General features: G+C 33.2%; 6 protein-coding genes across 6 annotated transcripts; 1 reads left to right on the top strand and 5 right to left on the bottom strand.

The window, feature by feature from the left end:
• Window positions 1–8,708: 8,708 nt before the first annotated feature.
• On the bottom strand, window positions 8,709–12,934 carry LOC133190360 (actin, cytoplasmic 3-like). Its single transcript, XM_061325939.1, has 2 exons — window positions 12,800–12,934; window positions 8,709–9,695 (listed from the first exon to the last, which is right to left on the bottom strand). Exons 1-2 carry the CDS (start codon window positions 12,920–12,922, stop codon window positions 8,709–8,711), a joined length of 1,110 nt encoding a protein of 369 aa, XP_061181923.1. The 5' UTR covers window positions 12,923–12,934.
• Window positions 12,935–18,832: 5,898 nt separating this feature from the next.
• Window positions 18,833–20,493, top strand: LOC133190880 (galactoside alpha-(1,2)-fucosyltransferase 2-like). The gene has a single exon (XM_061326560.1). The coding sequence runs from the start codon at window positions 18,980–18,982 to the stop codon at window positions 19,778–19,780; it is 801 nt and encodes a 266-aa protein (XP_061182544.1). The 5' UTR covers window positions 18,833–18,979; the 3' UTR covers window positions 19,781–20,493.
• Window positions 20,494–28,931: 8,438 nt separating this feature from the next.
• Window positions 28,932–33,690, bottom strand: LOC133190881 (prostate stem cell antigen-like). The gene is made up of 3 exons (XM_061326562.1): window positions 33,421–33,690; window positions 31,465–31,595; window positions 28,932–29,295 (listed from the first exon to the last, which is right to left on the bottom strand). Exons 1-3 carry the CDS (start codon window positions 33,473–33,475, stop codon window positions 29,074–29,076), a joined length of 408 nt encoding a protein of 135 aa, XP_061182546.1. The 5' UTR covers window positions 33,476–33,690; the 3' UTR covers window positions 28,932–29,073.
• A 4,088-nt stretch (window positions 33,691–37,778) lies between these two features.
• On the bottom strand, window positions 37,779–51,749 carry LOC133190882 (formin-like protein 1). The gene is made up of 23 exons (XM_061326563.1): window positions 51,563–51,749; window positions 48,629–48,721; window positions 47,927–48,099; window positions 47,328–47,466; window positions 47,157–47,207; window positions 46,901–46,999; window positions 46,360–46,509; window positions 44,270–44,386; window positions 43,903–44,022; window positions 43,777–43,803; window positions 43,333–43,603; window positions 42,992–43,098; window positions 42,808–42,904; window positions 42,642–42,701; window positions 41,010–41,137; window positions 40,844–40,912; window positions 40,539–40,625; window positions 40,150–40,218; window positions 39,986–40,063; window positions 39,532–39,658; window positions 38,956–39,053; window positions 38,626–38,790; window positions 37,779–38,504 (listed from the first exon to the last, which is right to left on the bottom strand). Exons 2-23 carry the CDS (start codon window positions 48,716–48,718, stop codon window positions 37,782–37,784), a joined length of 3,045 nt encoding a protein of 1,014 aa, XP_061182547.1. The 5' UTR covers window positions 48,719–48,721; window positions 51,563–51,749; the 3' UTR covers window positions 37,779–37,781.
• Window positions 51,750–65,100: 13,351 nt separating this feature from the next.
• Window positions 65,101–67,269, bottom strand: LOC133190884 (uncharacterized). The gene is made up of 4 exons (XM_061326565.1): window positions 67,013–67,269; window positions 66,267–66,400; window positions 65,925–66,050; window positions 65,101–65,343 (listed from the first exon to the last, which is right to left on the bottom strand). Exons 1-4 carry the CDS (start codon window positions 67,059–67,061, stop codon window positions 65,221–65,223), a joined length of 432 nt encoding a protein of 143 aa, XP_061182549.1. The 5' UTR covers window positions 67,062–67,269; the 3' UTR covers window positions 65,101–65,220.
• Window positions 67,270–68,591: 1,322 nt separating this feature from the next.
• LOC133190883 (neuronal acetylcholine receptor subunit alpha-6-like) lies at window positions 68,592–70,119 on the bottom strand. The gene has a single exon (XM_061326564.1). It carries the CDS (start codon window positions 70,030–70,032, stop codon window positions 68,797–68,799), a length of 1,236 nt encoding a protein of 411 aa, XP_061182548.1. The 5' UTR covers window positions 70,033–70,119; the 3' UTR covers window positions 68,592–68,796.
• Between the last annotated feature and the right edge of the window lie 1,970 nt (window positions 70,120–72,089).

Here is a 72,089-nt window from a genome sequence, read left to right on the forward strand (position 1 = left end):
TTTGATAACCCCTCGTATGTGTTCAAAATTTATATTTAAATATAATTTAAAATTCAGTATGTTATATTGATTATTAAATGTGGTATTATACATTAATGCTTAAGCGATATGAATTTAAGAAAACACGCATTACCTTTCTGATAGATTATCCTATCCTATACTAAAGTTGTAAAATCCACGTCCCCTGTGTGAAGAGTTCAAGCCCCAGGGAGGAGCTAAATTTATCTTTACTTATAGGCATCTAGCACACAAACTGTTTACATAATTATCATGAGTAGTTAACTAATGATTCCAAGAAATTTTGATTTATTTTGTAAATCATTATTGTCCAAAATTTGCTTACATAATAATTGTTTTAAATCTTTTCTAAAGCAAGTCTGCCTTCAAAGTACCGACTGGCCAAAATAACATCTGAGAAAATGAACCCGTATTTGACGAAACTTGATTTCGCTCTTTCTGTATTTGTTTTTAAGATACAAGAAAATTTGCAACCGATATAAGTTGGTAATGCGAACTAAAAAAAACTGTATTCTGAATATTAACATAAAAAATTGAGCATTATTTACAATAATTTTTGTCCCTCACTTTCGCAAAAGCGGGGAGACTTTAAAACTCATTCGTCCGTCAGTCAGTCTGTCTGTCACAAAAACTTCATTCAATCATTACTTTTGAATGAGAAAAGGTATGGCTATTATATTTTACATGTACATTACCCGTGACAAGACCTTTCTAAATATACTAAGATGTTTGGCCCCATGACCTTGAACTTTGACCTACTTTTCAAAAAAATTACATTACTTTTACCTTGCTCGTTACTTTTAAATGAGAAGAGATAGGGCTTTCATAATTCACCTGTACATTGACCTACTTTTCAAAAACTTTTGAGTAAGAAAAGATAGGGTGTTCATATTTGACATGTGCATGACCTGTGACAAAACGTTGCCGAACATGCAAATCGGGAGCAGAGCGAAAACGGACCTCCAAAAACATCAGAGGTGGGATCAGGTGCCATGGAGGAGTGGGCATCTCCTGCCGACCGGTCATAACCGCCGTGTGCTCCTTGTCATGATCGGGAAAAAACGGAAAAATCCGTAGACATTTCAGTGTGTATATAATAGCCTAACAATTAGTCTGAAAAAAGTCAGTCAGCATTTGACTTAATGATTGGTTGGGTTTGCTGACAAGGTCATTGTATCGACCATAAAACTTGCGAAATGATGACTTCAAACGATACTGTTGATATCCCTGTTTCATCAACTTGTTTGTCAATAGTTTGTTTATACGTAGATGTAGAACATGCTCTTGTGTATCGAATCAACTGGGGGAGAAAACTCCATGTGCACGTGATAAGGGTATATTGCTACATAAGTAAGGGAAGTTGACTTTTGAAAAATTGAAGTCATCACGTTTATCATAAAGTTACCATTAATGTCTCTTTAAGTAAAATATCCTAATATAAAACAGATGTATCTGATTCTGTGGTATCTTTTATTTCAAGCTCACTTGGATATATTGAGTCGACATTTGAATGGTAGTAACTATTGTTAATTGATAATACGTCGTCAATATATCTAAATGTCGAGTTGAAGGTCACAGCAAGTGTTTTCTTCTTCTCATGTAGAAGTTTTTGAATAAATTCTGATTCATATGAATACAAAAATAAGTCTGCTTATAACGGGGCACAATTGGTACCATTGGAATTTTAACATTTTGTTGGAAAACCTGATCTACAAAAACTACATAGATATTGTCAATCAGAAACCTAAGCATCTTTTTAATATCAACTTCAGAGTACTTGTGTGTACAATCAGAATGTTTTTTTGAAAAAAATTACAATTGCAATTAACCAATGACAAGGTAAGTATATGTATATTTACGAGTTCCATATTTATTGTTCATGTATTTTATCGAAAAAGACTGTACAAGGGCTAGATATGTATTAGATCAGTAAGTCTCAGTAGTTAATATGGAATTTAATACTTACTTGCTATTGCCAGTGTTTTATTTTCCAGTAACACTGAGAGCAGGTAATAGGTGTACACTCCTTCATTATTTTTTGTTATGTTACCAATGCAAACCGAAATATAGGACTCATTTGCCACACAGCTAAATGGTTCCCTTAAACCTGAATCGAATACAAAGCCTATGTCTTTTGATCCGCTGAACTGTATACACAGTACATAATTTCCTCTTTTGATTTTTCTATCTGTGTCAATTCTATCGGCCTGTGAGAATGATAAGCAGGCATCTGAACCTTCCTCAATATAAATTGTAGAAAACAACCCTGAAAAATGATTAAAATTTTATCTAGACTTAATTATGTAAGGAATTAATAAACTGGTACCGGTTAAGTATGAACTCTTCTTACTTTATGAGCAAGGTATAAGCTAATACAAGGCAAAAAAGGACAAAACGACATAGAAATAGACAAAGGACAATATGACCCTGATATAAGATTTTGGATAAAATCCATTGTTAATGACGAAATTGCATTTAATAATTCTCCTTTTTTAGATGTTAAAATTCAAAACTTAATTGATGAATAAGATTTAAGATTTAAATAATCTGTAAAATCTCTTAATTTTAAGATTGCATTATAGTGGATTTTTAGTGGATTCAAATATATTTTGAAAACTAAATACTCCAGTACATGGTAAGTAATTAGGATTTGTCAGACTTGTGAAGGGGTTTATTTCCTGTCTCACTGAAGATACTTTTCAAGGGGGGGGGGTGCATATATCACAGGAAGGGATAGATACCGAGTTTATTCATGTTTTTACTTTAATTCATATGTGTTACAAAATTTTTAAGCTTTTCATATTTTATGTAAAACAATGGATGCGTTTTGCCTTGCTCTTTCCTTTTTCAGTATTGTAAGCTATCTAAGAAAGTTAGTATTTGACATATTGTGGGTCAATCTACTGTAACAGGAGGGAAAAAATGTCGGCCAGACTGGGACTCGAACCCGGGACCTCCCGCTAACCGTGCGGGTGCTCACCTAAGGGCACTAATTAGCACCTGTTAATCAATTCTTACACAAGCTGTAAACAAATATGGCAAACAAAGGATTAGAAGCCATTGGACTAGGTATTTTAACTGTCAATTCATAAACATCTTAATCAAAATATTTAATTTTTTTATAAATCATACACACTCAGAGAGATTATTTTGATTCAGAGTTTTAAAGAAATTGTGTTAGACTTCTTAGAGGAAACAGCAATTCACTAAAAAGGGGAAATATGTAAATTCCTCTTAAAAAATAACCATCTACTCATTATAAACAATAGTAAAAAACCTTGTTCTATTTCGCACTATTTTATTTATCATTTATCAGCGGGTTTTAAGATAAACTTGATTTTTGAAAGGAAAACAAATTGGCCAAAGAATGGGAGCAGGGAAGTCAGAACTGCTACACGGTCAGGCGCGTAGCCAGAATGGAAATGAAGTGTACGCAGAGAATGGCAGGGCGTCTGGGGTCTTGACCCCCCCCCCCCCCCCGTAGGTCCAGGACGAAACCTTGGTGAGGGGCCAGGGGGCGAAGCCCCCGAAAGCTCCTAAGTTTTACCAATATTTCATTCATTTTCTTGCAAAATAAAAAATTATGCCATTTCGCCTTTTAGAAAATAAAAGACATAGTACATGTAATATTGTTTTTAACGCAAAGTTTATACTTCCATAGAAATTTATTGTACGTGCAATCGAGGCTAAATATTTTACCGATATTTTGGTATCATATACTCTATATTAATGTTCAACAACGAGTATAATAAATGTTAGTTATTAACAAAGAATATTGCATTTTAATCATATACGAGTAGATCATAGCATTCAACGAAATGTTTGAATTATGATTTCTCAAAGATCTTTTTAAAAAAAAAAATATACGTGTATAATAGAACAATTACAAAATAATCAATGATTTATTTGGAATTGTCAATGATTTAATTAAAAATTTCAAATTTGATTATACAGACATGATAATATTAAATTTGATTCGAAACAGTATGACAAAAAACAATTTGAAACACAAAAAATTGTTGGTTGGTACTGAGGGTTTTTTTTTTCAGAATAACCTTCCGTCTCTCTCTCTCTTCTAATTATTTATCTATTTATTTTATTTTTGAAAATGATGTGTACGCACTTGCGTATTTGCGTATCGGCAGCTACGCCCCTGACAGTACATGTATGTGCGTAGCACTCATTGAGTTAGCAGCAGAACTGCGGCGTTATGGTTTTATATTTTAGTCATCAAAAGCGAGATATCGTCAGTAATTCAACATGGCTGTCGGAAGACAGAAGAATTTATTGGTCTGCAGATACGACTATAAAGGGTAAGGAGGTGGATAAAATATACAGGTATAAAATATATCTAGAATTAAGGAATGAGAGGATGTTGATCGACCAATGCTGGAAAGTGAAGAAATACATCCTAAACCTTGCGCAGTAAATTGCAATTTATTTGCATTACGGGATCTGTGCGTTATGGTCAAAGATTATTCTAAATATGGCCCTTTTCAGATTTTTATAATTGAGGAAAATTTACATATCAAAGTATAAGAAGGTAAAAGTGTAACCGGCTAGGTATTTTAAAATTTATTTGTATCTTTCTTAAGGAAATATTAAGCGATTGGTTCGTACTGCTCCATGTTTGACTATGTTATTTACATGTAGGTTGAAAATATGTTTTTTACAGCTTAGTAGTAAAAGATATCATTCTAAAAATAAAAGCATCATTCAGTTTGTCATGTGCCTCTTATTATTCCATTAAACGTGCTCGGCTATTTTCGAGAAGACTACAAACTAATCTTCGAAAGACCATCCGTTGACCACACTCTGCGGTGAAACTTGCTGTGCGGCCTTTTCTTTTTGTCAGTGCTATGAAACCAGTTTTAAAACATATTTATGCTCAAATCAATTTTGTAAGCATTAGTCTGCTTATGATCTGGCATTTTTTTTATTTATTCATAAAACTTTTGATAATAAAAAGATGAAGAAACACGAGTTGGAGGGAAAAAGTAGCAATCACAAGTTATGGAATCTGTAATTATACCCCCTACAAAATAGGTCGATTTGACAAGTGTTTTTATTAAGGATGTTAATTCTTGTTTCCATACATCTCTGTGCCTCGTCGTGAATCTGTTTCACGAAAGATGATATAAAATCAATAAACTGTTCAAAAATTTAATATAAAAGAAAAACATAAAAGATAAACTGTGCTTACGTTTATTCCAAAGTGATAATTCCACAAAAATGAGTAAAAACAATTGTTTACACTCCATGTCGACATCTGAAATACCCCCTTGCTTGGCGTATATGCATTAAAGCATACAGCTCGTGAAGTGCACGGTTGCCATGTCAGTATCTCATAAACTTCCTGGTTTTACGTATGTACTCCACCATACGGTTTGATAAGACACTTCAATGTACGACTGCCTTAATTGTTTCTAAGTTGTTAAGTTAATTCTTCCTTTTTAATATCTGTAACTAACGAAAACTGAGGATAAATGGAGATTACTCCTGAAATGACCCCCCCCCCCCCAAAAAAAAGAAACGATTTTATCTGTGTATCTCATTTGACATCAACAAGTGAACGTAGCTATGTTCCGTACTATTTTATTAAAGGGTGACAGTCAAAGTGTCCCCTAACATATCAGCCACGGTAAAAGCGCACCACACTTTTAGGCAATATTCCTCCTAATTTTGGTGAAAACGCCCCGTAATATAATTTAATAGAAAATTGTCATGCAAGCGTCCCCAAGTAAAATTCAAAGCGCCACGAAGCATTGATTACAGCGCCTCCAAGTTTTGGTCAAACCGTCCCCTGTCATAATTTAAATAAAATTGTCGGACGGGTACGAATCTCTCTCAAGCTTTTGGTCAAAGCACCCCCTAATTTTGGCGATGCGTATTTTTTTCTTCAGAATATCATTTATTTTATAGAAATTGTCGATAGAAACCTTTTCCTTATCTAAAAATAATAGACATGTATTTTTGGGGTGCTTTGACCAAAAGTTTAATGTTTTAATGTTTGAAAAATGTTTCTGTCTCTGTGTGTAGGTGTGGATGTGTGAGAGAGAGAGGATGTGTGGGGGGGGGGGCTTCGATTTTGTTAAGCTGGTATTCACATATCTATATAAATGCTTTTTATGCCCCCGTAATCGAGGATTCGGGGATATATACTTCTTGCCCTGTCCGTCCGTCTGTCTGTTTGTCCACAAAAGCTTTAACATTGCCCATAACTTTTGACTGGTTGGAACTATGGCTTTCATATTTCACATGTGTGTTTCTTGTGACAAGACCTTTCTTTGGGTATCAACATATTTGACCTCTTGATCTTGACCTTAGAGTTTGACCCACTTTTGCAAAAATTTACCCAACTTTAACCTTGCCATAACTTTGGAACAGTTAGTGCTAGGGCTTTCACATTTCACATGTGTATTCAAGACATTTCAATGGGTGTTAATATTTTTTGACCTTGACCTTAGAGTTTGACCCACTTTTTAAAAAACTCTAATCTTGATAATAACTTTTGAACAATTAGCACTATGGCTTTCAAATTTCACAGGTATATTCCTTGTGACAAGACCTTCCTTTGGATACAAACAATTTTGACCTTGAAATTTGACCTACTTTTGAAAAACTTTAACCTTTGCATATAACTTTTGAACAGTGTGTGCTAGGGGTTATATATTTTGCATGTGTATTTCTTATGATAAGATCTCCCCCTACATACCATTAATTTTGACCCATTGACCTTGACCTTGGAGTTTGACCTACTTTTAGAAAACATTAACCTTGACGGTAACTTTTGAATGGTTGGTGTTTGGGCCTTCATATTTGCCAGGTATATCCATTGACACAAGCCCTTCCTTTGGGTAACAACATTTTTTATCTCTTGACCTTGGACTTTAACTTGCATTTAAGAAACTTTAACCTTCGCCTTAAGCTGCTATGCTGGGGACATCAGTGTTTTATGTTAAAATAAGTAATGCCAAAAATTAATGAAAAAAACCTGAATAGTGTAGGTATTCTTTCAAAATTTTATACATATCTTCAATGAACAAAGGGGAGTATAAACCCAGGTCTTTGATATATTCCTGTTTATAAATAGAATAGATTTTATAGAAATTTTAAAAAATGAAAATGAATGTCTCATGGAATAATTTAATTAGAAATTAATATAATTTCTTTTACTTACTTTTGCCCCTTTTGCTTACACGCCCTACAATCTTATCCTTATGGTCATTTCTTTTGAGTGACGCTGTATGTCTTGTATTTCACAGAAGGGTGATAGTCAACAGCTCAGCCACTGTAAAACTTGCATGATTGATACTGTAGTATTTTAGAATTTTTCAATATAATAATGAAAAAAAGGTTGTATACATCGAAGTTTAAACTCTTCAACAGTTATTAAAAATTCATTACATCATCATATTTCAGTGAAGATAGAAATACGTTACTTCTAGAGTTAAAAATGTTGATAGCCAAAGAAGGGCCTTGTCTTGAGGAATTCACATGTGAAATACAAAAGCACTAACATCAAGCATTCAAAAGTTATGACCAAGCTTAAACAATTTCAAAAGTAGGTCAAACTCCAAGGTCAGGGTCAAAGGGTTAAAATTGATGGTACCCAAGAGAAGGTCTTGTCACATGGAATACCCCTTGTAAAATATGAAAGCCCTAGCACCAACTGTTCAAAAGTTATAGCCAAGTATAAGATTTTCAAAAATAAATGTAGGTTAAACTTCAAGATCAAAAGGTAAAAATTGTTGGTATCCAAATAAAGGTCTTGTCAAAAAATTACGTTTCATATTTGGAAAAGACGTTGATGGTAATCTAACAACAAAGCTTTATGATAAACGTGATGACTTTAACTTTTCAATCGTCAACTTCCCTTACTTATGGAGCAATATACTTTTTCCACCTCCATAAGGGGGACATATCTCTCAGTTTATTCGATACGCAAGAGCATGCTCTACGTATGACCAATTTCTAAAACGAGGAAGGTTATTGACAAACAAGTTGATGAAACAAGAATATTAGCAATAAAGTAATCATTTCGTAAGTTCTATGGTTGATACAATGACCTTGTCAGCAAATACAATCTATCATTAAGTCAAATGCTGACTGACTGTTTCATACTAATTGTTAGGCCATTATTTACACACTGAATTATCGACGGATTTTTCCGTTGTTTCCTGATCATGACAAGGGGCACACGGCGGGTGTGACCGGTCGGCAGGGGATGCTCACTCCTCCATGGCACCTGATCCCACCTCTGATGTTTTAGAGGTCTGTGTTTGCTCTGATCCTGATTTGTATTGTTTAACGGACTTTGAAGCTTGAATACTGTTCGTTATTTCCATATATTTCATGTGAAGTATGAGAGCCCTAGAACCAACCGTTCAAAAGTTTTGGCCAAGGTAAAGGTATGGTAAAATTTTGCAAATGTTGGTCAAACTCCACGTTCAATGTTTAAGGGTCAAGTATGTTGATACCCAAAGGAAGTTCTTGTCACAAGCAAGACACATGTGAAATATGAAAGTCATAGCTCCAACCAATCAAAAGTTATAGGCAAGGTTTAAGTTTTTGCCGACAAACAGACAGAAAGACGGACGGACAGAACAGAGACTATATGCCCGCGAATTTTCGATTACAGGGGCATAAAAACGGGACAAAATGACCTGTGATTAAAAAAAAACAGACGCTTAGAACTTTTTATGGACAACAGTTGGTCTGCCCTCATCATACTCTTGCTTATTAATACACAATGTATGGAAGGTGGAGAGTGAAGAAAGAAGGGATCCACCAATCCATGCAGAATACTTCCTCTCCGGGGAAGAGATAATTCTGATTTCTGCATTGCTAGGAGCAATCGCGGATATTTCCTTCTGCATGCGTTCAGTTATTCCTGGAAACATGGTGGATCCTCCAGAGAGAACGATGTTAGCGTACAGGTCTCGTCTTATCTCAGGTTCACACTTCATAATGGAATTGTGCACCATTTTGTGGACACCATCTTCTTCTTTTCCCAAGGCCGAAGGTTTAAACAAAGCCTCAGGACAACGGAATCTTTCATTGCTTAAAGTGACGGCTTGTCCATCAGGAAGTTCATAGGTTTTCTCTGATTTGGACATCATTTCTTGTTCAAAGTCTAGAGCAACATAACAAAGGTTTTCCTTGATTTTACGCATGGTTTCAAACTCAGTTGACGATGTAAAGGAATATCCACGTTCGGTAGACATTTTAGAAAGGTATCGTGTTAAATCTCTGCCTGCCATATTCAAACGTAGGGTTGCATGGGGCAAGGCGCGTCCGTCATTGATAGGAACGGCATGGGATACACCATCCCCAGAGTCCATTACAACACCATTGGTTCTACCACAATGGAGCAGTGACAGCGCAGCTTGATTGCCTATATGTATAGCAGGAGAGTTGAAGGTCTCAAACATAATTTGAGCCATTTTTTCACGATTGACTTTGGGATTAATCGGTGCCTCTGTTAGTAATACTGGATGCTCTTTCGGTGTAACTCTCAGCTCATTAAGGAAGATGTGATTCCAGATTAGTTCCATGTCGTCCCAGTTCGTAATGATGCCATTCTGAATGGGATTCCTCACAGCGAGGATACCTCTCTTAAGCTGTGCTTCTTGTCCTACAAAACTGTTCTTTTTTCCTCTAGCAAACAATTTTGCCTGAAATCAAACGATATATTATAAGCAATGTTTGCATCGTACACACTTTCGGTGCATTAAAAACAGTGTATGTAAATACGATCGAGTATTAATTATTGTTACTTGTAAGTTTGTAAATGACTTACATTCCGGATTTGAAAAGATACTTTGAGCAATCAGACAATTTTTATGCGATAAATTTCCAAGCTTAACGCAGTAGAATAATCTTGACATGTAAATATTTAATCATTAATTAAAGAGAGAATACAGCTCAGCCATTTGATAAACAATTATACATGTATATGCAACAAACGTACAATTATCTCACAGACAGACAGACAACATAAAATTTTCTCACAGACAGATATATGACACACAAGGAAAACCATTTATAAAATAAAGAATCATCTTTACTTGGACAAATTTATATGTATCTTAACAAAGTAAGAGACGGATTGAACTTTTCATTACACAAGAAGGCTTTGATTGTATTGGACTTTTTTTTACTGTCCTCCTTCCAAAAAAAAAGAGAGAGAGAATGAAATGAACTAGTGAGTTTGTACTTTCCACTAACTTAAGCCCAAGATCAAAGGATATTAGTAATGGGTTAAATTCGGGGAAAAATTGAAAGGTGATATGCCTAGAAAGTTTCCACACTTTGTCTGGTGATGATGAACATAAGTCTTAATATGTTTTAATTCTCTGAATCCATTTAAACCATACAAACTTGAATCGGCTATGAATTATACCCGTAACAATCCATAGATAATTTTCAATGTATTGAAGAAGGCTGTCGTTTCAAATGTTTCGATTTTGAATTTTAACGTCTACGCCATTTACTGTGATTGCTTGAATGCTTGCTGAATGCTTGCTGATCAATACATAGGGCTCACGGCGGATGTGACAGGTCAACAGGGGATGCTTACTCCTTCTAGGCACCGGATCCCACCTCTGGAATTTCCAGGGGTCCGTATTTTATGCCCTCTTCACAGATTTGTATTATTTGTAGATTTGTTTTGATATCGATCGCTGTTCGTTATCTTCACCTTTTACACTAGTTCTATGTTTAATTTTGCTTCTAATTTTTGTGATTGAATGCATTTTGAACTTGTAAGCTGTTTTTTAATTATTATTTTTGATTTTTTTTTAAATTTTATTATAAATATAGAATAATAGATTTTAACCTAACAGGGACTGAACATTGCTATTTAAAAAAAAAAATAGAGAATTAGAGTAAAGATTATTTAAAACATCAATTTTGATTGTGTCTTTTTGTTTGTTTTATTAAGTATCTAAGTGAATTTTATTCTGCACAGAACCTGTGAATCAAAACTTTTTTATCAAAGAATATTTCAATTATATGAGTGTTTTAATTCAGTTTAAGGCGTTTTTAAATTTTCTTTATGAAAATCAAAAAAAATCAAAGCAAAACAGAAATAAATCTATAGCGTTTGAACCAAATTCGAGAAAAATGGAGGTCGCAGACATTTTCAATTTACGCTAGTAAATTATCATGCTTGTTTATTGACAACCGTTACAGTCTACAGATGAGTAAAAAAGCTCTAAATAATCCATAAATACATAAATATCAGGACAAATTCAGGTAAATTTGAATTAATACAGCAGTAAACTCATATCCTCAGCTATTTTTAATATTCACTATATCCAAAGTTCACAAACATCCGTATTTTAATCATGTATTTATCAATGAAGGAACATACACTGAGGTTGCACATACAGTATCCTGTTGTCTTTTTCATTCATTTACAAGTAAAATTAACTTTTTAAATGCATGCTTCTTTGTCATTTTTAGATTAAACTAATTTTAATATCTATTACAAATATTCAATCAGTTATTGTTCGTAATAAAATGTAATATGATGCTCTTTTGCTTGTTAATACGACCTATCATTTCATTTACTCTACCCCTCCCCCTCCTTTTCTACGTCAACAACGCTAAAAATCACAAAAATACCGAAGATAACCCAACTTTTAGAAGAAAAAACTATAAAGACAAAAGGTCCATCGACTACAGCGCTCATCTGAGTCACTAAATTGGCCCAGCAGATTTTTTTTTAAAACTTCAATATCAATACTATCAACGTGATGTTTTGCTGCTGCTCTGGTGAATATATTTCCCTGTACACATGCATTATGAAAAGTTCGAATTTCTGCTTTCGGCTCCACTCTAACCCCTGGACTCAGAATTTTAAAAAAAATCTACTTTACACGTCTTAGGTATGTTTTGCTTATTGATAAAATTTAGTGTTATCTTTCAACTCTTTTTTAAGATTTCATCCTATGTACTCCCTTGTAAACCTCTGATCCCTTTTTGTAGTGCCAACCCTAATCTCTAGCGCCCTGATCTAAATAAATTTAAATCTAAATTACTTGAGGATGCTAGCTTATCAATATGCCTAATCCTGGCTTTGCTGTTCATTTGAGGAAAAACTTTTAATATTTTTACAGATAGATCTCCTACGATAACCCGACCCTGTCCCTGGAGGTATCGATTTATCCAAACTTGAATTTACACTACCTGAGGATACTTCCACAATGATATGACTAAATGGCTTTGTTATTCTCTAAAAGATTTTTGAAGATTGTTTGTATTCCTATGTAATACTTAGCCTATTGCGGCCCCACCCTACCCTGGGTGTCATAATGTGAACAAACTTAAATCTACACTACCCGAGGATGCTTCCATATAAATATACATAATGATTCCTCTGTTGTTCTGCGGAAAAAGATTTTTGTTTCCTATATATTTCCTATAAACATGTATATTCCTTTCTAAAACTTTGATCACCTTTTATGGCCCCGACCTAGCCTCTGGTGTTAGGATTTGAACAAACTTGAATCTACACATGAATCTACACTTATGAAGCTCTTACATGTTTCATCTTTTCTGGTCCAATGGTTCTTGAGAAGAACATTTTAACAAAAATTCCTAAATATTCTTCTATAAAACCTTCTCACCTACTATGGCTCCGGCCTAGCCCGGGGGCTTCCAGAAATAAATATGACTAATCATGGCTTTGCTGTTCTAGGTTAGACAATTTTGGATAAACTATCTATTATATCTAGAAACCGTCATTTTACACGAATGTACATATGTACATTACCCTGTGCCTTGGTTTTCCCACAAAGGATGGAAATATGTACCTCGGGGTATCATCTCCGGCAAATCCAGCTTTGATCGTATCCGATCCATTATCAATAACAACAGTTATCCTTTGGTCAGCCATATTGAGGAAGTGGCGCTTGTCCTTTCGAGTATCCGGATGTTGAAGGAAACATGTACACTGAAGTTTTAACCCACCATCTCAGAGAAGCAGATATATTAATGATGTAATTAATTTTACGAATAAAGTCCTGATGATTAGGCAAATTAAAATAAAGGTAAAAAAAAAATAATCAGTCAAAATGAATCCCAAACAAAGGCATTTATGATAAAATGACATTTAAGTTATATAAACATCATATACTTACCTACAGAAATACATATTTCCACGTTATCAACAGAAAATGTCATTCAAACTTTGAAATTATAACTGTTCAGTATCACTACAGAGACAAGCTAAGCTAAAAATTTCTAAGATAACTTTACATTTTATATGTTCTCTAAATATCAATTTACGCAGTATATAGAACAATTTTCCTTCACTCAACCACTTCAGCCAAATGTACTTTATACCTCATGTTGAAATTGGTAGCCAATTCGTAAAAAGTATATGTTGAAATGATAGTCTGAACAGTGAAAAAGAAATCGACTTTTAGTTGTTATTGACGACACATTCAACAAATTCTGTAGTACATCATGAAAGAGACGTTTTCCATCTGTTCAATTTCATTTAATTTCTATAAAATACTGAGTTGATTCTGACTGGATAAAAATTTTTATTGATAACTGCATCAATAGAATCTGGAGTTCACTTTTACTTAGCAGCCGGAACTACTTTGGCTTACTTTACATATTTCCACTTTTAGAGTACTTTGTGAAAGAAAAATGAAATATTTTTGCTCTATTTTCCTGAATTTAAAAACTTGTCCGTTACATTCCTGAGTTCTTTTCTGCTTTCGTTTCTTTTCGAATTATCCCCCTTTGCTATAAGCTCCATACGATAATTTGTCGGCACGGACATGCACAGGTACTATTATACGACCGACGACATCCAAAAATAAAAAAAATATCAATGCTTATACAATCATGTAATTACATTCTCTAATTTTCTCCCTCATTAATTTTAAATGAATTTCATTCTTCTTTATTAAAGATATATCGCCTTTCGGAACTGGTGTGGTTAATAGACGTAAGTATGAGGCGCCGTTTTTGGTATTTATTGCCATTTAGTGATATCACCTATTCGAATAGGTGATATCACCTATTCGAATAAGTGATATCACTCAATCAAGTTGAATAGGTGATATCACCTATTCGAAAAGGTGATACATGTATCACTTATTCGAATAGGTGATATCACCTATTGGAAATAAATAGGTGATATCACCTATTCGTGCTGAATAGGTGATATCACCTATTCACATGGCCGTAGGAACCGGGGGGGCACGGGGGGGCCGTGCCCCCCCAATAATTTTGCCGATATATAGATTACTATAGTAAACATAGATACTATAAGCATGTGCCCCCTCAATAAAGCCGCCTGATGACCTTTTTTTTTTTTTTTTTTTTTGCTTGTCAAGGAATATTTGGTAGTTGACGACCTTTTTTTTTTTTTTTTTTTTTTTTTTTTTGCTTGTCAGAAAATTTTTGGTAGTGCCCCCTCAACTGTCAACTGAAAAATGTTTGGCTGTGCCCCCCCCCCCCCCAAACTGAAATTGCTTCCTACGGGCCTGATTCAAATAAATGATATCACCTATTTGCATTTCTTACAACAATAAATAATGAACGCTCACTTCCTCAAAACTATCTAGATTTCCATTAGAACCAAGCGAATTCGGGCTGCCCTGTTTTCTTCTGTAATTGAGTAGGAGACATTTTAAATACCTTATATTATCGACCCCTGTAGAGTTATATGAATTTTATAAATTATACCAAGCTGGGGTACAACAGAGTGGATACCTTTCTCTCTTTATTATAAATGTAACGTGGGGCATTTTCCGTATGGAACAGTGATTATCTTTATTTTCACGATTTTTCCTATAGTATGCATTATAGATACATGTAAGTGTAAAAAATATAATCTGTCAGCAAAACAAACTACAAATTCTACTGGGGTGCTTAAAACTAAATGCGAAGCTGTAATCCATTGTCTCCAAGAACGATAAGTTACAAAACGAAAGTGAAAGTAAATGAGAATTAAAGGCTATAGTCTTGGGATCAGTTGTTATTTCATAAATAATTTGAATAGGTGATATCAAACCGTTTGATTAAAATGATAAAGTGATATCACCTATTCGAATAAGTGATATCACCTATTCAAAAGGGATAAGTGATATCAAATATTTGAATGGGTGATATCACCTTTTCGAATAAGTGATATCACCTATTCGAATAGGTGATATCACCTATTCAAATAAAAAAAACCTCTCAAAATTCAAAGACATAAGTTAAAATTAGCCGTTCGTAGTTTTTTGTTTGTTTGTTTGTTTGTTTGTTTGTTTTTGCAAGGTCCAAAGGTCAAGGTTAAGTGGACTGTTACTCTGTAATTTTTTTGATATTATTTTATGTCAAACAGTGCACATGCTAAATAGCGTGAACTTAAAAATAATAATTAATAATAATAATAAACTTAACTCTTAAATGTCAAAATATGCTGTATATCGGCACTATGAACTATTTTGAAATGTAGAACTGGTCAAATGTCAAGTTCAAGAATCACGAGGTCGGTAACCTTTGTATTTTACAAAAGCCATAATGTCAAGCAATTCAGTAATATTCAAAATATCAAACTCAAACCTCTACAGGTCCAGAGATATAAAATGTGACAGGAGGACAGGCGAACGGACGGAAAGCTAGACAGATGTCGGGTAAAGCGGTAATCGACCGATGTATATTTCATCGCTCATACATTGATGAACATCGTTTGTTCATCGGTCGACTATGGGCCAATGTTTGGTCGAACATCGACCGATGATCGATCGATATCTGTTGCCCACCACTCACCCCCGATGACCTCAGATTCAACGGACACTGGACGATGCTCGGCCATACATCGGCCGATCCTTGAAAGATGTGTTAATTATGGGTTGCCAATGAGGAGCGATGTGGGGCATCGGTGGAGACATCGCTGATTTTTAACTACAACTTATTTTCTCCCGATGACCCCCACTGATTTGCCCTATGGCCTCAGTCACCGTCCGATTACTATGGGTGTCCGGCCGGCAACCACGCCATTTTTATCAAAAAACGCATCGGTTGCCCATTTTATACCCCTCGCTGGATAATGTGACTGATACTTATGGGTGTCCGGCCGACAACCACGTCATTTTTATTTAAAAAAAAAACCGCATCGGTTGCCCATCGTCTACCCCATCGCTGGATAATGTGACTGATACTTAAGTGTCGCTCTGCAGGTGACACAGAAATGGTGATAAGAGTGGATATATTTAGCAGAAGAAATAAAATTAATACTAGATAGTTACATTGAGTAAGTTTATAGATATTCACATTTTGATCAGAAGGGCAATTACTTGTTATCTGCTTATCGGTACATATTTTGCAAAATGTTGTTTATACATGTACCCTATTATCTAGGTGTGCATGGCACTTAGAAAATATAATTTTGTAGCCGTTTCCTCTTGTACACTTGTTTTCGCTTGTGTCATTCTTATTTTTGGCATGGAATTGAATGTATAGAGTACGATTGACGAACTGAACTTGTAGATTGATTTTTTTTTTTTCAACATTCAGTTGTAAGTATCAATTTTGAGATTTTTGGTGTACGAAGTCTGATTAATAATAATTGAATCAGGAATTTGTATGTAAAAACTTATTTTGTCTTTATTCTTAGAAACTTGATTTTTCTTTACTTAAAAGGTGTATATGCTGCATTAATTATATTATTTATCGTTTAACTTTAGCTTCTGCAAATTATCAAATGAGTGTATCGTTACATGATGATGTGTTATGCAAGTGCACTATTATACGGAAGCCGGTTGGTGCCAGGTAGAAAAAATATTTTATCTGGCGGCCGCCAGATAACTTTCTGGCGGCCGCCAAATAATTATCTGGCGGCCGCCAGAAAATTATTTGGCGGCCGCCAGAAAGTTATCTGGCGGCCGCCATATAAAATATTTTTCTACCTGGCACCTACCGGCTTCCGTACTATTACATAATGAAATTTATTTATAATGTTCATAGAGCTTTGGACTCTGTATCATGACAAGTAAGCCTTGATAAATCAGAACTTTATTAACAGTGCATAAGAAGTGAGACGGGTTTATTTCTTTGATAAAACACGTATTTAAGTTGTTGCCGAGCAAATTGTTTAGCACTTTTATAAGTGATTAAATGCATTGATATATAGTTAGTTGTAGAGAAAAATTCGGTTATGAAAATTTATAATGAATGATTTTGTGCGTGTGTGTGCAGTGTGCAAATTTTCTTTGTGATGCAAAAAATTGAAATATTTCCCTTAATGTTAATTATGAAGCACAAAAAACTTTCCGTGTGGTGTGAACAAGGAACATATAATATATAACTGAAGAATAGCTATTATAATTAACCTTTAGTTATTTATTTTGTATAACGATGAGACTTTCCGGCAATCCGATTTTGATGAAAAAACGGGAAGTTCATCACACATTACATGCACGTATCTTATTTTTGTGGATTCATGGTGTGCTCTTAAAATGAGGTACAAGTATTTACTTATCACTTTTATTTTAATTTTTCAAATAGAAGTTGTGAAGAATGATTGTATTTTTTAAATGAAACAAACGATAATGAAAAGTGATTGAAGATACATGTAATATATCATTGAAAATCAAGAGTTATCGTTAGTTCACTTCATTTTCGTGTTATGAAATATTTAACATTAAAATCTTACATAAATATGTGTAGAGTAATTTCATGATATCTGGGTGGCTAGTATTATGTACTATAGCGTTCACTATCTTAGGTCTGATGGAATTCGAGCAGGCAACAGGGGCTTTTTCTATAGCTAACTATTTCACGATTTATTTTTTTTTTGGGAGGGGAGTTATTTCCTGCTTAAAAAGAGACGTGCTCTTTCATAAATTATTTGAAAGAAATTGCGATCAATTCTGCCCAAAAGAAAGATCCAGTCAAACTGATATGGACATACTTTGTCATTACATAATATTTGTAAATTACGTGCTGTATCTTTCATTAATTGAATTAAATCTAACGCAAAAATAATAAGAATAATTTTATCATTACACAGTATGATATGGATTCTTTTACTTCTTTCGCCTACGATATTGGATGGATTTTATGTTTTATGTCTGTCTATCTTTCTGTCTGTCTAGCTGTGTGTCTAGCGGTACAAAAAATTGAAAATGTTATGAACGAATTTCAATGAAATTTACTTAAAAGTAAACCTTTGGATAAACCCCACAATGTATACTATAATTTACTCCAAATAAAGTGAAATTCTGATGAAATTAATTCCCTCAACTAACTCATTAGTTTTCTTCAAAGCAAACATCAGACTTTTTATCCATTTCTTTTTTCTTTTCCTAGCTCTTACTCAAGATATTATCTGAAAAACTTTGTTTAATTTCAGTAAGAAATGCAATAGCATCATATAAATATATTTGGGAGGCTTATTTAGGATGGAGTCTATGGTTATAGGCTCTGGAAAGGGTTGATTCTGATGTTTCAATTTTTCTACTGTTTAGAATATATATATATATATATATATATATATATATATATATATATATATATATATATATATATATATATATATATATATATATATATATATATATATATATATATATACTTTTGTAGAATAAACGTGTAAAAGTGGCGTTGATATGAAGAGATTTCGCCTAAAACGTAATTAAGTTTCATTACATTTATAAGTATCGTAATTTTTTTTGCTGATTTTTTAAAAATGAATTTGCAATGAATTCTGGTTTTAAAAAACAAAAAAAAAATGCCTAAAACGATTTCTATATAATTTATTCACCTTTTTGCTTCAGATTCTGTGTTTCTTGTGACGTTCGGGTTTTTGTTTTTCTATACGATTGGGAACGTATATGACGTACAAACATGGCTACCAAGTATCAGCACTAGGACTGAAGATATACATAACGACCACGACAACACGAGTATTGTGTGTGTCAATTTTAAAGGACGACTCGGAAATCTTATGATGGAATATGTCTTCTTATACATAATAGCGAAGATTAAAAAACTATATCCTATCCTCCCTGAAAATTCAGAATTAGTTCAATTGTTTAACATTCAAGAAACGACACTTCGGGCGATAAAGAAACCCCAAAATGCGTGCTCAAAATTACCATTACACAAAGAAAGATGGGGACTTACATATGACGAGAATTTGCTCAGTGTACCGCCTTCCAAAGGAGTGAGATTTGATGGTTACTTTCAGTCATGGAAATACTGGATAAAAAATGAAAAGGAAATTCGGGATATTCTAACTTTCAAAGAACCGATACGGAAAAAAGCATACACACAGCTGAGGGATATCCTGAATCAGATGAAGTTTATTGCGACTAAGGATAGCGTTATAGTTAGCATACATATCCGAAGAGGGGATTATGCAACAGAACAACATTATAAGTATGGCAAATTAACACCAAATGAAACTTACTACAAGCATGCCATGGACTATTTTAAAAAGCGGTATCGAAAAGTTTTATTTATTGTAGGTTCTAATGACATGGAATGGTCTAAAAATGCACTAGCTACTGAAACAAATGTTTACTACTCAACAGGGAATTCAGCAGCAGAAGACATGGCCCTGCTTTCTCTCGCCAATCATACCATCATGTCTGTGGGAACTTTTGGCTGGTGGATTGGATGGATGGCGCGAGGAACCAGTTTATATTATAAAAACATCTTTAGACCCGGATCTGAATTTGCCAAAGAGTTTCGAAATAATTCAGTTGAGGATTTTATTTACCCCGGATGGATTCCAATGGAATAAATGCAGAATTATATTTTTCAAGAACAAAGTTGAAATTTTAAAGGTTTCCAAACTCAATTTGGCAGATGATTCTTTTGATAATTATGCTAAGCTTTGACGCCTTTCTTGTTTCGATTTTATTTTTATTTTTAGGTCATATGGGTAACTCAGATGATCTATTTCTATCTGTTTTCGTCCGCCGTCGTACGTCGTTCGTGATCTTTGAACATTTTCAGCTTTTTCTTTAGAATGGCTGCATGGACCAATTTCAACCAATTTTCTAATAAAGCATCTATGGTTAAAGGGGGAAAAGTTGTCAATAATATGGCTCTGCCTGCTTGGGCCTGAGGGTAAGACCAAAGCCATTTTAAAAAATTAATCCTCGAAAACCTCTTCCTTTGTACATCTAGCAGGAAAACTATCGACATGATTTTTATAAGCAATTAGCTTTTTAGAAAATTTTGAAATTCATGGCCCCTGGGTTCAGCCTACAGGATGAAGCTAAGATATCATATATTGAGAATTCTTTACTTGTACACTGATATTTCCTTTAAAGAAACATGTTGTTCAATTGTCTATTTGATGAAATGGTTTAATCTTATTTGTGTAACTTTATCCTCTGTTAGCATTTTCAGAGAGTCTAAAATGTTACATGTACAAGGCATACTCTTTTCTGGGACCAAGGTTCAAAATGAACCTTACTACATTATTCTGAGTAAATTGTAATCTATGTTTGAGTTGCTTGTTTTTTTCCATATTACCAAAAAGAACAGGCATATTCAAAATAACATTGTATCAAAGCAGAACATGGGTCCTTCTAGACTGTGTACTAAGACAAGATGCATTTCTTTATAAAAATTCAAGTATGGCGTAAACTTTTTTGTATAGATTAATGCTTAATACAATGTTTTGACATGATAGAGACTTGATAGAGACTTATCAATACAGATTCCAAAGTATTTTTCTCTTTCAGAATCTCTTATAACATGACCTTTACATAATATTTTAAAATCTGTAATATGTTTAAGTTTTCTTGTTGGACTAAATAAAAAAGTTTCTGTCGTGCCTAAATGAAGTGCTAATCTGTTGTCAACTAACCATGAGGAACAGTTTACAAGAACACTGCCCAGTTGTACAATAATAAAAGGATCTCTGTGTGCATAAAAAGTAGCACTGTCATCAGCATCTATAACATTAGCTTACAGTCATCATCAACACTGACAGATATTACATAATTTTAAATATCTTTTCTGTTCAAGGGCATTTAGCAGACATACTGTATTATAATGATTATAATGAACACAACTGTTTACCAAAAATGTGAAATTCTTAGCCTCCTGGCCCATGGTTTTTGCCCCTGATGGGGATTACTTGACGATCTACAGAAATTGTTTAATTCAAGACCTACTGAGCCATGGCTCATGCCTCAGGGTGGGGCTAAGTTGGTCATATATATTATTATAATATTATACCATACATTTTTGAAATTCTTCCTCTTTAGACGTGGACATCCAGCAGGTTAACTGTTCGCACGATTACAATTAGTACAATGAGTACTGTAAGCTCCCCACGGATGGCCTTTCATAAATGGGAGTTACAAAATATAACATTATACTGTACACACACAAGTACGGTTGTACTTCAGTCTTGGTTAACTTCAGTATTGTAAACAGAACGAGAGTTTCTCAAAGGTAACAATAATAATTTATTTATAAGCACATTTCAGCAATAACAACATCAGGTATAAAACATGAGTTTGGTCGGTGGCGTCTACCGTACAGGGCTATGGTAAAAAGGGGGCGGGGCACCAAGGTGACCGTCAACTCAAATATTAAATAGTAATTGATAATAATGTTTTCAAATAATTAATAGGTGTCCAGTGTGTTGGGAGATAATTGTCTTAATTAATTCTCACCTAATACTGGTTGATGGAAAGCTGGAATTTGAATTTAGCGCTAAGGGAACTTAGACAAGATTATCTGCCATTATTGGCTGATCGACTCATATAATTATATATATATATATAGACTTTCTGAGATACCACGTGATAGGGCTTAACCAATGAAATAACTGTACGGTGACACTCGACCAATCGTGGCAATGTACGGCACCGCACAACATGAGATTTGCCGTACAGTGCCAAACAAGTTTGCCGTACACAAAGAATAAATAATTAAAAACAAGCTGTGATTTAACAAATACACATGGATAAAATTAATATGACTATGCTGGATGTTGTCCTAATCTGTAAGTAAATATTCAGTTCCTAAAAATATGTATAATTGTCATAAAAACATTGAATCATATAGCAGACGATGTCAACTAAGTACTTTCAAATACGAGTACAATGAAAAGCTATTAAATGTACAAATGACTGCCTGATTATAATAAATAGTTTGTAACAATTATTCTAGCAATAATTTGAGTTATTTCAAATAATAAACAATCAATAAAATCACAGAGATACAAAATGCGAAACTCTGGCTAGTATGTACGTCACATCAACAAAGATGGCAGCGGGTTGCATACAAGAGTATCCAGAACAAATAAATCGCGCTATTACAGTTCTTTAAGATTATAACATCCCCCCCCCCCCCAGTTCATGAATAATGACACGAAAACATGTAGTTTTAAAAGGTATGTGACCGAATTCATGAGATACAGAATTAAATTAGAAAATAGATTATTCACATATCAGCATGTGCTATTAATAGAATAAATACATAACATGTTTTTAAAAACAGAAACTGTCTTACAAACAATTGAAATAATGTTTCTGCAAAGATGCAATCATAAAATACACAATAGAATACAGTACAATGGCAGAGCTGAATGTTGTCAAAATTATATATATTACATTACATTAGGTCTTACAGTACCTATCCTTTTAGTAAAATTCATGGCTTCTGGATCTATGGTTGGGCTTAGTTAGCCATATATTAAAAGAAAAACATTGCATCTTCAAATCTGCATTACCCATGCAAATCTAGCAGGCAAATTCTTTGCATAATTATGAGGAGTAGCTAGCTATCTACAAAAAATTGTAAAAGTTTGTCCCTTCCCCGGGTCCAGGGTTCAGGCACCAAGCTAGGGCAAAATCAGCGTATATAAATTCATTACAATTTATATAGTGCAGCTTAACTTCTTTATTCCTGAAACTCTATGAGACAAGCTGCATGATTATAATAATGATGATAGAGTTTCACCACACTGTAAAATTAATGTCGCATGAGACCAGAGGGTTAGCTATCCATTATAATCACGTACACAGTTTTCCCGCTAGATTTCCATGGGTTTTTTCCTAGATATTCATGAGTAAAGGATGTGTTGTATTTTAGTTCCAGGTACATGTAGGGCTATAAGGATTTCATAGCCTGAGGAACGATCCCTTCATGCTTAGGTGACCGTCAAGGTCCATGGGCCTCTTATTAATATAAGTTCGTTGAATCCTTACTCTTTTTTTCAATAATACAATTATTTATTACAACATGCAATGAAAAACATGTCAACAGGATATTCAAACATTAACTGTTAAAATTTTACGCTTTTATAGTGCAAATTATATATGGTGAAGCTGTATTTACTATCTATGCCTCTTTTATTTATTTTAAGACTTTAATTACAGGTGTATTGACTCAACTTTCACTTTTTTATGGGTTAATCTATGACAGACTTTCGGAATTGTGTTCAATTGGAGTATTTCTAACTGCCGATTATAATAATTCTCCATTATCATAAACTATGTAAAATTTTATTACTTATTGTACATAATTAACTTACGGTAAGCACGTCATGTACTTCTGATAACTAATTGAAAAATTCAGACATGAATCCCAAAATGCTGATAACTTCTAGTATCCTGAAAAATAACCATTTATAATTAGTCTTATAGAAAAAGCTGGCTCTGAGGAGCATTTCATCTGTTCAACAATTGAGTTGTCTTTCTTGTTTTTTCTGGTACAAGTAGCATCATCGGTAATTTTAATAAGATTTTTATTAAAGATTTTGTTAACTTGAGAAAGGGAAACGTATAAAATATGATAATAAAATATAGAAAATTAATGAAAATTAAAGTAATTCATATTGAATATAAACCCTGAAAAATTAAACTCACTGAGAACAAGCAATCGTATGGATTATTTTATCAAGACAATTTTTAAACACCGATGAAATTATCTATACTTATAAATTAATAAATTTTGCAAATAAACTCCAAAACGGATGCACCAGAGATTTTACTTACTTCTGTAAGAATACACTGATACAATATGATGTCCGTAAACTATATTTAGATTTCACTCGCATTGTAAGTATCGTACATTAAATTAAAAGTCTACTTCTATTTTCTATAAACAGCCATGAAATAGCAAAAACGTGAGTAAGGTGGCGTTTCCGGTTGGCGGATCTAAGGTTCTTGCAATTTTCAATGAAACTGACAACAATCAATCGTTTATTTATTTCATAAAACGTCATCACTGAATTATTCAATCAAAACTTGATTTAAATGACATAAAAGAAATAAGTTGTGATAACCGATTAAAAAGGGAAATATGCAAATTATTTTTGTCATTCATCGATCTTAATATTGACTGAAGCTCCTAGAACATCATATACATGTAGCATCGAGCCCGATGTTAAAAAGAAAACGAGACTGTAGCTGTAGGAACATAAGAAAAGCTTATGTGTGAATGGTCATTGAAATAATGGTTAATCATTGATAACACTATAAGTTGTGAATATATTTATATATCGAAAGACTATTACATATATGTAGTAGGTTTTCCTAATAAATTTATCGTTAAAATGTGTATACATTCCTCACTGCTTACATGAAAAGAGAAAATTAATGAATAAGATATTGTTCAAATACAATTAAAGCCGTAAAATTTTGTGCTTTAATCAATACATTTCAGTTTTTTTGTTTGTTTGTTTGTTTGTTTTTTTGTTTTTTTTTTAATACAGTCTTTTGTATCAAATACTCGGCCTATTCATAGGGCGTTAAAAGCTAATTTTTGCACAGATACTTGCGTCTTGGTTTATGTATATGTATGAACCTTATTGATATGTAAAAAAGGTAAAGTACATTTTTTACATATCAATAAGGTACATATATATTTATAAACCAAGACACAAGTACCTGTGAATTTTTACCACCACCCCCCCCCCCCCCCGAAAAAAATCAATTTATCAGTAAAATGTGCATATTCGCTGCTTTTAATTTATCCTTGACGGAAATGAAATAAAAGCATACAATACATAACATAGTATAACAGGTTTCACAATAAACATTAATTAATGAAATTGTCATTTTTTTTTCAAGTTTTTACAAAAGGGGTGGGGGGGGGGACGCACATACGGGATTTTGAACAAAATGTTTCTTCCTGCTATAACCCTGTAGGCTGTCGGTGGAAACTACAATATATTTTCTGTCGGTAGTGGTATAATTTCAATTCCCCGCGCTTGCACGGGATTTCTTCTAATTCTATTAATGTTAAACACCCATCAGACGGTCTCCCACATTTCCTCATGATTAAAAAAGACTCTTAAAGATATGGTTATATTTATTGACTGATTTGACTAATTGTAGCCATTATGTTCCAGAGAAGATTTTTAAGGACTTTTTGCTTATAGTATACCAAATTTTCGCGAAACAGTAATGTTACATTTATTAGCGAGACAAAATTTTCACGAATTCTGGTTATTGTTGTACATAACGATTGAAATTTTGACGAGCAGACAGCATTGAGTAATTACTCGAAAATAAAGTTCTCATAAATATAACGTGATTTAATTATAAAGTATTCCAATGATAAACTTTAACCCCTTCTGTGGGTCTGTTCGTAGACCTGGGGGCCATGACTTAAAAAAAAACTTACAGTATATAAGAAAGCATTCATGTTAAGGACATACGCAACATAGTTTGAACTTCATTGTCTTTTTCCCTGAAGTTAAAGAGTTCCAATACTTAAGGAACTGTGTGCTGCAGTTTAATGTCTTTATGTGCTGTTGAACACTTCTTCTAAAACAAGTTTGGATAAACAAAACATCTAGAAAATATGTTTAGAATTTTTTGTATATTTTCCCTTGAAATATACAAGAATTTTCATCAATTGATATCTTTTCAAACCCCCTGGTAATGCATGCTGATTTCTTGTCTACGGACATCCGATGGCGCTATAATCTTAAATTAAGAATATCTTGAAAAATTATCAATAGGTAAGGTACGCTGCGTATGTCCTTAATTTTGTATTTTCTAGCCCAATGGGTTTGACAAGATTTTTCAAAAATAATTTTCCCTCCTACGTATTCCTTTTATTCACTTAATATTTGTATGTAAAACTTTTAATTTTTTTTCTTTCTTTTTTTTGTGACCAATCCTACAGCTAGCCATGATTTGAATAAACCCGAATCTTAACTCCTCAAGAAAGCTTTCATTCAAGTTAAGTCTCTTCTGGCCGAGCGGTTCTTGAGAAAAGAATTTTTAGGACACAGTTATTCTCACTATTTCGAAATTATCCCCCTTGAAAAGGGGATTGATCCTTCAATAGAAGTAAGAATAAATTTGAACCCACTTTACTCAGGCCCGTAGGAAGCAATTTCAGTTGGGGGGGGGGGGCACTATCAACCAAAAATTCCTTGACAAGCAAAAAAAAAAAAAAAAAAAAAGGTCATCAGACTTTTTTTTTGAGGGGGCACAAGGATATAGTAACTATGTTTTCTATAGTAATTTATATATCGGCAAAATTATTGGGGGGGGGGGGCACGGCCCCCCCGTGCCCCCCCCCCCACCGGTTCCTACGGCCATGTTACTCACATTTTTGAAATTTTAAACCTCTCCAGAACTACTGGGCCAGTTTCAACCAAACCTGTCACAAAGCATTCTTAGGTAGCGGGGATTCAAGTTTATCTATAAATAAAGATTAAGCTCTCTTTCATGGAAAATGATAAAGAAATAGTGAAATTTCAGTGAGATCTTCTCAAGAACCTGGTTATGATAACTTTGTCACTTGGGTAGGGTGCGGATCAAAGCTTTGCATGGAAATATATATTAAAGTGTTTTCCAAATCTTATCGAGATAGAAATTTATATGGTTAGTGATATTAAATGAAAGCATCCTCATTAACTGCAGATTCAGTTAAAGCTTATTTAAATCATGCACCCTATTGGTATAGGTATGTAACAACAATTAGGAGTGAGAATTTTAAAGAGAATGCTTAGGAAAATATTGACATCCTACATGAATTTTGCCTAAAAAGTGTGTGGAAAGCTACGTCATTCAAAACACCATAACAAGGATACAAGGATTTGTACCGTTTCATTAAACTTTCGAGATTGAATACTGTTCGTTATCTTTATATTTCATACGGAGATAAAAGATTAAAGTATAATTTTTATTTTGACGTTACAAACGTTTGTCTATTTTTATGACTCTTAGTCAACATTTTTAACATTGGCCATAACTTAACAAAATTTTTCTTGAAAAACATTGAGATAAAAATAAGTTCGGACACTGATGATCTTAATCATAATAAATTTGCTCGCTGTCTCATTGCAATGACATGTATTATATGTATTTGTATTTATTTCTGGTGTAAAAATCAGTAGTGTTGGCAGAATGACAATTAATGTGATAGTAAATTTATCTTTTAGGATAAGGAAAAAAAAGATGAAGATAACGAACAGTGATCGATCTAAAAAAAAATCTACAAACAATACAAATTTGTGAACCGTGAGCCCTATGTATTGATCCGGTAGACGGATCATTCCTTACTCAAATTTAGTATAAAAACAAAGGCCTAACAATTGGTACGTAACACGTCAGCCAAAATACGACCCAATGGTTGTATTTGCTAACAAGTTCATTATAAAAACTACAGAATTAAAGAAATGCTAACTTTAAACGAGGTTGTTAAAATCCCTGTAACATCAACTTATCTGTTAGTAGCCTGAATCGGTTTAAAAAATAATAATACATTGTACCCAGAGCATGCTCTTGAGTATCGAATAAGTTGGGAGACTTAAACACAATATGCAGTTTATAGCGGAATATTTCTTCAAAAATAAGGAAAGCAAAAATTGAAGTCATCTCGTACAATTTAGCTGTTAGTTGCCCTGTGTTGTGTATAGTCGGTAAAACATCCAAATATGAAACAGATGTGACTCTGTGGTGTCTTTTATTCCAAGTTTAGATAATTTGATAAAAAGAAAGGTGCGTTATTTCAAAACTCTGACAAGGTGCTTCAATGAGAATAACCATAAGTGAACAGTATACCTGGATAATAGTGTTAATGTGCTCGTTGCAATGCAATTTTAAAGAACTGTTATTTAACAACAAACGTAGGCGAAACTGAAAGAAATCAAAATAATTGACCGTTTGATGGATGACGGAATATCCTTTTAATTTTTTATAAGCATAATTTCAATTTTTGCACATCAAAATACTAGCATGGGTTAATAGATCACTTCCGATAAAATTCACATGTGGCGATCTTTTTGACCAGCGGTCCGTCAAATTAATCCATTGCCTTCTCGGTTTTCGAGCGAATACTCAAATAAAAAAGACATTTACTAAATGAAAAGGCAGGGTATTCATGAAAATACATTGATTTTGTAACAAATGGCTTAGAATGGTGAATTTTCTGTTTATAAAATTTTCTTCTGTTTTCCTTCCATTCAATTTATAAATTACAATATTATACTGAATGTTTTATACTGTACATTTTTTTCACTTTTACAAAGTTACTCATGTATTTTGGGAAAATTATTCAAATAATGAGAACATATGCACTACATTTTCACAAAAATAGCATCAGTGACCCTTTTTCTTTTATGAATTATTGAACCAGAATTCCCCCTTGGTTTCTAAGCAAATAAACCAACAACACGAAATCTGCATTATTTCGTTCCTTTATCAAATCGTCTTTCTCATAAACTGTCCAAATCGATTTTCACCATTAGACCGAGATATTGGGTCGATGTACTGTTTGATTGGGATTCTTCGTCACTTTTCAGGACTGGGCCGGAGACTGTATATACCATCGGGAATGCAATTTCTCACTTGAGTCAATCTTCTAAAGAAATCATTTGGTACTATCTTATACTTATTCCCACGGTACCACTATAAATGCATGCAAATGCACTTATTACATCGCAAACCATTATCTTATTTGATTGTGGCAGTTATTTTATTTGTTTTAGTACAGATGTACTTATTCTTTCACAAGCATTTTCGATGTACATATATAGGGAAAGAGAACATTAATTAAAACTCCAGGCAAATATGATAAAGTATGCTTAGCAAAAGTAAGCAAAGATCACATAATTAATAAGAACATAATATTGATTATGTTTAAAGTCACTACAGGCACGTGTATACCATGTGAAGAATTATCAATATTACACAAGTCTGTCGTACAACACGAAAAACAACGTTCTGTATCAATGTCGTCACCCCAGATACCACAATGAGGCGAACAGGAAGTTGCGCATCGTCTGATGAGGACGTCAAATTTTCCGAATGTTTCATTTCGTTGAACCTGTCGTAAAAAAAACAATGTACTAGTATTTTAAAACCAATTATTTTCCCTTATTTTAAGCCCCATGCAATTATTTTCCTTTGTCATGTAACACATTATCTTTTCCTAAAAAACATAAACATTGTACCTGTGCATCAAGTGTCTGCCAAATGTGCTATTGTATATGTGCAGATATCATGTAGAAAAAATGTGAAACATCATATATGAAATACACTGAAAATGTGAAAATTGTATGAAATACACTGAACTACTGTGAAAGTAAAAAAAAGGGGAAGCCTTAGATTCTTTAGATTTCCATCACTTAATTTTGTTAAAAAAGAAATATTTATACCATTTTCAAGAAGGGACCAATCAGTAATCAGTTAAGTGAATCGACGAGTTGTATTATCTTTAGCTGGACTTTTCTCTAGATTCGTACAATGAAAACTCATATGAAATCTAAAAGAAAGATTATACATCATTCGTGACTTTGTTTGTGTGTACAATTTATGCCTTGTCGTTCTGTTCAAATTCATGGTAAGGCTAATGGAAATTTCAATATATAACGCAATTACATCAATCATCTCTGCTACATATCTACAGGCAAAGCGGAAATTAATCCGCACTAATCAATTATCTATCTTTTCCAGATCACGTCAACAAAGTTGGAAGTCGTTATAATGCAGCGTCTTCGGAGTACCATTGGGAATTCCGTTCTTGTTATTAGAAATCTAAATCTCATAAGTACTAGTGAATACGATTAATTTTATGATTTGAAAAAGACATTGCAGTGAGAAACGTGCGTTTCTCGAATTTAAAGCAATATCAGAAACTTAAATGCTAATTACTGAGTCCTCTATTATTTTTCTTAAGATATATCTACATGAATTACATACAATTTTTTTTTTAATTTTATATTAGAAATTAATCTTATAAGATATAGTTACTATATATGTAATACTGAATGTATTTTATTTGGATCAAGAAAGAAGCTTTCAAGTGTCCAAGATTTTCACATTGAGTGTAATGGACATACAATACATTCTATGGAAAAAGTTAAATATTTAGGAGTTTTTGTTGATCAATTTCTGAGTGGTGAATTTATTGTTGAGTCCATTGTACAAAAAGTCAACAACAGGTTGCGTTTTTTATACAGACAAGCTCGTTTTTTGGATATAAGAAGTAAAATGTTATTATGTTCTGCTCTTATACAATGTCATTTAGATTATGCTTGCTGTGCATGGTATGCAGGTTTGTCAAAGAGTTTGAAAAAGAAATTACAAGTATGTCAAAACAAAATGGTAAGATTTATTCTGAATTTAACTCCTTTACATTCCATAAACTACAAAGTGCTTAGTACATTGAATTATTTAAATATAGAAGACCGGGTACGACAACTCAGATTAAACCATGTGTATAACATATATCATGGTTGTGCGCCATCCTATCTAAGCGAAAATTTTACTTTAAGGTCAGCCGTGTCTTCACGTAACACTAGAGCATCCACTAATGAAGATTTTTTTATTCCTCATGTGAAAGCATGTCAAGCGGATACTTTTTACTATAATGGCATTAAGGACTGGAATTTTTTAAGAGCTTCTATTAAATGTACTAAAGGAAAGAGTACTTTTAAGAAACAAGTTAAGAGTTTTATCTTACAAAACGGCATTTTAGAACATGAAAGTGATATGTTTTAGCATTAACTTATAAAACATATTTTATTATTTTATTGATCCTATATGTTGTCATACTTAAATTAAATTTAACGTGTAAGCAACGCAGTGCTAAAATTATAGTGCCAAAAATTGTTATATTGCTTTAATGATGAAACATTGTATTTTTATCTTATTTAGGGTAGGACCCCATTGGAAATAAGCTCTCCAGCTTTAATGGGTTATCCTGGTATCAACTAGTCACTATCTAAAATATGGTTTCCTGAATATCTATTTATAAATCTATTTAAAATTTATGGATTCTCAAATATTGTCTTTCAAATGACTATGTACATTTATGTGTATTTGTTTTATGTATGATGACATATGATACCAAATAAATGATGATGTAGATTTCGATAAATAACTTGAAAGTCTACACATTGTATTAATTCAACTGGTAAAGTAATCTTGGATGTTTAAAACAGTTTACTATTCAACACTAAGAATTAAAATAACAATGATCCCCTTTTCTTACCAAGCAAAAGCTTTGGTTAGAATCACATGTGACTACCCTGGTCGTGTTTGGTTCTAATACGCATGCGCCGTATTCCCATGTCGTTGTGCAGTTGTAACACTGCAGTCCAAAGCTTGGAACCAAATGCATAACTGAAAAGACACATTTATAAATAAGAGCATTATGTTAAGAACATTATATATATATATATATATATATATATATATATATATATATATATATATATATATATATATATATATATATGTATACGTATATGTATATATTAAATACTAAACTTCTTAAGCTTTATCTAACTCATATGTCACCTACACGCGTCTCAAAAAGGTAGAAATTTTGTCGATACTGTAGTTGACATCTTATTTTGATTCAATGTTCGGATCCCATTTTCCATTTCTTCTTCTGATTCAATGTTCAAAGTAATCGATAAATTCTCGTGATAGTTAAATTTAAAAGCTTTGATCATATGCCGTTTTCTTCCCAATTCGTCATTCAAAAACTATGCCTTTGCAAGACTATAGGACAAATATGTATGATGAACTGTTAGAGTCACTGTCTCCTTTCTGTTAAGCGACGGAGATGCGTGGGGTCTTGCACTCCATTTTGTTTAAGTTTTGTTTTCTTTTTTTCTTTCTTTGTTTTTTTTTTTTTTTTTTGGTTTTTTTTTTTTTTTTGTATTTTTCTATGTTGCTTCCTCGGATGTTTTTCCTGGGCTTCATTGCCCTCATACTCTTGTCTTGTTGTTGTAACAATCTTGCCTTTTCGATTGCTTGAACATGTTAATAAACCTTACTACAGAATTTGGGTATGGTCTTGTCCTAAGGAGGCAATATTTACATTTGTTTCTTTTTTTTGGAAAGCCCCTTCTAAGCCAATCGGATATTGTGATACTATTTCAAAGAATGTAAAAACAATTCATTTTATGACCATTTGGGGAAGATTGAACATTAATAAATCTCTGTCAATTAGATAAAGTCGCAGCAAAGTAATCCCACATAATTTCTCAACATTTGTACCGATTAAATCTGCCTCAAACGAGCAGCAGAAGACAGAAATTTCCGATTAATGCATTAAATTGTGGTTGCCTGTGGCTTGCATTACGAACAATTGAGCAACATGTGAAAATTGTATTTCCAATATTTTTAGATAAAATGAATGTCTGTGCAGATGTTGTATATTGTCTGATCAATATTTTCCAAAAGAGCACGGGAAGGCGCTTCAACTTTGATATTTTCTAATATATCCATAACCTTATGAGAAAGTCTATTTTGTTGTAATTTGCGACGTTTTGTGATTAATTGCAAATTCTTTGATCACCGATTCCTTTGATAAGCCAATTTGTAAACTGGACTTTCAAAGAATTTTATCAGCAAGTCTTTCATCAATATTTAATGCACTAGAAAATAGACAACAGCGTGTAACTTTAGAATCTGTTGGTTTTATAATAACGGGACATGCTGCTTAAACGGAATAACCGTTGGGGAGGGAGGGGGGTTACAATAGTGTAATAGATCAATCATTTCTTAGCATCGGAGTCTCTACTTCTTTCTGACGTGTACCAAATATAATCAAATAGGTCTCCTATCAAACCAACATACACAAAAATCAGCATAAATTATCTTTTACTTTAAAGAAATGGGGTTCTAGGTCTATTTTTTGTTCTTTGTGTATTTTTTCTTTGGGATACTTGGACTACTTTATGTATGTACATATGCATTTAAAATGGGCATAAATTTTCCCCCCTAAAATATTCATTTTGTTGTAAAAACCATGGCGTTTTTAATTTATTTATTTTGTTTGTTTGCCTGTTTAACAAAAGAAAGAAAATACACATGTCGAAAGAACAAGGAATTCATTTTATATAGGATAAGAATATATTTGCCTGTCCAAAATCAACATAAAATGTACCACTGTGCTATATAAAAAATGTTGAATATTTTTTAAAAACATACTTACGCATTATTAAAGCACATAGAAAAACTCCGAAGTAAAACCCGGAACACAAAATCATGTTAAAGAAAATCCATCATCTTAGCACGGGTTAGGCAGAGGAAGGAAGGCTTATCGCCATTGACCAAGGCTTTCGTGAGGCCATTAGTAAAAGATCATCGTATCACCGTCACCTGTTAATCGATTTGCGAGCTTCTCTGTAGATATTTACTTACACCATCGAGTCCAGTCTCATAGTGAAAAATTCTAAAAGTGAAAGAACCAGTAACGAAGGCGAGAAAATGGTGTTAGAATTTATTGATCTTCAGAAGGTAGCCGGAAGCTAAGCAATGAACATCGACTTTTTTCTCTTGATTTCGGATAGAGAATGTTTTCTACATTATTGCCGAAAGTATAAGAAATGCAAAGGTGTTCATTTGTTTAAGATGAGAAATGATGGAACAATTGCTTATTATACAGAGTTTATATTAAGATGACAGAGAACGACATAATTTCTCTCATGGATGCAACTTGTAGTTATAATCGTCGAAGCGACAACAGTATAAGATATTGACAATAATTGAATAGCTGTTCCTTTTATTGGAAAGAAATTCAAGCAAATAAATGTATTTTATTACATTTTCAATTTTTTTGCTTCGCACTGGTGAAAAAAAAATCATGTCCCACTCGTGAAATAAATTATTCAATATCCAACAACAAAACTTTGAATATCCTCTATTTATATGAATTCAAGAATTTTTTGTTTCGAAAACCTATGTTTTTATTCTCATCAATAGGTCTTTTACAAGTTAAGTACAACTAAAGGCTTCTTAGCGGTATTTATTATTATAATATTGACTTCTAATTTATAAATTAAAGATACGCTTATACTACTATACGTCATTTGTCTTATATGAAAGCTTTAGCAATCTTGTCCTTTGATGCAAGCAAAACATCGTTTAATGGTTCATGCAGCAATGCACATTTCCTGTTGCAGTATACATCAGTGATTCTCTGGATTCTCTGCTTCCTGTCATGTATAAGGCCATGGTACGTACAACTTTTGAAGCAAAGTATATTTTTGATCATAACTAACACAGTAATAGAAACCTGTTAATTAGCGTCACAATCAGCACGACAATTAAATCCCAATGATGAATGTTCCGCTTTACTTTAGTGTAATTCGTACAGACATCACGTAGTAAGAGTTACTAGCACCATGCTAGTTTACACAGTACAGTTCAAATCTTTCTGTCCGCACCGTTTCTCATTTTTGCTATGAAGAAATATATATTTCTATTGCAGGCCGTAGCTTGGAAGGGGGGGGGGGGCATGCAATCTCCTAAAAAATCTGACAAGCAAACAAAAAAAACCTATACTGTCCAAAAAGTGTTGGTGGGGGGGATCCCAAAATAATCTGTCAGTAAAAAAAACTTAACTGTCCAAATCCTAGAATTTGCCAATGCTCGACCTTACAGCAACAAAAAGTGGGGGGGGGGGGGGGGCACGCATCTAAATGAAAATTTACTATAGCAAAATACTATACCCCTGCCCCCCATCCCCTGCGTTCTTTGGGCCCGTACTGTACATTATGTTGTCTTTCTGTGACTTTTTATGCCCCCGATTCGAAGATTCGGGGGTATATAGTTTTTGCTCTGTCTGTTTGTCCGCAAAAACTTTAACCTTGCCCATAACTTTTGATTGGTTGGAGTTATGGCTTTCATATTTCACATGTGTATTCCTTGTTACAAGACCGTTCTTTGGGTACCATCATATTTGACCTTTTGACCTTGGAATTTGACCCAGTTTTGCAAAATTTTACCGAACTTAAACCTTAGCCATAACTTTTGAACAATTGGTGCTAGGGTTTTCATACTTCACATGTGTAATTCTTGTGACAAGACCTTCCTTTGAATACCAACAACTTTGAACTCTTGACCTTGATCTAGGAGTTTGATCTACTTTTGGAAAACTTTATCCTTGGTCATAACTTTTGAACGATTGGTGCTTCGGATTTCATATTTCACCTGTGTATTTCTTGGGAGAAGGCCTTTCCTTGGGCACCATTAATTTTGACCATTTGACTTTGATGTTTAACATACTTTTGAATTTTTTTTTTTTTGGTTAACCTTTTCCATATCTACCGGTATTCGATGGTTGCTGCTAGGGCTTTCATGTTTCACAGGCATATTCCTCGAGACAAGACCTTACTAAATGGGTACCAACATATTTGGTTTGCATTTGAGAAAGTTTAACCTTTGCTATAAGTTGACATGCGGGGGAATCAGTGTTTCACAAACACATCTTGTTTCTAAAGCAATGCAATTCATTAAGAGGCCCAAATTAATGAAAACTTTCTAAGAAATATTTGAAATTATGAAAATTTTAACAACAAAACCTTTTTTATGCCCCCGTAATCGAACTCTGACAGTTTGACCTTGGAGTTTGACCTACTTTTGAAAATCTTCCACCTTGGCCATAGCTTTTGAACAGTTGGTGATTGGTCTTTCATTCTTCACATGTGTATTCCTTGTGACAAGACCTTCCTTTGGATACCAACAATTTTGGCCCATTGACCTTGACCTTGGAGTTTGACCTTCTTTAAAAAAAGCTTTAACCTTAACCATATTTTTTTGAACTTTTGGTTCTAGGGCTTTCATATTTCACTTACATGGATATCACTTGTGAAAAGACCTTCCCTTGGGCACCTTTTGACCTTGACCTTTACGTTGTCCTGAATTTTGCAAAACATAACTTATCAACGGTTGGTGTTAGAGCTTTCATATTTCAAAAGTATATTCCTCAAGACAAGACCTTTCTTTGTGTACCAACATTTTTGATCTTTTGACCTGGAGTTTGACTTGCATGTGAGAAACTTTAACCTTCGCCATAAGCTGTCATACGGAAGGGGAGGGGGCATCAGTGTTTCACAAACACATCTTGTTTAATTATTAAATACATTAGACGAGTTCATTTACATATGTTCTAATCAATAATTTGGGTTTTAATTTTCGTTGTTCTGCGATATCAATTGAATAGACCCATGCACACATTACTATCCATCTTGAAATGTGCAATATCATGTCTATTGTTTGATAATAATATCAAATTTGCTCGAACAAATTTTTGTTTTTCCTCATACTACGAAGATATGACCTCACCAAAAATAATTTTACAGTAATTTTTTATCCAGCTTAAAAATAAGGAAGATATAGTTAAACGTAAATGCCTAACATAAATACATTTATTTAAGATGTTCTGTGAAGCTCAAACTCGGTAAATGTTGAATAACCTTTTTTGTCTTCGGAAAGGTCTTCATAAGCGAGGTTTGAATTAATTAATGGCATTTTGCAAATTCGGAACGTACATGTAGTTCCTAAGTTGTTGTCAAGGCTAAACTTTTATTCGAAATGTACATAATTAATCCGCTCAACAATTCCGCAAACAAGTGATGGCTTTTTCATTGAAATTAGTTGCAATGGCGGATTGATGACAATAACAGACTCATTGTTATCAGGATGTTCCCCGTTATAGTCATTGATGATCATGTTCGACATACAATGGTCTTTTTATCCAGACTTCCGTACTCCATTCTTTTCAAGGTGTACAAATTGATATGACGAGTATGAAATGGCGATGGCGAGTATGAAAGACACTTTATCAAACAGACAATATCTCATAGATTTTTATTTGAAAGGAGATCACTGTACATTTTCTTTCTGTTTGACTCCACCATCCTCGACGTGTAGGAGGAGTTGTGTGACAGGTATAGACCCTTTTCCTATGACATATTTTGCCTAGGAGTTATTTCCCTTAGCCGCCATATTGTAGGGCAACATTCCCAGATCCCTTCATTATTCAACCAAGTTCAATTTCTTATACTGGTTACTGAGGTAAAGATAACACTATTTTTCTTATGAATACACATTTGTTATATCCTCTATTAATTCATGATAATAAGATTGTTAATATTTTCCCCCATATTTTTCTTGAATGCATGTTTAAAATTGGTTGCTCAAAGAGGTAAATTCACTGCTTTGCCATACAAGATGGCGGCTAAGGGGAATAACTCCTAAGCAAAATGTGTCATAGGAAAAGGGTCTATAATATAAGATGAAGAAAAAGAATGTAGTGTCCAATCAATTTGTGATATTCTGATGCGTTTGAATAAAAATCCTGACCTGAGGAAGGAGTGACTCGTATTTCCTCATAAATTAATTTAAGGTCCATCCGAATTAAAACAAGATAAAAATATTCTACTTATATTTTATTGAATATCATTGAAAATAAATATTGCACTTTTTTTTGGCGTCTATTGCACCAAGTAAACACAGAACACGGATTTCCTTTCACAAAGCGAAATAACTGAGAAAGGGTTTTCCATTTTCTTAGATGTAAATTTCAGACCTCATATCTATATAACCCTTGTGAACAGCTACATTGGATATCGTACAGTATTCATTTAATTTCCCATCAAAGTCATTCAATACCCGCTCTACATCGTCCTCGATCCTGAGAGTTCCGCAGACGGAATAATCCGGAAGTGGTTCCGGCGGAGGACTCGGCTTCCGTAGTACACTGTGGTAGTTGTCATTTTGTAAGACATGGCCAGTGAAGGCAAAAGTTCTGCTGGTGGAAGATCTGAGATACTGACCCTCCGATCCAACAAATGCACTGTCTTCACTTGCAGTATCATAGTCAAATATACTATCATCCTCTTCTTTTGGTGGATCTAAGTTTTTTATTCTTGCGACAGATTCTTCTCGTAAAACGTCTGTACACGCGGAAGGATGCGGACTGTTCACAACCCAGTCTTCTATGCTCTGATCACTCAAAGTAACTATTTCCTTATCAGCAATATCACAATTTTCAAAAGTAAAGACCTTTTCATGCTGTTCCACTTTGTCGTCTAGTTGGGCATAGCCCGGTGAAAGAACGTTGTTTGCAGGAGGAGTGGTAGAATTGTGAGAGACAAATTCAGGAGAAGTGGTCGATTCTGGAGACCGAGCTTCCTCCATTTCAACATTTACAACCGGTGGTTTGATATAGTTTGTCTTCGATAGAATGATTCCTTTCCGCCATCTTTGTCTACTCAACTTTTTATCAGCTTTCTGTAATATAAATGATTATGTGAAATATATATATATTTTTTTCTAAATTCTTAAACATACTGAGTATTCGTTAAAACCTTATTTTTTAATTATGAATTAATTTGACAAATAACGTCCCTACCTTGTATGATTCTGCAAAATTGTGTATAACATTAAAGAACTCCTGAGAGTCTAACTCGGTGGAATTCTCTCCAAACATGGTACACACTGAACAATATGCTGTTTCCATTTCTTTAAACTCTCTCTGAATTTTGCTACACATAGGTGAAATCTCTCTCTGGAAGAGCTTGGGATAAGTTAAAGATATTTTTGACTCGGTCATATACAGTGAAAGCTTACTTTGAATGATAAAAAAATTGATACCATTAAATCCACCAGTACATGATTGGTATTAACAATTATAATGTAACGTATATGATATACATGCATTAAATTAAACCAAGAAGGATACAATCAGACGTTGACAAGAGGTTTCGTTGATTTCTTGCTGTAAAATGGTCATACCAGTATTCATCTCTTTAACAGATGATACCAATGATTGAAATGATGCTAAAAAAAGAAACAAATTAGTCAGGATGGCAACAGAATGCTCAATTTCTAATTGATTTATCACACATTCCCTACATGTAGTTGTACCATAATCCCATTTCAGTTTTAATCTGCCAGACAATCTCATTTTTCAGTCATATATACCAGTACTTGTGCGTTTATGCATCTTAAAAAATTATTTCATCGGGGAAATGGGAAAAAAGCAAATACGGTCCAGAATTTCTAAACCAGAGGAGTTAAATATTAAACAAATTTAACTAATTTAAGTTCTATCTTTGTGTCAACAGAACTAGCATTGGTTATGACAGTACTTAACTTTCTGGAAGACAGAATTTTAAATAACTTACTATGAATGGATCTGAAGAAAAAAACCAGGACCTGTTTTTTCTGTTTATATTCCAATGCTCTGGGCATTCAATTTAAAAAAAAAAGAAAGATATTTTTTGTTTTAAAAATCATAAAATCACGGTAACATTACCTGAATTGGTGTGATGAATGTCAAGGTCACTATACCAATCGTGGGAGTCATGATAGTGACGTACAACAATCTCTGCGATATACTCCAGCAATGTCAAGGACCTATCTCCAGACCGAATTTGCTCTAACTGAACGAAAGAGATGATACCTGTTATCAGTGCAAACTTTAACATGTTTCTCAAATATTTAACAACACCTGTCAGATGACGTGAAGTAAAGAAAGAATTAGGTCTCAACATAATTGTTTCATAAAATAATATATGAACTTCTGATTTTTTGTTTCCTTTCCTCTTGTAAAATTTATTTTAGAGCCTAAATCTTAATGATTCAATATTACAAAGGGGTAACGTTAAATGAATAATAGCTCTGAAATCATGAACACCAAAAAAAAAGAGAAGTTTTTCAAGTATTTTAAATGGTTGAATGAAGAAAACGACTTGCGACAGAGAACTTACCAGCGGTAAAGATGCCACCCTGAATCCAATGGCTTGTTTTCTGTTTCCGTTAATGAAATTCCCAACCGCCAAAATAATCTTTTTTAAAAAAGGACAAATATAATTAAGGTTTTGTTTATTCATTTATTTTCATTATTAGTCATAATTATATATTGTAGGTTTACCTCGAAAATTTTCTTCAATTTCGTACATCGAAGCAATCTTGTGGAGATGTTCATTAAATCTGCGATTGGCTGAAAAATGTAATCAAATATTGAATTAGATAAACATCTGCAGTTATAAATATTAACTTGCTTCATGTGTATCAGTTATAAGTAGCAGTGATTGATATATGTACAATTCCATCCTCAATAATCAGTACATTTCTTTCCAGCAGAAACGTGTGTCTTTCATTTGGTTGACGTGGATACGTCTTATTAATAGAAATATTTTCCCTCCATAATTAGGTTTCTTACCAGGAAAGGGTTTTTATGTATATTTTGTGCCAGAATTGTTGTCTACCACTAAATATTTGATTATTCTCTGCAGTTAGAGACAAGTGCCAATATCTTACTGAGAGAAGTGTTTCCGCCACGCGAGGAAAACTGTCCATAAAAATCATAAGACGAAGCCGTTCCTCAAGTCTAGCAATCGCCATTAACTAAAAAATAATAGACTAACATTTAGAATTTCTCAGCTCTTCATATTTTCATTTTAGTCTAGAGTTTCTGAAAACTTGTAAGCAATTCAAACAGATGGAATTTATGATAAGTTAATGTGTTATGTCTTTTAGATTAGAATTATCAATTTTATAATAAAGTACCATGGTTCGAATTTTCCCGACGAAAATTCAGATTTGTTTTCAGAATGGAAACTTACTTGAACCAACATTTGTTCTGCTTCATCCAGATCTTCCAGTTCAAACTCCAGCTCCATGATAGTCCTCATCTGCAATTTATGCCAATATTCTCAAGTAAAAAAATTATATCCTATAAACATGTAGTACAATAGTATAGTTTGGTCTTTGTCTCATAAAGATGCAAACCTCGTTCTCAGTTGGAATGAACTTCAGGAGTAATTCGGCATTGTCTGCTGAGAGAGAGTCTGTATCATACTCTTCAATGAATCCTTTTATCTCGACTGGAGATCGTCCGATTCTTTTCTGCAAAATGGCTGTTAAAAACAAAAGCAATGCCTTACATTGTATTTACCTTATACTAGTGATGAATACTAGTATATTTTAGGAATGACTCTAATTCTTGGCCAAATTATTCGAGTATAACCTGGTTTGGGTCAGTTTACGCTTTATAATCCGTGAAGCGGATTATAAAACAGCGTAAATTGACCCAAACCAGGTTATACTCGATCTAATTCTTGGCCAAATTATTCGAGTATAACCTGGTTTGGGTCAGTTTATGCTTTATAATCCGCGAAGCGGATTATAAAACAGCGTAAACTGACCCAAACCAGGTTATACTCGAATAATTTGGCCAAGAATTAGAGTCATTCCTTATAATTTAATTTTAAAATCATTAAATAACTATGGGTGTAAAATTTTGTTGCTTTTTATTAGTTCAAATTTGCCGCTCAATAATACAACCGTAGTAACGGAAGTGATGGGAAGCAAGGGGAGGTAAAAACTAATACATACGCTTAGCAGCCTTGTTGTTTGTTTACATGTGGTAAGATCGAATTATTGTTCGAAGTTAAAGGTACATTTATTAAATCTGGAATTTTCCATGAATCCCGAGGACTGGAAATGAGAGGATTGTATGGATACAGATGATTCAGCTGGTTGTCGGGGGGGGGGGGGGGGGGGGGTTCCCATACCAAACCAGGTTATACAGAAATAATTTGTGTTCCTTTTTGGATATTAACCAATCAGAGGCTAGAATACAAACAAAATTAAATTATATAGTTTTATTATACCTCTGCTCTTATTACTCTAAATAAAATTAATACCATAAAACTGTCTACATATATCTTCCCCGAGAAGATAGTATTTCCCCCATCTGAGGACTACTCCCTGAAAAATCAGAGCTACTCCCCGGGACTACTCCCTCATGAATACTTATTATTAATTTTAACCAATTAAAATGAACAGTGGGCGGAGCATTTAAGGAATCTCGAGTCCGTGACGTAATGTTATTAGCAATGTAACTATGACGTCAAAACATTTCGACATGCGATGTCAAAATCATATACTGGAATTTCTAAGCAAAAAGAGGACAGCGATAATCCTTCGAAATGTCAGTGAAATTATTATTTTTAAATAATGTTATTTTTTTTTCATATTGATGCATTATATATTTAACAAAATTGGAATCACAGGCATTTTTGATTATTTATATGAATGCCTCTATATTGTTTTAAAAATGTCTAAGTCTCTAGTTAATAAATCTCCTTTGTTTGTTTCGGTATAATAAAACAGTTATGGAATGGGTACTCGGGAAATATCAAATTTATGGTTCCCCTCGGCAGGAAACTATTTCCCTCGGGGAACCATAAATTTGCTATTTCCCTCATACCCATTCCATAACTGTATAATATGTATTGTTGCCATTAATTACGCAATACACACTTTCCGTCTTAGGAATACTGGTTAATTGAAATATGAAAAATATGAATATTTTCAATCCTGAAATAAACTCTTCTGGTGGCTTTTCTAAGTACTTACAAAGGTTCTTGGCTCTTGAAGATTCCATAAAATGAATTTTTGAAATTCCTCCCTTGAGAGCTGGAAATTTGAATGGAAAGACAAATAAAGGCAGAGCATAACAATTATCTGAATATCTGTTAAATATCACTTTTATAAATGGTAAGATAAGTTTTCATGTCCTTACGCTTAGGATAGTCTTGTTTTTGTTCCTGTCCAATCTTAAAGCTCTCCACTAGTTCAAACAATTCGATCTCTTCCAGCACTCTTTCATAATTAAGACTCTAAAATTAGAGAACTTGAAATCAGCCTATCACAGAAATGTATATATCTTTATCAAAATATTGAGCCGTGGGGAAATAATTCAATACCTTGAACATGGTGTTTTCCACATCACCTATAACAGCCCAATTCAAGTACGGCATTTTTGCTCTTGAAGAAAAGGGAATCTTTTCGTCTTTAGATTCATTGCACTCCCCTGAATATGAAATATTTTCATTAGTTAATATGGTAATTAATTTTATTAAAAATAAATTTCTAAATAAAAAACAAAATTAAATATATTTTTAGAAAATCAAGATTTATCTTTGATTTTTATATTTTTAATGACTTTTTTAAAAAAAATATGTAATATGTGGGGTTTTTTTTTCATGCAAGCTAGATTCCCAAAATGCTTGTACATCAGTGAATTTTCTACCTCTATTTGATTTACCATTTTCTTGTTGAATTTTATCATTGCTTTTCATGGCTTTCAGTTCTTGTAGGCATGATGAAAGTGTCTGCAATGCCGAGTTCTGATCATGAACACTTTGTAAATGAACATCGACATTAACAGTTACTGAAGGGTTATTATGGAGATATTTTTCAGCCTGCGCAGGCTCAGTGGCAATATGTTGAGATCGAGGCTGGTGATAGAGAGGTGGTGGTGGCGGTGGAGGCGGTGGTGGAGCAGGCTTTGTTTTCGTTGATAGCAGCTTGTCTGTCTGTTAACAATGAAGTGAAATTATTAGTTTTATATAAGCAAATAAAAAATAAGTATCACCCCTCGTAAGTATGAAAAAATCAAAACATATATAGTAAAATTAAAATTATTTCTTTTTTTATCAAAAACGTTAACAGTGATTGTCCGATAATATAATACAGTCATGCCTATTACCTTTATCTGATTTCTCAGTGTTGAAATCTAAAACAAAACGAAAACAAAAATAGAGAAACAGATTATGAAAACTATGTCTTATAATTGATTTCGTCTCTATAAAGTAAAATAAATATGTTGAAAGACCTTTTCATGCAGTGTCCTATTTGTTTCAATAACCGTGTCAACATCAATTTTGCTGTTTTGAAAGTCCATTATTTCTCTAACAAGATCATCTTTCTCCTGAGCTTTGCTGTCCTCAGTCATCTGGGAAGAAAGGAAAAAATAAAATATCCATTTCCAAGTTTGTGCTCTCTCAACTGTTTAACCGCATCAATTGGTATGAAATCATGTGCAGAGGACTTTTGTAGTTTGGGGGAAAGGAAAGGGGGTTAATTTCTATCACCATACAGTTTACTACTCTTTAACATTGACAAAAATATATAAATAATGTTCAAGGTATTCTCAGTAATATGATTAATATACACGTTGATCTTGTTATTAGAATACCTACCAGTATGAGAAGCTTTGGATCCACCCCAGCCATTTCTAACTCAGTCTGCAGGAAAACTTTGATATTTGAATTAGGAGCAAAGGTGATCAAAGAATTCAAAAATCTCATGCAGCACACCTGTAAAAGTAAAGAATGAAAATTAAATTCTCAAGCGTTTCGTTTTAAAAATCTTTTATCAATTAAGATCTAAATACACATGAACTATGACCATAGATCGCATTCTGTCGAATTGTACGAGGCTTTATAAATGACAGCCACATGGAGTTTGATAAAGATCAAGATATGAATCTGAGTTCTCAGTGAACTGTGATTAAATTACTTTTTACATAATTTCAAAATTTTGTCATATGAATGCACTGAATTTAAATTGTAACATCAACCATACATTTGATATTTGCCTTGATTTTCTATAGTTTAATAGTAATAGCTGGTTAAGTCGTGTCTTATTTGCTCAAGCGATCGTGACTTTCGAGTTAATTAATTTGATACATGTATTCACGTGGTATGTTAACGTCAAAAATACACACAATATTGTATAAAGAAAATATCATTTTTCATGTAAGATTATTTAAAAATTCAATTCACTACTATGTACGTGTACTTGTTTTTAAATGAATGGAATATGGAGAAAACAAACAGTATTCAAGCTCAAAAGTCCATTGAAACAATACAAATCGGGAGCAGAGCAAACACGGACCTTTAAAAGCATCAGTGGTGGGATCAAGTGCCATGGAGGAGTAAGCATCCCCTGCCGACCGGTCACACCCGCCGTGTGCTACTTGTCATCATCGGGCAAACGGGAAAATCCGTACACAATTCAGTGTGTAAAAAATGGCCTAACAATTAGTATGAAAAACGTCAGTCAGCATTTGACTTAATGATAGATTGTATTTGCTGACAAGGTCATTTTATCGTCCATAGAACTCGCAAAATATTGACTTCAAACGCGACTTGGTATGATCCTTGTTTCATCAACTTGTTTATCGATAGCTTGCCTCGTTTTAGAAATTGTTCCTACGTTGAACATGCTCTTGCGTATCGAATCAGCTGGAAGACATAAATTCCATATGCAGGAGATAAGGGTATATTGCTACATAAATAAAGGAAGTTGAAGATGGAAAAGTTTAAGTTAATATCACATTCAACATTAAATTTTGTTGTTACGTTATAAGCGTCTTTTTCGAGTAAACCATCCAAATATGAAACAGGTGTATCAGACTCTAATGTATATTTTGCTTCAAGTTCAATGGGATATATCGAGTCAACATATGAATGGAAGTAACTATGGAAGTCTATTATATATGACAGAGAAAATTACAGGATTTTCTAGCAATATAATTTATTTACTCCATTTAGCATCTTAACAACATCTTAAACATATTTTAAAACAAGTCTTCGTGCAAATGACGTCAGAGACAAGGGCGAACGATAATCGCTTTAATTTTGAAATCTATGCATATCGTTAGATTCTAATTTCAGACCTTAAAAAGTGCACTGTCATCCATCTGTTATATTCATCAAAGTATGTCCTATCAATTATTACTAATGAAAAAAGTGAAGATAACGTACAGTGATCAATCTCAAAAAATAAATAAATAAATAAATAAACACCATTTGCAGATGATGTTGGAATATTGCTATATAAATAAGCGAAGTTGACGATGGAAAAGCTGGAGTCATCTCGTTTGGCATACAATTTTATTGTTAATTGGTCCTTATCGTTACGGTTTATAGTCCGTAAAACAGATGTGGCAGACTCTATGGTATCTCTTATTTCGAGTTCACTGAGATATATCGAGTCGACATACACGTATGAATGGAAGCAACTAATGTTAATTGATAAAACGTTAATAAACGTCGCCGATATACAGGTATCTGGATGTCGAGTTGAAGGCCACAGCAAGTGTTATCTTCTCGTGTAGAATTTTTTTTATTAAAATCTGCTATAAAAAAAGGTTGGCTAATAAAGGAGCACAAGTAGTGCCCATCGTAATTCCAACAGTTTGTTGGAAGATCTAACCAGTGAAATAGATTAATGGCTAAAGCTCAAAAATTTCATTTTTATGGTAGAAGTGTTTTAAGTATTAAACCTGAAAGGAAAGTGGTCCATCAGAACGTGACATCAGCATGTTGACAAGGAATTTAAATCGAACAGGTTCGCAGTTTTTCAATCGGAAGTAGGTGAAGCAGTCGATATTTCTGCTAAATCCGCCGGGTTCCCTTAGAATTAGGCTCATTATCTAAAAAAAGGTATTTATAAAATTAATTATATTCAAAATACATTATCTTCTTCAAATTACAGATTCATTGTCTTGCAACTAACCTGTCAGAATCTCTACTGTACCATATATATATTCTGATTCATGGTCATTTTAATCATCAAAAAGATAAGCTTAATGTGCTAAATTTTAATTAAATATTCCGACATTTTTTACTCCCTAAAAATTCATTTCGTTAATTGCAACTTGTGAAAAATCAATACTCTATCACGTAACGGAAGAGACATTACAAAGATAATCAACTAATCCAGCGAACACATCAGCTCAGAAGAAAACGTAAGTCTTGATAATTACAATCAATAATGCACTCTTTTAAACAAGACAATGACAAAGAGAAATTTGGATATTTCACCTCTAGTGCGGCGACTCTTGACTTCGTGTGCGAACTCATTAGCGCAGAAGCGACGCTTTCTAGTCCGTACGTCGAATCCAGTAGTATTTTACTTGCAGCCTTTAAATTAGAGGGTAAAAGATGAGCTGTCAGATAATAGCAAGAAATCGATCGCAAATGAAGTTATGTCTTTATAAAAAAAATACTAATATTGGTAAATATTTTTTCTTCTCGTTAAATTTATGGATATTGTGATTTGTGGGACAAAATGTCTTACCTGGGCACGGAGGCAAAATTTAATGCAGACCAAGCAATCATATTCGTCGGTCTGCAATATAAATACTATATATCAAAGTGGCACCACAAAAAAAAAAGAAAAAAAGAAAAAAAACTAATGTAATGCTAGACTGAGTAAGCTTTCTCTTAGATATGAAACACTAATTTATACCAGTAATCGTTTTCTGATTTGTGCTCTTTCTTTTGACGGTACTGACGTCATTTCTTTCGTAGTCTTCTGAATGTTTCGTAACAACGTCAACAATAACGTTAGACCGTCGTTATCTTTCTTGCAAAAGTCTTCGATAAACCTTAAATCACAAGCAAAAAAAAAAAAAAAATTACAAAGTTAATTCACAGAAGAAATAACCCATTATGATATCTTCTCTTTTTCACCAATTTTTACTAAGTACGGTGTAATTGTTTTGAAGAGGTTTCCAATATGCGTCATTGGAATTAAGAATAAACAGAACTTTTTACAGAAAAAGTACACAAAAATAGTTAATTTACAAATTATCTTTATGTCTTCTACATTGTATTATACTTTTTGAAATGGCCGAATAAAAAAAGAAATGGCTTCATGTTAGATCCCACAAATAGTGACGGACGGGGCACCCAACCCCTCCTCCAAACCTCAGAGGTGTTCGATTTATTTCCTATTAATATGTTTTTCTCTTTACATATGTTGTCGCAGTAAATGCGATTTTATTTATGTACGACAAATTGCTTGAAAGGAAATATATCAAATAAAGCGTTTCGAATAAATATTACCATTGGTAGGACATTTTGAGGTCCAGTGTGAGTTTTTGCAGGAAGTAGGACACCGGATGGGTAGAGCCTTGATTGTTTTGACCAGTGTTGGACAAGAAATTGCTTTCTCTACTGCAGTACTGTTGGAGGTGCTCTATATACATTACCATACTGTATATTGGCGCCCTCGTTTTCTGTAAAAATAATCAATACAATTAATTAATGCCAAGGTGATTTCACAGTTCAATACAAATATTTTTTTTCAATAATTATTGTTTTTCAAGATTACAAATAGTGACTTTTTTTTCATTTATAATTTTGTTAATTCTTTATAACTTTTCATTTTTGTTTTCGTTATGCATGATTTTAGGTAACAACAAATGGTTTAATACATTCAAAGCTGATACGTGGTATTTTTTACATGTGTTTTTCTTTTGCCCAGTAAATTGAATAACAATTTCATATCATTTATGAGAATCTTTAAATTTAATCTTTACCTGATGATGTATAATTATATGCGATATATTTCTTAATTAATATCAAAAATAAAAAGCAAAAAAAAAAAAATGACAGTAAGCTTCAAAAGTCCAAAGTTTGTTTCGACTTACTTTCTTCGTAGAATTTGTAGATTTAATCGCTAACTTGCTCTTATTCATATATCAAGTATTTAATAATAAACTTAAAATTTACATACAAACAATTTTTTGAGGTAATCGGTCCTACCTGGTTAAAGAGAATATTCCATTTTTCCTCCAGTTTTGCCAGTCTTGCCTTTTGTCTTTCCACAGCCCGGGGGGAGGTGGGGGTCGCCATTACCTACAAAGACACACAGTACTACTCATCACACTGTCATTATGTAGGTCTGACAAGCCCCTGTTAAAATGCTCGTCTTTTTAAATCTCTGAATGGCATGTTCTTATTAATTGTTCATTAAAAACTGAGGACAGAGTATGAAATAATATTGAAGGATAAAATCATGTCGAATCACGATTGAACTTATCAAATGAGTATCTATTTCCTGTATTTTGGAATCTAATTGTAACAATTATGTTTTTGAAATTTTTGTTCCAGAGGAGGTAAGGTTTTTAAATTCCAGAAGAAAGGGGCACATGGTATAAAGGCCTTTATACCTCAGCATGCTATTTATTTACTTCCCCAGAAGAACGAGCTTAATCACCCGGTAATCTGACATGGTCCCCCCTTCTTAATGACACCAACCATCGTTAACCTCATTGTCAACAGAGGAATCTTTGTTGTGCAAACTGTAGGGACAATTAATGGTGATGTTTACAAATACACTGTATGCATGCGACCTATTTGGTCCAATTTAAAGTTCATATTGTGGCTGATTAACGATAAACAATTTATCCAACGGATAACTTTAACAGGAATCTTGAAAGATATTAAATGGATTAATGTAAAATCATGTTGATTTCCAGAGACACTTTGGAGAGCGATTTTTAAGACTTGATACTTTATCTAATGGTGTTTCTAAGAAGGTGGAGAACTCTCAAAATTAGTAAAACTGTTTGACTGTCGGTAAAATATATAAGCACTGTAAGAAGCTAATAAATCAGAAAGAAAAACCAACCCGATACATGTAAACCACAGTAAACAATGCAAGTTGTCATTTCGTGTTTTGAGTTACGATTACTTTGACAGACAAGATGGTTCAACTCTTTAAAGGCTGAAGTGAAAGGTGTGACTATAAAATACAATCGTGTAATTGTTGAAATTTACACAATATGATCATATTTCTTTGTCGGTGTACCAAATTAGCACCTTAAAACTTTATAACAATAGCTCTTGTTTAAAGAAATATCTTCCACAAGGTGACACAATTGAAAAAGGATCCATTTAAGAAATTTGGTGTTACTTCGCCCACAAGGTGAAAACACAAGAGAAAATTCTGCTTGTCCTCGAGAAAATTTGAAACAATTTTTTAGGACTTTGAGATAAAATCTCAAAAAAGACAATTTGTATTTTATGAATGAAAATTTTTAAATATCACTGACTTAAATTTTAAAATTGCATTTTCAACGAAGGTGCGCTGATGACAAAATCTAGGCCTATGGTATAACAAATTTCATAACATACAGCTTGTTAAACAAGCTGAAATGGAGACAGAAAGAAATGTGAAAAGAAAAATATATAGGATACTACTTTGTAGTATACATTTAGTTGATTTTTAAAGATTTTATTTATCATATCATACCCACAATGGGCCAAAAATTAATTTAAATTTATTATTATAATTATTAATTTATCTAATTAATGAAAAAGGTGTTAATTTGCAAAGTAATGAACAGCAATGAGCTGATAGATGTTTCCTGTTTAGGCAGAATTAACGACTTTTTTCATTCTTATCGTGTTATAAATGTCAGAAACATTCTGAATTCAGAAACTTGACCGGTGTCGTTCAAAAATGTTCTTAATCACCATTTGATTGGTGAAGCAAATATTTTCATGTCAAAACCAAAGAGCTGTTGCAAACTGAAAGTAAACATCGTTCTCTGGAAACAACTTGTAATCTGGGTACTTCAAAATAATCCTGTTGCTTTAAGTCTAACAATCTCTCTTGTTAAAGGTACTTCTGTAAATTCTCAGCCTGTTGGAGATAAAGACGTCCCATTGATGTTTTCGGCAGTTTCCTTGTTTGGGCCGATTAGAATTAAATACGAAATCCGTACGATCTGCAAGTTGCTCGGAAATTTTAAATAAGAGGAATCCGACTGCATTCCGTTACAATCAGTGGAGGTTATAGAATTCTGGTCGAATTGATACGATTATAACACCGGGGTGTTTATAATTCCTTCCATTATTAAGAAGATACGCTCAATGACATTTTCCACATGTCAATTTCTACTGATGAGTCTTTTTTTTCATTTTCTATCCGAGAATTAAGATCACATTATTTCCTGATTTAATGTATGTCCTCCAAAGTTTGAAATACTTTATTTATAGATTTTAAGATATGAGAAGCCTTAATACCAGTGATATCTTTAAAATAGTGTTTTTTTAATTGGGTTCAAAATAAAATGTTATGAAATTCAATTATAATTCCCTTTTAAATTCATATAATTGATAGCATATAAATGTATAAATAAAAATTTTAGTAATAAATATAATATGAATTAATAGCAAAAAATGAAAATTTCATTTCTTGTGAATAATGAACATTTCTTCTTTCTTTCCTTTTGTGGAAATGCGCGTTTCCCCTCTTTTCTACTTACATTCCCCATTATCGATCCCTTAAGTATGTCATTTTACTTTATTTAGTGGAGTTCTATCACCAGTTATTGCAGATTTTAATGAATGAAGAAATGGATCATTTTAAAGATTCCTGGTTTACATATATAAATCACTGCTTTTTGTAGCAGTGCTTGGCTTTATATCCGACATCCTCGCAATTTTCAATAATTTATCATTTATGATAAAGGATACCATCCCATTTTATAAAGCACCCGAATATAAGATTTTTTTTCTACCACAAGTTCTTGGACAATAACACTTATTTGTTTAAATACGTAACAGAAAAGAAAGCTACGCTAACTGTACGTACAAAAAAAATCATATTAAAAATATTTTACACAAAAATGTGCTAAAATATTTTACCATCTTCCTTTTTAAAAGAAAATCTCGGAAAAAACTTCTTACTTGTATATTGCAGTGTTCCTCTTTTGAAATTCACAAATACATCGCTCACGAAGAGGAGGGGTTGTTAAGTTTAATACACATGTGTTAGTTTACTGGGTAAACAGGTAACATTGTACAGTTAGCTATGTCAAAGTAGTCACAAGTAGGCTTCAACTATTAAACTGATATCCACCGCGGGGCACGCTGGGATACAGGTCCCTCGGGTAAATATGGTCCAGACAGAAATGTAAAATATTGTCGTATTATCTTTGGTCTCTTTGAGAAATATTTTTCTCCCTTAAAATAAACACTCCGTTGTAAATTATGTAAATAATTACCCCCAGACCTTCGCACAATGATGTTTCCTTTTACTACATAAAGAAGTCAATTTAAAAATTTAAATAACGAGTAAAGTGCAGCGACATTGTTCCCCCGCCTGTGTTGACTTGCGGCTGGGGTATGAACACGAAGGAATAACAAACACGGGTTGGAGATGTGTATTTCGTATACATTTCTTTTACACTTGCAATTAAACAAATACACTTGAGAATAAAAGGAATGTTTTGCAATGTTATTTGGAATTGATTTACAAATAAAAGGTTACAATAGATTGATACTTTGTCCTGATTTCTGTGTTACCACATGCTTGTGCTGAGAGAGAGAGAGAGAGAGAGAGAGAGGAGTACAGTATATACAATGTATACATGTAATTAGTTGTAAAATGCAATGAAGTGGCGGGCGGCCATGAAATGGTACCGTATATAAAATACTCATATATTCCCTAGTATCAGAAAGCTTTTACCTAAAATTTGGGTAAAATATTGAAATATCGGATTAATTAATATCAGAAACTAAGACAGAAGGAAAAAAACCCCAAAAAAATCAATTACCTGATTTTTCCGAGGTTTAAGCATTCCTCCCCGATTTATTCGTGCACCGTAAATATCGCCTTATGAATTATTCAATCAAAAGATTCGGACCCCCTGTGTTCAAAGCTCTGTCTATTCCCAAACGTATTTTTATCAACACTTGATCAATATCACGAATAGGAAAAAAACCCAATCATTTTTATATTTACAAAAAAGGTCATCTCAACCTGTACACAATCTCTTCACAGAAAATTTACAGGGTGCAATCTTTAGACCTTGTAAGGTAAATTTGTTATCGATAGGATCGCACGAGGTGAATCGTCGTTATTTGATCATTTTGAAAGTAAAAGTAAACAAAAACAAAGAAAGATGATCAGTTAATGAGTTTTGTAAACAATTAAGAAAATAAGATTCAATAAACGGCGCGTATTTTAATAGGTTCTGTCAACGTGAAAGTGATAGAAGACTTTAGAGTGCGTATTTAATAACGATTTGCTTTACCCCTGTTTTTAAAATTTAATGCGCGTTGTACCCTTTGTTAGGATATTGTATGACAAGCGTGAAACAAGTGTTTTATTTTTATTATTTAATCAATTAAAATTAACAACTTCTGTCAAAGTAGTGTTGGTGTTGTGTGGTCCGTAGAAAGGAAATTGCAGATTAAACCTAAAAAATCAAGTCCTTAATAAAACAGTATTTTTAAAATAAAAATATTTTCATGTCTTTAATTTGTCAAAACATACAAACATATGAAGAATTGATATTTTCAATCTCATCATCAAAAATACATTTATAACTCAACATGAATTTCTGGACTTTTAATATAGCCAGTTGTCTTGTGTACGTAGTGTATGGTCGCCCGCGTGGCGCTGTGGTTAGATCGTTTGCTCTAGAGTCGCGGAGTAAGATGTTGATCCTTACTCCGCGGGTTCGAATCGCACTGCGAGACGTGGAGACCGGTCCATCGGATGAGACCGTGCAAACCCAGGTCCCGTGTCGCATTAGATGCTGACACGATAAAGAACAGGCTGTAACTGCCGAGTACATGTCTAAAATTGCAGCCCTCCACCGGCAAGTGGTGGCATCTAAATTTGAGTGTAAAATTCTCGAAGGGACGTTAAATAAACAAACAAACGTAATGTATATTGGAAAATCAATACGACGGTTTTAATTTTATCAAGTTTTTAATGAATTAAATGATTGTTCTCCCGTGAGAAAAAGAAGAGTTGCTTACCTTTTATAATGGAATTACTATTGGAACAAAATCTTGTATGTATATGGTGTTATTCCATATTTTCTGGATCATACATTTCATATTCCTCTGGCGTATATTTAACATATTTTATTTCACCTTGGAACAACTTGGAACAATGCCTTCTTATAATGAAGCAATGAATTATGCAAAGAGAAGCTTGATACACACAACGATGTTACATGTACACAACACTTTCAACGAAACAACCAAAATTTCTTTTGTTGTTGATTTACCATTTGTTAAGATACGAAATTGTGTATAAATTATTCACATAAGGTAAAGTTTCTTACAGTATTACAAGTGTTTGTACATATGCATGTTGAGTACTTTGCTTTTTTCCATTACATATATAAATAGAGGGGGGGGGGGAATCTTGATTTGAAATTGGTCTCAAAGTCTCTTTATATCCATCTAATATTTTGTCTTGAATAGTTTGTTGATGTTGGAGAGTCGAAAACTTTGGAGTAACTGCACCGAATACAATGTATTTTGATAAATAGCCCCAAAAACAATCCAGTACGTTGTCTAATTAGTTCGAATTCTAAATTTCATTTCCGATAACGATTTATAAATAAGCTAAAGCTAGATTTTGATCTTCTAAGTTTTCTTTTGAATGTCATCGTAGTCCGACCTTTTCAAAATTATTCCAAACAATCAAAATGAATTTGAATTACCATACTTTTACTGGATCCCTAAACTTAATAAAAATCCTTAAAAACAGAGATACATGTACATAGGGGTTCCAGTAAATGTTCTACCAAGCCTCTTTCTTCAGTCCTCGGTAAAATATTAACAGCAGTGAAGGAGAAACTCCAGGAGTACTGTACAACAATACCCGGTATATTCAAGAAGTGGTGTAAATCAAATATGGATACTTAAAAATTCCAAGTAACTTTTAGAACAAAACATTATTTTGAAGAAAAAAAAAAAATTACAATTCTGATTGTACACACAAGTTCTCTGAAGTTGATATTAAAAAGATGCTTGAGTTTCGGTTTGACAATATCTATGTAGTTTTTGGAGACCAACTGAAGTCTTCCAACAATGTGTCTGAATTCCCATGGGTACCATTTGCACCGTTATTAGCAGACCTATTTTCATATCTATATGAAGCAGAATTTATTCCAAACCATACAGGAGAAGAAGAAAACACTTGCTGTGGGCTTCAACTCGACATTTAGATATATCGACAACGTATTATCAATTAACAATAGTTGTCGACTCGATATATCCCAGTGAGCGTGAAATAAAAGATACCACAGAGTCTTACACATCTGTTTCATATTTGGATATTTTACTAGAAAAAGACGTAAATGGTAACCTAATAATCAAGTTTTATGATAAACGCCATAACTTTTCAATCAACTTCCTTACTTTTGTAGCAATATACCATTATCACCTGCACATGGGTTTTATGTTTCTCAGTTGATTCGATATGCAAGAGCATGTTCTACGTACGAACAATTTCTAAAACGAGGCAAGCTATTGACAAACAAGTTGATGAAACAAGAATATCAACCGTCTCGTTTAAAGTCATCATTTTGCAAGTTCTTTTGTCGATACAATGACCTTGTCAGCAAATATAATCTATTATTAAGTCAAATACTGACTGGTGTTTTTCGTAATAATTGTGAGGCCATTATTTACACACTAAATTGACAAGAAACACATAGCGGATGTGACCGGTGGACAGGGGATGCTCACTCCTCCATGGCATCTGATGTTTTAGGGGTCCGTATTTGCTCTGCTCCTGATTTGTATTGTTTGAATGGACTTTGAGTTTGAATACTGTTCGTTTTCTCCATATTCCACTTCTTGCTTTTAAAATTGGTGCGTTAATAATTATTTTCTTAACCAATTACATGTCATGTACTCTTTTTTTGCGAAATGTCCAAATGGCATTGTGATCGTGCGTCAAGCAATAAACAGAAGGCGACATAATTATACATTTAAGTCCAACTTTCACGCAAATAAACCCTCTGCTTTTAATTAACACATCCCTTGAGGCTGATTTTGTTTTTAGTTGCTTGAAATATTTAAGTGTGTAAAGATGTAATTCATTAGTAATCGATGTCAGACAAATATTATGATCTCCCTTTTAAATCAGATATTCTTGTCATGTCAATATAATGAAGGGCACCAGGGATACCATGTTATTCTGAAATGTTTAATGTGATTTGGTTGCATAATAAAGGACTGCTTTTGACTACTTTGTGAATTAAGACAGTTTTATTGATTAGAGGTAATATGAGTACGGCATAAAGTCTTGAAATCGTCGATTTTGTTAATCATTCACAAAAAATTAACAATAAATATAATACTTGTTTTCGTAGATTCATAAACATTTGATGTCACTAAAGAAAATTAAATTAGCCTCGTCCTTTTGCCTCGGTTAATAGAAAAAATCTCAGATAAGTTTTGAGTATCGTGTTGAACTGAGTAAAAATTTTTTTAAATATATTGACATTTGAAGTCTGTACGGCTACATGTAAGAACAAAAACATATCCATGTAGATCTTGAAACTTTATAACAGGTACTATGAGAATGAGTGGAAGCGTAACTGATTCAGTTCGACTGGTGGAATTTCCATTGTTAATGTAAGTTTCAAGGACAGATTTTTCTCTATGTTAACGGGATTATGTAAATCTCTTTATCAAGACATGTGTATTAGACAGAAACCTGTATGGCCGAAGGGCATTGAGAAGCAGTTAAAATCCGATTGGTAATAAACCCCTAATAGTTTACTTAGCGTCTTGATATTGGGCCATATAACAACTTTGTGGCCCGGATAATCAGTTTCTAGATAAACAAACCGTTTAGGGAGAAACCGTTCATCTATAATCAGGCCAATACCACAGACGACAATAAATGAAGACCTCGTCATTGGATTGGAATTGTCTGATAAATTGTCCCTGCGGGCCGGGCGAGGTCTAAATATATAATATTAATTTAATCCCCTAAGCAAGTGTTGGATTATTGGGATGCTTTTCTAGTGCAGACTGGTCTCTATTTAAAAAAAAATATATGTGGTCATAATTACAAATTTTAAAAAAAAAACTTCCTAGATTATACACCTGCAAGGTAGTATAACTTAAGTTAAAAAATATTGTTATCATTGTTCTTAATAAAAAATGGTGTGTAAAAATTTTAAGGATGTTTTTCATTTAAACCCGATAGAAAGAAGAAAGTATTGTACATAATTCTAATAACAAACACGGCAGACTATTTTAAGCGCTTGAACCTTTGGCCCATGTGAGTAATCAGTTAATCAAAACAGAAATAATAAATAAAGATTCAAACTGACTTTGAAAATGCTATCCATGAGAGAATAAATATTTTTACAAATATCTAATAATTTTTTAAGCAATTAGAGAAAAGCGATATGTTTACAATTTCTGCTATGGAACATGATGCCTTAATTGTTCTTGCAGATCAGCTGAAGATTTTTTGAAGGCGATTTAATTTAAAGTAAAATTGTCTTCTTTTAAACAAAACTAAAAATGTGAAGAAAAAAAATATATGCATATATCGTTTTGAAGTGATTTTAAACTTCATAATAAAAATCAAACACGGCATTATCTTACCAAACTGTATTATTGATTTATAAGATTGTTTTTCCATTTTTTGAAAAAAAAATATATCGCAAATAGTACATGTAACTGTCAGTTCTAACTGCTACAATTCAGCCAGGAGTTTCAAAATGTTAAATTAACAACTCAAATGTGTTATAAACTTACCCAGAAAGGTACATCATATTGGTTCTGATAGAGTCTTCCGTAAAACTGAGTTCTGTGCAAAATAGGATCTGAAATGCTTTTGGATAGAAGATCCATGGTCCTAAGGCATAGATAAAAACAGCGCCTTCCACGTACTCTGCCACGAGGTTAATTAAGTTTTTGAAAGAAATTCAAGCCTTATAATAACTTACGATTCAATATGTAGTAAGTTTTAATTATTGAAAATTAGATTAAAGTCTTTAAGCTATTTAAATAAAATAAGATTAAACACTTTAGGCCTGGAGTCAAATACACACAATAACGTATAATCCCTCCTTTCTGTATTCTTGAGTGAGGAGTTAATCTAAATTCAACCCAGGGCAGGACATGGGAAAATGTCATTTAAACAAATAGTCACGAACTTTCAAAAGTTTGCGTAACCTTTTGGTGATTTATTTACCGAATAACATTAAGGCACCACTAAAATGATTTTTTTTTTTCATACGAGTATGAGCATCTTCTTTAAATATAAAATTTATATAATGAAATACGTATCCTACTCTGTGCGACAACATGTCAATTCTGCTGAAATCCTTGCCATAAAAAGCAGGACCCGTGTCCACTACCTAAAGAAAAAAAACGGTTACTTTTCAAAATGCAAAACAATTTAACATCAGGGCATTGTTTTGTATCTAAATGAGAGGAAGCACTTCATACATGTAATACCAGATAAAACATAAATGTGAAGAATTTAATCTATTTAAAGTGTCATTTACAGATTTTATTTTGAAATTAAAAGAAGTTTAATTTACGAATAAAGTCGTATACTTATTTTCATTTCAAATGAAAAATCACAGAAGTTTAAAACATATACAAATGTACTTGGTAATAGACTTAGGTCATGTGAATCAATCTACATGTAGTAAGAAGTATCAGTTAAGCATGGCATGAACTGGTATCCTGTGTCTTAGTATGACATTTCAAAGGCCTCAAGCCTGTACATTCAATACATTATTGCCAATATTGTATTTGCTATACAAACAAACAAGCACACAAAACCCGATCCGGATGGGGATTAGATATACTTTCCCGGTAGAATGGGGGGGGGGGGGGGTAAAATCATTATATGAAAGTTATTGGCAGGAAATAGAGAGTGGGTGACACTCTATGATATCTAGAGAAAAATCATACTGCTAAGGTCAGAAGTTTTTTTTTATTATATTATTATAAACCAAAATTAAAAAGATCCGTCTATTTGTATTATTAATTTATATAAATGAAATATGTGGAGATAACGAACAGTATTCGAGCTCAGAAGTCCGTTAAACATTACAAAATAGACGCAGAGCAAACACGGACCTCTAAGACGGCAGAGGTGGGATCAGGTGCCATGGAGGAGTTAGCATCCCCTACCGATAGGACTTTTCTGTAAATTACACAATTTAAATCAATCGCGTTTCAAAGATATCAATTTTTTTTTAAATAACCGATTTATTTACCGACTCCACAAAAATAACAAAGATTTCAATAACTCCGCCTTAATCTGATTGCGTGACACTATAGCTAATCGAGACAATCAACAATAATGGCTAACAATGAGAACGAGGAGTAGACCAGCGTACACAAGCAGTTAACAGATTCAGAGAGAAAAGGGAGGAAGAGATAGCAGACATTAACAATATCATGTACATTTATACCTCTTCTTCCATCATGGTTTTCCCACAGTCATTCGCGTGTCGGATCTTATTAATATTCAACACCATTACAACGAAGTTTAAAGTCAATTTAACTATAGAAACGTGAAGTTATTCGAGTTCAAAATCAGTGAAAATTTTAATTTTTAATCAGGAGATTTCCAAGATGATTTTGCTGTTGTTCATCCAATAAGTCAAGCTGACAAATTTCCACTCGAAACCCTAAGGATGTGGGAGCCGTACAGAGTTGCCATGGTTACTGACAAAAAATATACGATCCTTAAATTTCTAACCCCTATACATGTACATACCCCGCTCTTCATACTTTTTGATTTTAATGATAATTCCGATAACTATGTAAAAACATTCCTATCAATTTTAACGACTTTTAACGAAATTGATATATGGTATATGTATAACAAGCAAAATATATTTTAGAGTTACCGTTCTTGTCTTGTGTAAAATAAATACTAGATGAGACGTATGCACAACGTAAACCATAGATAAATGTAAATTTTATTTATTTTTCTTAAATTAGAAGATATAATACATGGTGTAAATCGTTGAAAGACTAAAATCCTGTTATATGCCTCAGTGCTCTAGCAATTCTACGTGAAAACACTTGTTTCTTTCTGTGGGCAATATAGTCAAATGGATAGTTCGTGTACAAGAACATGTGATTTAACTTCTCAGCTAGCACATCCATGCTGTCTCCACTGACGCAACCCTGGAAAAATTCCACCCGCAAAAGGTGTGTTTTCTGAAAAACAAACTTTCGGACATTTTCTGACATTCTTTAGGGAATTCAGGAGAAAATGAAATACTGTGAGAGAAAGATAACTTTTAAACAAATGTGAATTTTTAAATTGTACTTTTCTTTGATTTGCAGATTTTTTCGATTATCTTATGGATCTTTAATGTTAATAGACAAAATTTACGACTTTTATTATATATGTCGAAAAACCTATTGAACTCAAAACACACGATGTTGTCTTTCACAAAAATTTGGTATTGTTGATTAAAAAGATTTTAATTTCCATTTGATTTGTTATACATCTATTTACATATAAAAAAAAACCCAAAGAGCTGTTGCGAAATGAAAGTAAACATCGTTCTCTGAAAACAACTTGTAATCTGGGTACTTCAAAATAATCCTGTTACTTAAAGTCTTATCAACTCTCTTGTCATTGGGTGCTTCCGTAAAATCCTTGCCTGTTGGAGATGAGAGATAAAAGACTCCCCATTTATGCCTTCGATAGTTTCCTTGTTTGCACCGATTAGAATTTAATACTAAATCCATGCCATGTTCAAGTTAATAGGAAGAACAAATCAGTGAAGGTTATACAATTGTGATTGCACTGAAATACTATTAGAACACTTGGGGTGTTTATAATGCCTGTCGGAATTAGGAGCTGGAGTATATTTCTACACGTCAATTTATTCTGCACCGATGAATCTTCTTCTCTACCCGAGAATTAAGATCACAGTATTTCCAGATTTAAAGTAATTACCACAAAGAAATAAGTCTAAAATACAATAAGTTAGTTTAAAAAAATTACTTTATGTTGAACATAAATACAATTTTGCCATCGTCTTTGACTTTCTTCAATATAATTTATAATCTCCATCCATGGGTCCACTCTGCTTTGTTTTTTGCAAAATATAAAATAAAACTAATTGTCGTAAATGGGCATTTATTATAATACCAAACAAATTAACCAAATACGTACAAAAGTTTAATATATCCCTTATTAGGATATTAATATACATAATGAAAAGATACAGATATGAATGGGAAAAAAATGGCAAAATAAAAATGGGAAAATTCTTTCAAAACACGCCACAAACTTTTCAATAATTAACAAGTTATAGATAATGCCCCATCCAGAGGAGACGAATGGGAAACACAGAAATCTAACAAGTAGCAATTAGCAGAGAAAAAATGCACAAACTGTCAGGCAAACGAATTAAGTAAACATTTTGATAAAAAATACAGCGGACTCAGTAGAGAGTCCACACTTTACAGCAATCATCAAATACACAACAACAATGTAAGCATTATGCTGTATACCATCGTCCGATACCCACGGGTGATCTCGTCTTTTACTCGTGGGCAAACTCGCCAAAAACTCGTTTGTAATTAATATGCGCGGGTCATTTGATTGACTGCTGCACAGAGTCGCGATGGCAAATCAGTGAATAAAAGTTTATCTATTTTACATATGTTCGGCAATGACAAAAACTTTAACATAGTTAAAATACGGATTGCAAATAAATCCACTTACCAGTGCATTTAACAGTTTGAGAAAGATACTCCCATATAATTTCTGAGTGGTATTTGATGTATGTGACCTGTACGACTAATCTTTAATCGTTTCAAAACAAAATTTAGACGTTTTAACGGGCGTCAAGATATTTTGTATAAATAGCAAACTAATAAAGGTATTTTCAAAATTGAAGAGTTCCAACTTTCTAATTGGTTGTCTATAATCAACAAATTAGCATATTTCGGCGAGTTTGCCCACGGGTGATGAGTAAAGAACGAGATCATCCGTGGGTATTTGGGATGCCAGTATACATGCATAAATTTTATCTTGAAAATAAAAAAATCCACAAATTTATTGAAATTTGATCCTTAAAAAAATTCTGATCACGGAATATATGCAAAATTCTTTGGTTGCGATACTTAATCATAGGTTATAAATATATTCACTATTGGTAAAGTATTGTACAAAATAATGGAATTGTAAGTTCACTTGAAAATGAGAGAAAGAAAAGTATTTTAAAAGATTGAGAAATTTTTGGTGAGTTAGAGGACGATAAGAAACCTTATTATTGTAACTACTTCACAAACATTTTCTTAGCTAAAATAGAATGTTTGTGAATTAGTTACAATGTGGAACGTCACAAGCATGGATTCTGACAGTTCACACTCTTCAGAGAGAGACAGAGAGCGAACGAGGGAGAGATCAGCGGTTGATCAATTTTGACAGACAAAAAATTATTCTCTGAATTCCCCAAACTCTTTATTGCAGTGTAAATAACCACATGTATATTCCAAAACGCCAATATACATTCACAAAAAATAGAAAAAGATAAGAAATTAAAATCTCCTTATTGTTTTGCACTTCTCTAATACAAGTTACAATTTCAGATAGCGAGAAGTTTCAAATGATGCAGGCTTTAAAATCATTGCGTTAATATTCTATGATTTTGTTAATCGTCATGTGATAAATCTCGTGTTTCGTTTGTTTGTTTGTTGTTTAACGTCCCTCCTGAGAATTTTTCACTCATGTTTCGTAAAATATTCCAATAAGCATTGAACTGTGATTGTGCGTCAAGCAATAAATTGAAGGCTACATATTTATACATACAGGACCAACCTCCACACAACTAGCATCGACCTGCTTTCAATTAACGCATTACTTGAGGATGATTTCATGATTAATTCATTATTTTAATGTTTAAGTCTGTAATTTATTAATAACCGATGACAGAAATCTACCCACAAACAATATGATCTCCGTCATAATATAAATATCCCTGTCGTGTCAATGATTGATGATTTCAAAAAAAAAAGCACTAGGAATAACTTGACATTCTGAAATGCTGATATTTTGTTGTATGTTAAAGATTACATTTGACTACTACGTTAATTCCGAGATCTTTTTTTTTATTGTTAGGTCTAATATTTCATTACATTTGCATAAGGTCTGGATACCAGCTTTTTGTTCATTATTAATGAAGAATAACATTTAATACATGTATATATACATGTATGTATATTTTCATCAGATGCATTTTTGTTACTCAGGAAAATTATTTTAGCCTTGGCCAATCAAAATAAGCTCTAGGAAAGTTTCAGGTAGCATGTTGAACTGAGTGAATTTTTATTTTATACATGTATATTGGCATCGGATAATTTTATATATATAACTACATACTTGAATATACATTGTACACATTGTACATATTTGTAGATCTTGAAACGTAACAACAGATACTTTGAGAGTGCGATCTAACATCTATTTTCAATTATTTTGTAATAAATGGAGACATCATTTTTGGATTGGAAATGCCTGATATATTGTATTATGATAATTGAAGCCTTTTTACAGGAATTGTTTAAACGAGTGAGATGCTACTTTAGTGCAATATAATCTCAATAAAAAGTTAAAAACATGAATATAATGATTAAGAATTAAACCTTCTTTGATTATACACCTGCAAGGTAGTATTTGATAAATATGAAATCACTTCTTTTATTATTTATTTTAAAATGGCGTGCAAAAATATTTAACAAGGTTTGATTATGATATCTTAAGTCTTAAACTTTTTTTGTCAAGTATATTTTTAGTTTCTTCACACATAGCTTAATTAAAAATCAAAACAAAAAATGGGAATCAATATTCTTCTTTTGGCGCTACAGCACATTTAATATGACATTTTTTGCACTGAAATTTGTGTCTTAATCAAAAATCACACCTTCGATGTTTTCCCTCCAATATTTTTATCCAAATAAATCATGGGACAAAATAAACTTTAAGTCTATTTAAAAAAAGACACATAAAAATGTGACTAAGAAAAAGTTTCAAATTGCTTCGCATAATCAATTATTTGACCTTTCTGCACTCACAAAATGTGATTTTTCTGGCTTTAAAAATTTAACAAGCAAGAAAATTATTTTAAAGTCTTAAACTTTTGCTGAATTTAAGCAGATTGATCAAAGTTATCTTATATGTTCAGGAAAGAAAAACAAAAAAGGGGGACTATGATGTAAATTTTTAGATATTACTAAAAAAAAGTGTTAATTTTAAGTTAAAATTGGCTAAATTTTTTCCTGGACTTTCAGAATATATTTACTATATTTGTCACAATATAATGAAAGAATTCATAGAAAATAATTTAATAGATAATTCAGAACCAGTATAAAACATTTCACTGCAAAAAAAGTTCTGTGTGCAACCAGCATGGAAAAATAGGAATCTAGACTTAACAGTGCTGTATATATTTCAAAAGGGAAAATTGATCATTTTCTTCTTTAAAAAAACCTTCCGCCACAAAATATAGTTCCTGGCTTAATCCTATTTGGATGGAATTTAATTGCGGTTTTTTTCATTGGATATAGTTTTATTTACATTGTAGAATCCAGATTTAATGTTAGAACTTAAAAATGATGCAGAATTTTTGAAATAAAGGTCCAGACCAAAATCTGCTCAAAAGCTCAGGATCGAACCTCCTTAAGGAACATTTGCACTGAAATGCATCAAGAATACTAACCCAAGCTATAAAAAAGGATACTGTACGTACATAATTATAGAGTAATACGACAAGGTTTTTTGAGCATATGTATCTTTAACTTGACCATTGTGATTTAATCAAAACGATCGAAGAATTTAAAATGACTTTGAAATATGCTATGCATCGGAGAATTGATATTTTACCAGTATTTCGTTTTGTTTTTACCCATTTAAAGAAAGTAATATGTTTACAATGTAATAGACTACAGAAAACCGTTATAATAAAAAACTTACTTTTAATCATTTTAATACCAGTCGCAAATATAAAATGCCTCAGCAAAGGGTTTTAAATCTACATAATTTAACGAATCAAATGCATTCTAAACTAACCAACAAAGGTTCATCAAATTGATTCTGGTAGAAGCTCCCGTAAAACTGAGCTCTGTGCAAAATGTTTCACTTTGTCGCTATAACATCCAAGATACCAAATTGTAGATTTAAGCGACGACTGTAACAGACTCTGCTAGGAGAATCATTAAATTTTTGAAAGAAATTTAAGCTTATAACTTACGATTCAGCATGTATCAAGGTTTAAAGATTGAAAATTATATAAAAGTCTTTATGCTATTTATATAAAAAAGATTAAAGACTTCAAGCCTGAAGTCAAATACACAATTATATGTACAATCCCTGCTTTCTATGTTGTTGAGTGAGAGTTAAAATCTCAATTCAACCAAGGGTAGGCCATGGGGAAAATGTCAATTAAACAACTGCAGGGTGATATGAGCTTTCAAAAGTCTGTTTAGCCCGGCGGTGATTTGTGCACTGAATTCCATTACGGTACCACTGGAACTATTTTTTTTTTTTTATAAGGGTTAACAGCTTCTTTCAATATCATGTTTATTTAATGAAATACAAGAGTAAGAGGTCCATTAATGGTGTCATCAAAGGTATCGTGTTCCGTGCGACAACATATATCAATTCTGCTGTATCCCTTGCCATAAAAAGCAGGACCTGTGTCCACAACCTAAAGAAAAAATAATTCGTTATTTTTAAAATGCAAAATAATTATACATTAGGACACTGTTTTGAATATTGAGTTTTGTTTGAAAATTAAAAGAAATATACAAGGAAAGAAGAATAATTATTCAGATTTTGAAATAAAAATTGATAAACGGAGTTGTATACTTTCGTGATAAACTTCGGTAATGTAAAATCAATCAATGAAGCATCAGTTTAGCATGACATGAACAAAGACATTTTGGTGGCCTGGATCTTCAATTTGATATTTGCAAAGCCTCAAGCCTGAACATTCAAAGTATTATTACCGATATACAACTAAGCCTCAAAGGGAAAAGGGAATTTGATATTTTTTCTCGACACAGAATGAAAAAAGCAAAGTTACATTATGAATGAAATATGTGGGTGGAGATAACGAACACTATTCGAGCTCAAAAGTCCATTAAACATTACAAAATAAGAGCAGAGCAAACACGGACCTCTAAGACATAAGAGGTAGGATCAATGTCATTAATTGGTAGTAAATAGAACGTTAGTGACATTGTCATGCTGCTTATGTATTTTCAAACTAAGTTGAATTGTACATACAATGAAGTCAATGAATCTGTGGTACTTCCGGTTCAATTCTGGAATACAAACATGGGTTCCATAGGGAATTCCGGCATGGTTATCCATAGCAACACTCACATGATGAACTCGTCCCTCAAGATAATCCTTACATAAGCAAATTAGACGCTTAGAAGATAATTATCTTGTTGCAGATTTACACTAAATTCTTTATATATATATATATATATATATATATATATATATATATATATATATATATATATATATATATATATATATATATATATATATATATATATATGAACAACTATTATTTGTGTGAGTCTTTTTATGACTGTTTAAATACCTGCGTTTAAATACCTGTAGTGTTTGTAACTTGTGATCACGCATATCCACAAATCCCCCTTCAATGGGATCGTCGGCTGGGTAGTACCCCGTTCCCCGGGCATGATGACGGTGATGGCCGTGCGTGCATTCTATGTTGTTTATTGCACCTGTGTGATAATAGATTACCATTTGTGTTTAAAAGCTTTATTAAAAGAAAGATGGAAAATGTTTCACAATTCTATTTTGTACACTGAATCTTTTAGCAGTTTTAAAAGGCGCTTTTATCCAATGTTGGTCTGTCTTAAATTTTAGATTTCAGTTGATAACGTATATAAACCCTTTGTAAGGTTACGAATTAGCTCTCATTTCAATATCAATACATATGTACATTTCGTTGGTCCTATAATTGGAATATTCTTCTACATATATGATAAATCTAAATGAAATAGCTCTGACTCTTTGACTTTGTTTTATTTTTCTAGATATAAACAAATATATACATTTAACTAACCACAAAGAATCCCTTATTCTGCAGAAAACGTTGAAAATTATATTTATTATGATTTTAGATCTAGTCTAAGGTACATGTATTTTGATTTCAATTTTGTACAAAAAAAAAACAACATCCTTAAAATAAAGAATATGACAATGTGCGTGTCATTATACACAATCTTTTTATAACAGAATAAAAGTCTTGAAATACATTATACACAATCTTTTTATAACAGAATAAAAGTCTTGAAATACATTTTACAATATTACAAAAGTATACATTGTACCTGAAGACAAACCAAATAGAAACACTAGCACAGTCACAACACGGTACATGCTTCTTGTCGTCCTACCGCTCTAGAAGGTAAGTAGTTAATGCCGTCTTATCAATGTAAATGGTGAAGATAACGAACAGTGATCGATCTGATAAATCCAGTAAAGAAAACAAATCGTGAATAAGGCAAAATCACGGATTTTTAAAAACACCAGAGGTGGGATCAGGTGCCTAGGAGGAGTAAGGATACCTCAACCGGTCACACCTACCCTGGGCCCTATTTATTGATCAGGTAGTAATTCGTAGTCAAATTGAGTTTAAAAGCAATGACTTAACATGAAAACAATGACATTGAAGTTACAATTGGTATGCAACATGTCAGACAAAATATGACCTAACGATAGGCTGTATTTGCAAACACGGTCATTGTATAGACCGTTTGTATGTTTGTTTAGTTGTTTAACGTCCCTTCGAGAATTTGTTACTGATACCGAGATACCGCTACTTGCCCGGAGGGCTGCAAATTTAGACTTGTACTCGGCAATAACAACCTTTAAACAATGATGGATCTTTTTTGTGACAGCACCTACTGCTGTTTATAGGCCTCATCCGAAGAATCGGTCTTACAATGAATTCGAACCCGCGATGTAAGGATCAACTCCTTACGCCTCAACTCTAGAGCAAACGCTCTAACCACAGCGCAATGCGGGCGACTATAACGACCGTAGAATATGCAAAAAGCTGACTTTAAACACGGTCATTATAACGACCTTAGAATTTGCAAAAAGCTGACTTTAAACGAGGTTGTTGAAATATTTGTAACATCAATCATTTGTCAGTAGCTTGCCTCGGTTTAAACATTGATCGTACTCAGAGCATATTCTTGCGTATCGATTTAGTTGGAAAATATAAACATCATATGCAGGTATATAGTTTAGAAATAAGTTGGCCATTATCGTCTAAAGTCAGTAAAACATCCAAATACGACAAAAATGAAGCAGGCCCTTGGTGTCTTTTCTGTTGAGTTTACTGGGATATCGATTCGACAAATTAGTGAATCAGGTTCAATCTAAATTTTATCATATCTAATATCAGTAGCACTTGCTTTTAATATGAGATAGCTGACCGTTTTGGGACTGAGAGTTGATTTCAGTTAAAAATTTAATAATGCACTAAAGAAAGAAAGTCCATTAGTGCCAACTTATATGTAATGGTTATAAGCCTCAAACTGCCTATGATGTCTGATATTAGACGGTTCGAGGCGCGTTAGCGGAAAGAACATTATGTAGTAAATTAAAATGTTAAACATGGATACAAATAAAGTAGTAAATGTATATGAAGCAAAACCAACCAAATTGGCATATTGCAGAGTATTGATACATGTAATCAAATACATGACGAATTTCAACATTTTTGAAAATTAATAATTTTTTTTAGTTATTTTATGAAAGCCTTTCTGCAAGACAAGAGATACTAGAGCTCACCTTTTTAAACAGAGTAAACATTATTGGTTAGGTATCATGTAAATGGCTTCATTCCATATTTTTCGATCATGCAATGCAAATGAATCTTAAATTTTATTTTATCTGGGAACAAAATCTTTGCAATTAATTAAGCAATGACAAACTTTATACACACAAAAATATTTCATAGCAACAATGAGAAACTTTATTTTCAACCGGGACTACCAACATTTCTGTTTACTTAACTGCATTTTATAATACAAACAAAATAATCAATTCAAGTCAAATGTACATATAGTTGAATTCCCATTTATATTTTTGTTAACGCTGCATTCTATGTTTTATACGTAACATAGAAAATAAAAACGATGACGGGAAACATGGTGGAACAAAGGAAAATTAATAAAAACAGTTTGTCCAAGGCATACGCAACCTCTTTCCACGTGACTTTTTCATCTACAACCTCTTCACACGATTTGCAACAATCTTCAGCGGGTTTTATTCTGATGGTGATGGCAGAGGATGACATTTTTCCATGTGATTTTTGTCCCATGAATCTCACAAAAGCAACAATGCAAGATGACAAGACGTCATATGACCTATGGTATATATTTATTACGAGGACATTACAAATTAAGATCATGGTGCTGTTTGCAAGTTGAAATGCAAATATGATACTGAGGATGGAAAGGGGGTTTGACTGTTGCGGGACCTTCTCAGTTAGGATAGTAATAAATACGGCAAATGACAAGAAACTGGTGATCGAGAACGATATTCTCTCCCCTGATTTTACCGGAAGTAGAAAGACGAGCATATTTATTGATAAAAGGAAAAGAACCGGTAAAAATAGGTTGACAATTAGGAAGGAGGATTTTCTTTTCATCTCCAGCTTGATTTCCATCGTTTTGTCAGTCACGATGGTGTCTAGAATGGATATGCTCCATTGTCCATTCTCTGTAAATGTATGCATTGCCTCTGCTGGTTTCGCGAGTTGCAGTTGAACTTCATAACTCTCATAGTTGAGAACAGCCAAGGTCAATGAACAGTGATGTATATCAAAGGGATAATACGTCACATCCGGTTCACACATGATTTTGATCATCCCTGAATTCTGTAAATCCATTAATCCGTGATTTGAAGCGGGTACAGTAAATCCTGCTATCTCAATCTCCATGAACTCCTCACTTTCTGCCGGATTTCGAACACCGATGTTGGGGACCCAGATATCGTCAATTGGAAGTCTAGTGACTGTTGCATTACCATATTCATTCGGATTCCAACGGATAGACTCGTCTACCCAGGATAGATTAAGTCCACCATTGAAAGCAAAAAGACCGCTAACTTCATTGTAATTTTGTATTGTGTGAAATTTGAAAGAAATATTGACAGTCAGTGGCAAGTCTTGGTCTGATATTGGCCTTAAGGTCTTTTTATATCCATCTAACATTTTGTTTTGAAGTGTTTTTTGGTGTTGGAGAGTCGAAAACTTTGGAGTAACAGCACCAAGCACAATGCATTGTGATGAATAAACAATTCCCAAAACCATAAACCAGATTTCGATCCAGCGCATTGTTCTATTAGTTTCTAAATGTCATTTCCAAATACAATATCTATAAGTAAAACTAAAGAATGATTTTGATCTTTGAAGTACTCCTGAATGTCATCATAGTCTGATCACTTCCATATGTTGCTGGCTTTTAAAATCAGTGTTAATATTTAATGAGTTTGTTAATCATTCTACAAGTCATATACTCTTGTTTTGTCAATTTTCCCAATAGGCATTGTGATTGTGCGTCACACAAGAAATAGGCTATCTATTATACAACTTAATCAACCTTCACGCAAACACAGCCTCTGTTTTTAATTAACACATCGCTCTAGGGTGATTTCCTTGTTAATTGATTGAAATATTTTAGGGTGCAAGTCTGTAATTCATCCTAATTGATGCCTGTGATCTCCCTTTTAAACTAAATAATCCTGTCATTGTCAATATGATAAAGGGCACTAGGGATCACATGTAATTTCGAAATGTTTAATGTAATTTGGTGTTGCATAATGCAAGATTGCTCTGATCGAATTACTTTGTGAATTCAGACAATTTTATTGGTTGTAGTACTACTAGATCTGCATAAAGTCTTCAAATCGCCGATTTTTTCATTATTCATGAAAAAAATAAACACATTTAATTTTTGTTAGATGAATAGGCATTTGGCGTAATTCACGAAAATTAGATAAGCCTCGGCCTTTGGTCATGGTTCTTCTTCTTCCAGTAAGGAGTTAACCTCTTATTCAGAGTGATAATAACTCTGGCTTGGTTAAAACAGGAGGCTTCTTCTTTTAAAAACAGTTCTGGTTCTTCTGTCCCCAGGTGTGTAATATTTGTCTCGATTAATGTCCACAAGGTGGTTCCTGATTTTGTAGCACAGAATAAGTCGATGTAATGTTCTCCTATGTTGGAGTGAGTTCCACTCTAGTTGATCCAGTAATGATGTTATAGACCCAGGGGAGGTGTCCGAGTACTGGTTGAAGACGAACCTGGCTGCTCTACGCTGTACCTGCTCCAAATCCTTTGTTAAGTTGGCCTGATAAGGATTCCACACTGATGACGCATATTCGATGGATGGTCTGATCAAAGTACAGTACGCTGTTGCCTTAACTGTTGATGTACAATGACCCATGTTTCGTTTCAGGAAGCCCAAGGCTCTTGTAGCTTTCCCTATATTGGTGTAGATGTGTTTGGTCCATTGTAGGTCTTGGGAGATGGTAACACCAAGATACTTCCCACTCTCCATCACTTCCAGCTGATGTCCATGCAAGGTGTATGATGTTTGCAGAGGCTGCCGTTTGTTGGAGATCCTAATAACTGTGCACTTTTCGGGGTGGAAGCACATCTGTCACTTCTTTTCCCATCCCTCTAAGGCAGTGAGATCTTCTGTAACTTGACTGCATCTCTCTGATTTCGGATCTGACGATAGATGAGGCAATCATCTGCAAACACTCTGGCGTCTGAATTGGTGCACTCAGGTAAGTCGTTAATGTAGGTCAGGAATAGGAGCGGTCCCAGGACAGTTCCTTGTGGTACTCCCGAAAGGACATCCAGAGGTGAAGATGTATGACCATCCAGAACCACTGATTGGGTTCTACAACTTAGGAAGTCCTTAATCCAGCCTAGGGTGGTACCTGACACTCCGTAGTGCTCCAACTTCAGTAGTAGATGTTGGTGAGGGACTTTATCAAAAGCTTTTGAAAAGTCCACTAGTATAATGTCTGTCTGTTGCCCCTGGTCCATATTCCTGGCTATCTGGTCCAGTGTTATGACAAGCTGTGTCTCACATGATCGGCGGGCTCGGAAGCAATGTTGCTCATCACAGAGGATGTTGTTTCGATCAAAGTGGTCCATAACTGTGCTGTGTACAACATGTTCCAGGAGCTTGCAGGCTATTGATGTAAGGGAGACAGGCCTGTAGTTTGATGGTTGATGTTTCTCCCCTTTCTTGTATATAGGTTAATAGATAAAAAGTTCAGACAAGTTTTGGGTAGCATTGAATGTAACTGATGAGTGGGATTATTCTATATAGTGACATCGGAAGCCTGTACAGCAAAATGCAAGAACATATAAGCACAAAT

This window comes from Saccostrea echinata, unplaced genomic scaffold (assembly GCF_033153115.1).
Source record: "Saccostrea echinata isolate AGI-Se365-2 ecotype Australia unplaced genomic scaffold, CSIRO_AGI_Sech_v1 ptg000022l, whole genome shotgun sequence".
Lineage (NCBI taxonomy): Eukaryota > Metazoa > Mollusca > Bivalvia > Ostreida > Ostreidae > Saccostrea > Saccostrea echinata.

What these genes read in the sequence shown, in the direction of transcription:
- LOC133190360 (XM_061325939.1), bottom strand. Translation starts at nt 12,922, where the DNA reads ATGGCTGACCAAAGGATAACTGTTGTTATTGATAATGGATCGGATACG. An exon ending in TGGGAAAACCAAGGCACAGG is followed by an intron (nt 9,696 to 12,799) that starts GTAATGTACATA and finishes GTTTGATTTCAG; the next exon opens with GCAAAATTGTTTGCTAGAGG.
- LOC133190884 (XM_061326565.1), bottom strand. Translation starts at nt 67,061, where the DNA reads ATGTACCGTGTTGTGACTGTGCTAGTGTTTCTATTTGGTTTGTCTTCA. An exon ending in TCTATTTGGTTTGTCTTCAG is followed by an intron (nt 66,401 to 67,012) that starts GTACAATGTATA and finishes ATTATCACACAG; the next exon opens with GTGCAATAAACAACATAGAA. An exon ending in ACAGATTCATTGACTTCATT is followed by an intron (nt 65,344 to 65,924) that starts GTATGTACAATT and finishes TTTTTTCTTTAG; the next exon opens with GTTGTGGACACAGGTCCTGC.
- LOC133190881 (XM_061326562.1), bottom strand. Translation starts at nt 33,475, where the DNA reads ATGATTTTGTGTTCCGGGTTTTACTTCGGAGTTTTTCTATGTGCTTTA. An exon ending in TCTATGTGCTTTAATAATGC is followed by an intron (nt 31,596 to 33,420) that starts GTAAGTATGTTT and finishes GTGTCTTTTCAG; the next exon opens with TTATGCATTTGGTTCCAAGC. An exon ending in CTAACCAAAGCTTTTGCTTG is followed by an intron (nt 29,296 to 31,464) that starts GTAAGAAAAGGG and finishes TTTTTACGACAG; the next exon opens with GTTCAACGAAATGAAACATT.
- LOC133190880 (XM_061326560.1), top strand. Translation starts at nt 18,980, where the DNA reads ATGATGGAATATGTCTTCTTATACATAATAGCGAAGATTAAAAAACTA.
- LOC133190883 (XM_061326564.1), bottom strand. Translation starts at nt 70,032, where the DNA reads ATGCGCTGGATCGAAATCTGGTTTATGGTTTTGGGAATTGTTTATTCA.
- LOC133190882 (XM_061326563.1), bottom strand. Translation starts at nt 48,718, where the DNA reads ATGGCGACCCCCACCTCCCCCCGGGCTGTGGAAAGACAAAAGGCAAGA. An exon ending in GGAATATTCTCTTTAACCAG is followed by an intron (nt 48,100 to 48,628) that starts GTAGGACCGATT and finishes TTATTTTTACAG; the next exon opens with AAAACGAGGGCGCCAATATA. An exon ending in ATCCAAAGCTTCTCATACTG is followed by an intron (nt 44,023 to 44,269) that starts GTAGGTATTCTA and finishes CTTTCTTCCCAG; the next exon opens with ATGACTGAGGACAGCAAAGC.